This window comes from Falco peregrinus, chromosome 6 (assembly GCF_023634155.1).
Source record: "Falco peregrinus isolate bFalPer1 chromosome 6, bFalPer1.pri, whole genome shotgun sequence".
Classification (NCBI taxonomy): Eukaryota; Metazoa; Chordata; class Aves; order Falconiformes; family Falconidae; genus Falco; species Falco peregrinus.
Genome location: NC_073726.1, coordinates 15566956 through 15637396, shown reverse-complemented (window position 1 = coordinate 15637396; position 70441 = coordinate 15566956). Strand labels below are relative to the sequence as shown.

General features: G+C 50.6%; 2 protein-coding genes across 7 annotated transcripts; one reads left to right on the top strand and one right to left on the bottom strand.

The window, feature by feature from the left end:
- Positions 1-13437: 13437 nt before the first annotated feature.
- LOC129784734 (butyrophilin-like protein 2) lies at positions 13438-50488 on the top strand. Its single transcript, XM_055808090.1, has 6 exons — positions 13438-13556; positions 14780-14904; positions 46624-46776; positions 47507-47845; positions 49234-49497; positions 50131-50488. The coding sequence occupies exons 3-6, from the start codon at positions 46692-46694 to the stop codon at positions 50424-50426; spliced, it is 984 nt and encodes a 327-aa protein (XP_055664065.1). The 5' UTR covers positions 13438-13556; positions 14780-14904; positions 46624-46691; the 3' UTR covers positions 50427-50488.
- LOC114013609 (butyrophilin subfamily 1 member A1-like) lies at positions 16911-41599 on the bottom strand. Of its 6 annotated transcripts, XM_055808091.1 has the most exons (15): positions 36140-36225; positions 33513-33533; positions 32733-32753; positions 30881-30901; positions 30107-30127; positions 29327-29347; positions 27475-27495; positions 26701-26721; positions 25921-25941; positions 22220-22240; positions 21446-21466; positions 19455-19475; positions 19022-19042; positions 17942-17968; positions 16911-17598 (listed from the first exon to the last, which is right to left on the bottom strand). In XM_055808091.1, exons 1-15 carry the CDS (start codon positions 36144-36146, stop codon positions 17072-17074), a joined length of 813 nt encoding a protein of 270 aa, XP_055664066.1. In that variant the 5' UTR covers positions 36147-36225; the 3' UTR covers positions 16911-17071. The 6 variants fall into 6 exon arrangements, 1 of the variants encoding a protein (XP_055664066.1); XR_008747773.1 differs by lacking the exons at positions 16911-17598; positions 17942-17968; positions 19022-19042; ... (10 more) ...; positions 33513-33533; positions 36140-36225 and adding exons at positions 31495-31549; positions 34287-34955; positions 37467-37508; ... (1 more) ...; positions 39954-40048; positions 41404-41599; XR_008747776.1 differs by lacking the exons at positions 17942-17968; positions 21446-21466; positions 25921-25941; ... (6 more) ...; positions 33513-33533; positions 36140-36225 and adding an exon at positions 22868-23240 and having other exon boundaries at positions 17460-17598; positions 19022-19475.
- Positions 50489-70441: the final 19953 nt, after the last annotated feature.

Here is a 70441-nt window from a genome sequence, read left to right as displayed (position 1 = left end):
TAAAAACACTTATCTCTGAAAATGCTTAACTCCAAAAACACTAACCCGAAAAAAAATTGACTAAATACCCTTAACCCTAAAGCCCATTAACAGCAAAAATCCTTTACCCCCAAAACACTTAACCCTGCAAACCAAAATCCCCTCTAACCCTAAAAATCCTAAAGCCCCTAAACCCTAAAAATAATTAAGTCTAAAAACACATAACCCTAAAACCCCTAAACCCCCTTAACTTTACAGGTCAAATATGTGCCTTATTTTCCACACCTGTGCCTCCTGTTACAATTCCAAAAAATGCACGCCTTGCTCAGCTTGTGCCTTTTGCGAGTTGTGTTCCCCGAGCAGAGCCCAGACGGCGGGGTGAGGAAGGACTCGGCTCCACAGGAATACCTCAAGTGCCTTGGACACAAGAACTATCTCCACAACGACCCAACCTGACCTAGGAGTTACTGGATGGTTAAAAGATGTGTTTCTGCACGGGATAACGGTATTAATTGCCATTGTAATCTTTTTAATGATATCGGGCTCTGTGTGGAATTGCTTTATGAGAATTATGAACCAAATGATAAAAGGGGTCTGGATCGCTCAAAAACAAAAAGGGGGATTTGTGGAGCGGCTAGAAGACAATGGGCACATTATGAGCAATCCAGACCGAGTAACTTTATTGTAACAGCAGGCCGAAGTTGTAGCAAGTTGCAGCTGTCGTGAAGGACACGTGCAAGGCTAAGAGAGACAAAGAAACTGTGTACAAGGACAAGGAGATTGTGAAACTGCGTCTGTGGCAAGAAGATAAGGAAGTTGGACTGAAAAATGATGAGCTAAGATGTGAAACAGGATGTCTACGTGACAAGAGAGCAGCGTGTGGACACCGCGCCAGGACCAATCCTAGATGACTAGAGTACGCGTGGACAAGTAGTTTTAGCCCATCACCTCTGAATAACAACGCATGCGTGGCGTGTGTATCTTTTGTTAAGAGTATAAATTGCTGTAAGCCTTTTAATAAATCAGCGCTAACTTGATCACATTGGCCGTGTAAGTTGTGTCCGAGAGACATCCGCGTCAACAAACCAGTACGGGGAGAGCAGTGGCCCCTGCCCCAGGAAAAGCTGTGTGCCCTGCATGAATTGGTGTAAGGAACAGTTAGACGCGGGCCACATTGAAGAATCACATAGCCCGTGGAACACCCCTGTAGTTGTGATAAAAAAGAAGTCTGGTAAATGGCGATTGTTGCGTGACCTGCGTAAAGTCAATGCAGTGATGGCCCCTATGGGGGCCTTATGGCCAGGACTGCTATCTGCCACCATGATACCAACGGAATGGGACATCTTAGTTACCAATCTGAAAGACTGGGGTTTTTACCATTCCTTTAGATCCAAAAGACAAAGCAAAGTTTGCTTTTACAGTACCAACTAGAACTAACTCTGAACCCACAAAAAGGTACCACTGGCCCGTGCTGCCTCAGGGCATGAGAAACTCACCAACCATTTGTCAATGGTTTGTTTGTAGCCCAAGCCCTGAGCTCAGCGAGAGACAAATACCAAGATGTTTACTGTTATCATGACACGGATGGCATTTTGCTAGCAGCACCGTCCAAAGAGCTGCGGGAGACAGTTGAGAAGGGTGCCAGGCACAGTTTAGCAGAGTTTGGATTGCATGTAGCTCCTGAAGAAGTTCAGAGGCAAGAGCCCTGGAAATATCTGGCCATGAATGTGCTGAAGGGAACTGTGTCTCCACAACCTATCAAATTGAAACTGGATGTAAAGACTTTGAATGATGTCCAAAAACTTGCAGGAATGCTAAATTGGCTACGGCCTTATTTAGGCCTTTACTAATGAACAAATGCATCCTCTTTTGCAGCTTTTAAAAGGAGACACAGATCTTTTAGCCCCAAGGTATTTAATGCCTGCAGCCTTGGCACTTGTGAAAGAAGTCAAACAGTTGATCTCTTCACGGCATGCGTGGCGTCTAGACATCACACTTCCTTTAAGTGGTTTTATTTTAATGGACCAATCTTCCCCTTATGCTATGTTGGCCCAGTGGAACCAGGCTTGGCAAGATCCACTGCATGTACTTGAATGGTTGTTTCTGCCTTTGCAGCCTAAGAAAAGCGCTGTCGAATTGTACAAACTTGTTGTCGATGTGATCATAAAAATCTGAAAAAGATGTTTAGAGTTGACTGGAGTTAATCCAGCAACTGTAATTATCCCTGTACAACAATTCTATGTTGAATGGGCGCTATTAAACTCTACTGCCCTTCAAGTGGCTCTTGCCAGTTTTCAAGGGCAAGTTCAGTACCACCATCCACCTCACCCACTTTTGAAAATGACTGTAAATCTAACTTTACGGCCACGGCAACGAAGTCAGAGACGACCAGTCAAAGGTGACACAGTATTTACAGGTGGGTCTGGAAAAACGGGAAAAGCTGCAGTCGCTTGGAAAAAAAATGGGCAATGGCATTCCCGAACTGTATATCAGGAAGGATCCCCGCAAGTCGTAGAGTTACAGGCTGCGGCTTTGGCATTTCAGTATTTTCCAGGCCTTCTTAATCTTGTTACTGATTCGGCATATGTGGCAGCCCTCCTTCCCTAGTTAGGCACGGCTGTCCTTGGCCATGTCAACATTCCCGAGCTTTTTGCAATTTTGACTTTAGTTTGGGAAGAGATTCGGAAACGCCATTCTCCGTATTATGTTATGCATGTTAATAGCCATACTTCCCTACCGGGTTTTGTAATTGAAGGCAATGCTAGAGTTGATGCTCTAGTTTCTGTGGCTCTGTCGGTGCCTGTTCCTGATGTCCATCAGCAAGCCGTGTTAGCCCACCAGTTCTATCATCAGAATTGGCGATCCTTGTATCATCAGTTTGGCCAGAAGGGTCTCTCTCAGGCTGCTGCACGCAGTATTGTTGCAGCCTGTCCAGACTGTCAAAATGTTACTTCTGTGCCAAATTATGGAGTTAATCCTAGAGGCCTTCAAGCTTTACAGCTTTGGCAAACAGATGTAACTCATTACAATGAGTTTGGCAGACAAAAATATGTCCATGTTACAACAGATACATATTCTACTGCAATGATTGCTACTGCCCACACAGGTGAGACCACTTGTGACGTCATTTGGCACTGGCAACGTGCTTTTTCTGTGCTCGGTGTCCCTCTTGAAATCAAAACGGACGGTGGACCTGCCTATAGGTCCAGGCCCGTCAGTCAGTTCCTTTCCCAATGGGGGATCTCCCACAAATTTGGTATTCCAAATACCATCCATCCAAATTCCATTCCAAATTCCAAATTCCAAAGCCATCGCTGAATGCATGAATGGTACTCTTAAATGCCAGCTTGAAAAACAAAAAAGGGGAATGAAGGGAATGACCCCAGAGGCATGATTAGAGAAAGCATGTTATGTTTTGCACTTTCTGAAAATCTCTGCTGACCGTGTGGTGCCTCCCATTCTTGTTTGGCACTTGGTGTCAATTGGTGACAAGCAGCAAAAGCACGAAGGCATCTTAGTATGCATGAAAGACCCTCGTACCGGGCATTGGTTGGGACCGCGTGAATTGTTAACTTGGGGGAGAGTTATGCTTGTGTTTCTACAGTTGAAGGTCCACGATGGATACCTGCTCACTGTGTGCGTGCCAGACCGTGGGAGCACTGCTGCCGCCAGTCAACACAACAACTAATGTGTGGTCTCCTTACTGAACCAGTCTTGTTTGGTGTGCCCTTCCTCAAAACTGACTCGCAGACATTGTTGCAAAAAAGTGAATGTACGATTTTGACAAAGAATGTGGGGAATGAAGAATGTTACTGAAAGCCTTGATATTTGGGATGATTACCTCTGTCTAATGTTAATCCAAAAGAAGTGGATATTGTTTGCACTTTGAATGTCGATAGTTGTTTTTATGGAGATGCTAATGTAGTAGGAGGCCATGATGGGACCATGACACCCGCATAAATCAACACGTGAACATGTTGATAAGCATAATGTGCTCAAACACAATATAACTTTGGATGAAGCATGTAACGATGTAGTTGATTAATGGAACTGATGGGAACGTATTGCAGTGGTTCTTCTCTTATCCGGCGCAACCGCAGGGAAAGCATTCAAGAGTTAAATCACCTTGTTTGTTAGGCAGTTAAGAATGTGAGTCAAATTTGCCACTATGACATACAAAACAGAGCAACTATTGCCCTTTTGTTGTTGGCTCAAGGACATGGCTGTGAGGATTGTGATGGTATGTGCTGCTATGGATTTTAGGCGCCCCATTGCAGCAACACGTTATCAGAATCTGAGAAAATGTCATCCTTTTGGGCATCAATTCACTCAATTGGCAGTATTGTTTGTTTGCTGTTGCCTTGGTTGCCGTCATGTTTGCAAGGGCCCTGCAGAACATGACAAACCTGGTACTAGCTGTTCAAAAAACAACAAGGGGGAATTGTTAGGGTCTGCAGCGGGTCTGCAGACAAGTTAGTTGACTTCAAAGACTTAGCCGTGTACCTTTAAGACAGCCACAAATTGTCAGGTATGTAAACAGGATGTGAAGGATCGGAACTTAGAGCCGCAGCATACAGGCACCTACAGCAACAGCAAATAGCAAGCAAGAAGAAGGACACAAAAACCTATCAGGGTCTAACACCTGCACTGTCTAAGATATATAAATAGTTTGTATAAAGAATAAAGGCCATTTTGTCCGAACCCAGCAACGCAGACATAGTGTTTTTTTCAGTCCTCCTCGACTTGCGCCACCACAACCTTGTCAAGGTTTAGCCCCAGCAGGCAGCTAAGCATCACACAGCCTCTGTTAGCTCCCTGCCCTGGTGGGATGGAGGGGAAAATCAGAAGGGTAAAAGTGAGAAAAGATTGGGTCGAGATAAAGACCGTTGAATAGGTAAAGCAAAAGCCGTGCACGCAAGAAAATCAAACCAAGGAATTCCTTCCCTGCTTCCCAGGGGCAGGCAGGTGCTCAGCCATCTGCAGGGAAGCAGGGATCCATCATGTGTAACAGCTACTTGGGAAGACAAATGCCATAATGCCCAGTGCTCCTCCCCTTCCTTCTTCTTCTTCTTCCAGCTCTATAACCAGCATGACGCCATATTGTATGGAACAGCCTTTCAGCTAGTTCAGGTCAGCTGTCCTGGCTGTGTCCCCTCCTGGTTTCCCGTGCCCCTCCAGCCCTCTCACTGGCAGGGCCCAAGGAACTGAAAAGTCCTTGACTTAGCATAAACATTACCCAGCAACAACCACAACCATCAGTGTGCTATCAACACTGGTCTTACACCAAACCCAAACCACAGCACTGTGCCAGCTACTAAGGACACTAACTCCATCCCAGCTGAAACCAGGGCACTATCCACCCCTTGTTCCATTCCATTTACATCATGCCACACTTCCCAATGCAACCACATTCACCACCACCACCCTTCCCATCCTTTGATATAATACATAGATATCATTCCCCTAGTCCAGGGGTCCTCAAACTACAGCCCGTGGGCCGGATATGGCCCCCCAGGGTCCTCAATCCAGACCCCCGTATTTACAGATCCACCCCCACCCACCCCACCCCCGCCAGGGGTTGGGGGGGGAAACCAAGCAGCCAAAGGTGACTTCCTGCCGCTTAATCCGCGCGCTGGCCCCCTGTTTAAAAAGTTTGAGGACCCCTGCCCTAGTCTATGGACCACCACTGTAAAAATGTCCAGAAAATGTCCATTGTGTTCATTCAGTCCATGAAGATGATCTGTTATGCTGGTCACTCAGGAGAGGAGAGTTTGTGTGTTGTGTGGGGTTACTGGGCCAGCTCCGGTCGGGTCACTACTGCACTTGCCGTGCTATTGTAAGGCTTGTCCTCCAATGGTTCAGGAGGTTCCTGCTATAGTAATTTCTAGAACATGCAACTCAAACCATGGCTTACAACAATTGAAAGGTATAGCCATTACAATGTCCACCCCGTTCCCTTTGGACCAGCCTGTAGGGTTTAACATTGCAATGAAGTCCTCCCCTTGCCCCTGCTCCAGCTTGTACTTACCCACAGACTGCCGTCCCTTAGGGTTGTACCTGCTCCAAGTGGAGCCTCAGCTACGAGCCACAGCCCCTGCAGGGGTATGCCTGCTGCAGCACGGACTTACCCACAGCCGCAGTTGCTTTGAGGTGCACCTGCTCCAGCATGGCCTTATGCATGGGCCATGACCATAGACCTGCTCCAGCGTGGCCTTACCCACAGCCACAGTCCCTTCAGAAATAAAAAAGCTCCAGCATGGCCTTATCCCTGGCTGCTGTCTCTCCAGGGCTGTCCTGCTCTGTCATGGGCTTATCTATGACCACACGTTTTGAGGTGCTCCAACATGACCTCATGCACAGCACTGATGCTTCCAGGTGTACCTGATGCAACATGGACTTACCCACAGCTGCAGATGCTTCGAGGTGTACCCTCTCCAGCATGGACTTGTCTTGGGCCACAATACCTGCTGCGGCATGGACATAACCACGGCCACAGATGCTGTGATATATACCTGCTCTGGCATGGACTTATTCATGGCCACCGATGCTTTGGGCTGCCCTGCTCCCATTTGGATTCACCCACAGGTCACAATCCCTTCAACTTGAGCTCACACCGGAGTTCCAGCCTGTCCAGTGCAGCAGCACAGAAACAGCAGCCGTGCCCTAGCCATCTGCCAGCCCAGGCGCACCACCATGGCTCGTTAAAATGTTCCTGGGCAGCACAGGAAGGTGATAAGCAGTACAGCAAGCAGTGAAAGGAAGAAGCAGCCACTAATGAGCACTAGACTCTAATAGACAGTGAGGAAAGCAAGCCCCATGGGAGGCGCAGAAACCTACTGATTAGTAGCAAACCAGCAATAACAGCTATAAATTCAAACTAGCAAACTCCTATCAAGTAGAAGAATTCTTTGTTGATGGTTATGATACAGTTTTCAAAATCCAGTTGCCTAATAAGGAAGAAAGAAGGAATTTTTTTGAGGCCTTAGTTGTAAATCAAGCTGTTCAACCTCCTGCGCCAAAAGAGAAAGCAGGTGAGGATAACCTCCTCTACATCGAAAACTTTGCTAACTGTAAGAGAACAGCTATCCAGAACGTGCTTTGGTGGCCATTTTCTATCAAGAATTTCTCATATGCTTGTGCCTGAGTGCCATACATTGACTGAAAGTTTCTGATTAAACGAAGCTTGGTGGCCTGTGGATAACTGGCTAGCTGAAAAGGGTCACATAGACATAGTCCAGCTGGCTGGACAAAAATGCACATCGCTCTCAGCTTATCTGAAGTAAAGCAAAATACACTGTCTTTGGCTGTCCTTGTTACACAATAACAGGAAGATTTTGGTGGGAAAAGAATGTTGCAGGTGGGAACAGATAACTACAGAAGAGAAACAAGGGGCGGGCTTGGTATTTAGGTAACTAACCAATAATGAGCTTAACTTTTGTAATATGTATGAGCTAATTATAACAAGGCATAAAAGGTGACTGTAAGGTACAATAAACGAAGTCTGCTGATCACTCATATTGAGTGACTGTGTCTTCCCTCCGTCACAACAAATGGCGCCCGAACAGGGACCCTAGAGAGGGCTGAACCTGCGAGCCACGGTTCGACGGAGATTCGGGTACCGGTGCTGAAAGCAGCGCAGGAGGCGGAAGGGCACAGTCCCCGCGCCCGGGAGCACCTACAGAGGGTCCCGCCGGCCACGCGTCGCCGAAGTCTCGCAAAGGCTGCAACAGCGCTGACGACGGTATGGAGAGACAAGCGACATATGATTTGCTCAAAGGCTTTTTAGAAAAGCGGAGCATTCGGGGCATAGATTGTAAAAAGGAATTACCAGGGTTATTAGCTTATGGGGTAGCGAGGGGTCATTTTGGGAATCCAGATACAGTTTTCGAGCATGCAGAGTGGCGTAATTATGGGGACACACTGTTTGCCGAAGTAATAGCCGACAATAAAACTGCCAAAAAACTGATGAAACCGTGGCAGGCTGTCACTAATGCCCTTTTGCAACATCGAGCCGAACAGAGAGCGGCTGCTGCTGCCTCTGAGCGGCTGGGAGTTGCAAGCGGGACTGCAGCAGCCGCACGGCAGGGGGAATCGGTTTCCCCCCCCCCCCGATTGCCCGCTGCCTCCCTCGGTGCGTACACTGACGGTTCAGCAGGGGGCTGTGGGAAGCTGGGACCAGTCGCCCTTCCCGTCTCGCCGCCCTCCTCGAATCCCTCAGCTCCCCCGTCGGGGAATGATGACGTAAGTGAGGAGATAGACCGTAAAAACCCCGTAGAGAGTAGGGAATGTACGAATCCTTTTGCAGAATGTCTTCAGGTTGCCCAAAATAGGCAAAAGGTCTGGAAGCAGATAGCAGATAGTGCTATGCTTGAGGGTGAACGCGATTTTGCCGCGGGAATCGTGCATGAGGCTTTCCCGGTCACGTATTCACAGCCAGATGCGCAGGGGAATATCATGGTTTCTCTCACTAACTTAGATTGGAAATTATTAACTCAGCTACGGGCTACGGTGAGTGAGTCAGGTTTAAAAGGGGAACCCACCAGACAAATGTTGGATTATCTTTGGGGAACTAATATCTTACTCCCGAGTGACATACGCAGTATAATGAAGTTAATCTTGAGCCAACATCAGCAGCTTCTGTTTAACGCTCATTGGCAGGCTGCTTGTCAGGAATTGGTAGCAGTGGTTGGACAGCCAGGGACCCACTGCATGGGGTTACTTTACAGGAGCTGATGGGTTTAGGACCCTATTTTCGAACCGAAGCGCAGGCACTGATGGGACCGGATAAGGCAAAGGAAGTGATGAGGCTAGCTAGACTAGCGCTTGACCGTATAAAGGAGCCCGGGGGAATCCCTTTCTATATGGGAATCAAGCAGGGAAGAGAGGAGCCATTTGGGTTATTTATCGATCGGGTAGCAAACGCCATACAGGCGGCTGGGGTGCAAGACTATCTCAAAGGCTCCATTTTAAAGCAGTGTGCCATACAGAATTGTAACCCAGCCACACGTAACATCCTAGCTACGCTACCAGGGACATGGACCATAGAAGAAGCTTTGGAAAGAATGGCACAAGTGCCAGTCGGGCCCCAGGCTATGTTAGTCAAGGCAATAAAAGAACTAGGGAGTGCTTTAAAAGAGCAGGCGCAGTCTACCCAGAGTCAGGTCTTAGCAGCCCTTGCCCCTTTGCAAGCCTTTGCTGGGCGATCAAATGACCGCGGCCCATCTCGTCTACGGTGCTTCCGTTGCGGTGCCACCGGACACGTGAGATGGGACTGCAATGTCAACTCCGTATGGTGCCGAAACTGCCGCTCGGACGCTCACAATGAAGCTGCTTGTCGTCGATCGGGAAACGGGCGACCCAGCGGGAAGAGCCGCCCCGCGCTGACACAAAAAGCGGCTGCCTGCCCAGCAGCACAAAATCCTTTCCTCTCCAACCTGCAACCAGCGGAAGCCTCGGCTTGGACCTGGCAACAACAGTAGATTGTACCCTCTTGGACTCAAAGCCTACAAAACTTGCTACTGGCATACAAGGCCCAGTTTGTATAGGCGGGCAAGGTGTTGGAGCATTACTCATCGGGCGTTCATCAGCCACCATGTTGGGACTCAATGTTTTGGTGGGACTGATTGATAAGGACTTTCACGGAGAAATTCATATTATGGCTCAGACGCTGTTTCCCCCACTCTTTATACCTAAAGGGACCAAGATAGCCCAGCTGATTCCACTACCGCATCTTGCAGGCACCCTCCAACCACTGCAAGAACAACCTCGAGGACAAGGTAACTTTGGGTCTACAGGGCAAATGGCTTTATTGACTATTGGCTTGCGTCAACGACCATGGCGATCGGTCACAGTGCAGTATGGAGACCAGACACTCTCGATTACTGCGCTGTTGGATACTGGCGCTGATGTCTCTATAATCAGTGCACAGAAATGGCCGGCGCATTGGCCAACCTGTACGACCAATGCCACGGTTGCAGGAGTGGGGGGATTGACCCTCGCTCGCAAATCCCCCCTTCTGCAATGGACTATAGCTGACAAAGTTATAAACTGTTGTGTCTTGATTATTCCATTGCCTGAGGAGGTGCATGCTTTGATAGGCCGCGATATCTTGGCCCAAATGGGGATGGTCCTCACTTCAGACCTCCCTTTCTAGGGGCGGCCATTGCTTGGACTTTCCCAATCCCACTCCGATGGAAGACAGAGGAACCAGTGTGGATAGAGCAGTGGCCGTTAAAAAGGGAAAGTCTAGAACAGGCGCATGAACTGGTTAAAGAGCAGTATCAACAAGGTCATTTGCGTCTGTCAACGAGCCCCTGGAATACCCCCATCTTTGTTATCAAGAAAAAGTCTGGAAAATATCGATCGCTTCATGATCTGCGAGCGGTAAACAAACAGATGCATGATATGGGGGCCTTACAACCCGGTTTACCCAACCCAGCTATGATACCGGAAGGGTGGCATTTACTCATTGTACATTTGAAAGACTGCTTTTTCACAATTGCTTTACATGAAGATGATCAGTGCAGATTTGCCTTTACCTTACCCGCGATCAACCGGGAGGGACCGGACCAACGCTTTGAATGGACGGTCCTCCCGCAAGGAAGGAGAAATTCGCCCACCTTGTGTCAACTCTATGTTGCTGCCACACTACAACCTTTGCGACAACGCTGGGCTAAGACTTTAATCTACCATTGTATGGATGACATCCTGTTAGCCCAGCCAACACCCTTCTCTTTACAACAAAAACAGGTTTTAACTGAACAACTCAAGCTTAGGGGCTTGGTAGTAGCACCCGAAAAGGTGCAAGAATCAAGCCCCTGGAAGTATCTGGGGTGGCGCATCACTGATACAACAATTCAGCCTCAAAAGTTGTCACTCCACTTGGATATCCAAACCCTTCACGACGCCCAACGACTGCTCGGTGATCTGCAATGGCTCCGGCCTGTAGTGGGCATCCCCAATGAACTGTTAAATCAACTACGCCCCCTGTTGAGAGGGACAGATCCTTCAACCCCAGTACAGCTTACTGAACAGCAAGAACAAACGTTACAACAAATAGCTTCAATGGTGACTATGCGCTCCACGCATCGGCGTGTTGTAGGGTTACCCATCGATTTGACTATCTTATGTGGCACTCAGTACCTCATGGGTGCTCTAACACAGCAAAAAATAAAAACGGGGGAGAAAGGGGTGTACTCCACCATCGTATTGGAATGGATAGCTCCCCCACTGCAACCACGACGCACAATACAAGACAAGATCTCGACGCTGACGGAGCTGATCAAGAAAGGTCGCTGTCGTATTTTACAGGTGGATGGCACTCCTCCTGGCACGATATGGGTGCCGATGAGACAGATCGACTTGGAGTGGTACTTGCAGAACTCCGAGGAACTGCAGGCTGCATTACTCCACGATGGAGCAGCGATAATAGTGAAACCACTCCCATCGCCCATCCTGTCGTGGATGGAGAACATGGGCTGGATTGTTAAGCCAAAGCGATCCAGCCAGCCTATCCCGCATGCTCTCACGGCCTTTACTGATGCGGGTCGACGCTCTAGGACCGCTGCCATAACATGGAAAGATGAGCAAGGGTGGCAACACCAAATTCTACAAGCGCAGCCAAAGGATTCTCTACAGACGCTAGAACTCTATGCAGTGGTCTGGACATTTATTAGATGGAGAGATGTCCCACTGAACGTAGTCACAGATTCTCTCTATGTTGCCGGCATAGTCAGCCGGATTGAAGATGCAAGCGTGCATGAATTAAAGAATCAACGCTTGACAGAACTGCTTGTGAGCTTGCAGCTTGCAATCACACAGAGATCGGAATCGTATGTGGTGGTCCATATCCGAAGCCACCAGTGGGAAGAAGGCCTCGGAGAGGGCAATGCTCGAGCTGATCGTCTCGTCGCAATCACTACTGAACCCCCATTAGCACCACATTGTCGAGCCCGAGAAGCCCATTCGATCTTCCATCAAAATGCGAAGGGGTTGGCACGAGCCTACAAACTGTCTATGGAGGAGGCTCGGGCCATTGTGAAGGCTTGCCCTATATGTAGTCACCATAACTCAGGCTTGGGGCTTGGTTGCGGGGTCAACCCGCGAGGACTACAGTCTAATGATGTTTGGCAGATGGATGTTACTCATGTTCCTGCATTCGGTCGATTGAAATATGTGCATGTTACTATAGACACCTATAGCCATATGTTATGGGCCACACCACAACCCGGGGAAAAGGTCCGGGACGTGCGCCGGCATTTAACTAGTTGCTTTGCTGTTTTAGGGGTGCCTATTACTATTAAAACTGATAACGGTCCTGCATATGGTAGCGGATTACTTAAACGCTTTATGCAAATGTGGAATATTAAACATGTTACTGCAATCCCTCATTCTCCAACTGGACAAGCAATTGTAGAGCGGGCTAACGGGACACTAAAACGTTATATAGAAAAGTTCAAAGAGATTCAGGATGTAGGAGAAAGGGTGGAGAAGGCCCTTTTTGTGCTTAATCATTTGTGTGTGTTTGGGGACAGTAATGAGCTGCCTATAATAAGGCACCACGCTGGCTCAGAACCCCCCAGGCCACCACACATGAAAGTACTGTATAAGGATGCAAAACCAGGACAATGGGTAGGTCCTGGGGAGGTGATTTATGTGGGGCGTGGTTATGTCTGTATTTCTACCAATTCAGGCACTATTTGGGTTCCCAGCCGTTGGGTAAAACCTGCTGTAGAGCATGCTGGAGGAGCTCGACGCGAGAACGCTGCTTTGCCTGCACTTTGCGATAGGCCCTGTTCTGGAATCTATTCGACATCTGTTCCAATCCCACACACAGAGGACCATGCGTGAAAAACTCGAACTTTTGACAGCAAAGATACAATCTCATAGCAAACGGGATTATTTATTTTTTTTTATCATTATGGTAATAGTTTTAGTAGTGCTTAGCTATGTAGTTTTCCTGTGTTAAAACGCTGTTATTGAAAATGGTCAACCAAGCCTATGTCGCCCAAAATAAAAATGGGGGAATTGTGGATAACTGGCTAGCTGAAAAGGGTCACATAGACATAGTCCAGCTGGCTGGACAAAAATGCACATCGCTCTCAGCTTATCTGAAGTAAAGCAAAATACACTGTCTTTGGCTGTCCTTGTTACACAATAACAGGAAGATTTTGGTGGGAAAAGAATGTTGCAGGTGGGAACAGATAACTACAGAAGAGAAACAAGGGGCGGGCTTGGTATTTAGGTAACTAACCAATAATGAGCTTAACTTTTGTAATATGTATGAGCTAATTATAACAAGGCATAAAAGGTGACTGTAAGGTACAATAAACGAAGTCTGCTGATCACTCATATTGAGTGACTGTGTCTTCCCTCCGTCGCAACAGTGGCCCTTGGAAGTACTGCCTGTCGCCCTGCTGCCTGAGCCTTGACAGCGGACTGAGGAAGAAATAAGAGCGCCAGAGGAGCAGGAGGGGGATACGTTGCGTGGAGTTAGGATTTTCTAAAGGGATGTGACCGTTAGACTTGTCGTTGAGAGGCGTTTCAGAGCATTTGCAAAGGCTGCTGGCCCAGAGGAGGTAAATGTCGATCTCTAAGACCATTTTATCTGTGGGCCTTCATAATTTCCCTCTGTGTCTATTTCTCAGGGTTTGTGTGCTTTTCGTAGGAAGCTTTCTCTTGGCTTTTAGCACCAGGAAGTGAATTTTGCTTTTACTTTTGGCGATTCCTAGAGGCTCTCGAACGTGTGTTACTTGAGTATTCACTGAAAGCCCCAGGTTCCTTCTGAAAACATTTATTGAATGTTTATTGTGTGAAACGTGGGAATATTCCAGTTGGAAGGGACCTACAGCGATCCTCTCGTTCCGCTGCCAGTTAGACCAAATGCCAGCACCGCTGGCTCATGGCAAGGCCTTGACATGTAGGCATGTGGCAGGCCCGAAAAGCAGAGAGATCTCTCTCTTTCTAATTAGAAACGGTATCTCTAGGATTGTTCTCATAAAGCCTAGAGCTCTTGAGTTGACTGACAATGGTTTCTGTGAGAAGAGGAGTAGAAGCAGCAGTTGTCAACGTAAATGTTAAGAGTCTATTCTCTGTTTCACCGGGGGCTGCTCCTCAGCGTAAGATCAGCCATAAGGCCTGTGTGCTTTCTTCCTTGTCCCGTACACTTTGGATGTCTCCTTTTCTCATTTAATGTATGGAATAAGCCTAAGCCAGGGCCGTGTACTTCAGTCAGCTGAAATGTTGATAGAGCTTTGCAGTTCAGCAAAGTCCTGCTCCCCTCAGCGTCCACTGACTTGTCTTTCCCTTTACTTCCACTTTCTGAGGCGGGAATAATCTAGAGAAGCAGAGATGTCCTCATCTGAACCAGCCATGAGGCTCCTTTCACGGTCCGAGCAAGGAAACCGGCACCTCTGGCTCCAGCTACCTCACCTCATTCATGTTGGCCATGGAAGATGTGTTTCCTGACCTAAAGGACTTTGGAGTTTGACCGTGCAGTGCTGTAATCGCAACGGGACTGTATTCTTTTCCTGCTGTTGCCCTCCTGTTTTCTCGAGTGCTTCTTGTGTGTGTGTGTGTTGGGGGGTGTGTGTGTGCGCCTGAGTTTCTGATTTTTAGGGAGCTGTGACTTTTCCCAGGAAGAAAGAAAGTCAAAGCAAACATTTCTCAGTCAAAAAAATAACAGCAACAGTTGTGTCTCTGTCATGGCAAAGAGAGACCGTGTTACAGGTACAGGAGACTTCACTGATCCTGTACTCCAGAGAAACAGAACCCCTGACTTCAGAAATGTGTGTCATTCCAGGTTGGTGGGGACACTGCATGGCTCGCGCAAGACGTTCTCGGGTAGAAGAGCAACAGCGGATGGGTGTGGAGAAAGCAATGGGGATTCTCACACAGCCAGTGATTGTGGATTCCTATGGGGTCAAGGTAAGTCCAATTTCAATTTTGTTAATCCTGAAGTAGGCTGTTTTCTTGCTACAGGTACAGTTGTCAATGGGGTCAGACGTTAACCAATGCCAACTAAAACTGGGAAGGATACGTAGCTTGTGAAAGAATTCCACCCGGGATGGACTAGGTTGTGTTTCCACACCTGGTGTAGACTGCTGTTCTTGCTTTTGGTGAACTAAACTTGAGGAGGCTGCGTTCTCTTCCTAATTTCCAGTTGAAAAGGGCTTGTTGAATTCTCAAATAGCCCACTCACAACCTGCCAGTACTGTTGGAAGGTAATGTCCTAACAGTTCCTATGACGGATTTGGGGAGGGGTGTTTGCATTGACATGCATGTGTTCACATCATCACTTTGCCATTTATTGCCACTTCAAATGAGCCCATCCTCTGTGCGTGAGTGGGTAGAGCCCTGCTCCTTTGTGGCTCATTCCTAACGCAATGACTGGGGATGTGGTACGTACCGAAGCATTGTGGATAGTCAGAGGCCATGTTGCTGCTGGAGTCGCAGGTGAACCTGAACAAATACCACCAGGACAGGAATTTCTTTTCAAGTTCAATTGCATTATCCCAGATTTCCTTTCAAATTGCAGTGGGCAAGGAACTTTCACCACCTTCTCTGGTAACTGCAGCTGTCATCGGTTGTATCCACACTTGAGCTTGGGTACAACAAAGAGTGAAAGAAGCATTACCTTGGACTACACCAAGTGCATCTACCATCAACTGCTGGTCTTTCTGTTCAGTTCCCTCCCCCTGAGGCAACAGGTCCGACAAAAGCCATTGATTAGTTCCTAAAGCAAAAAGGGAAGATCATAAAGGATGTTATAAATTTGTGCAAATCACTGGTTACTGTAACTAATTTGTTCATGAAGACTTCTGAGTCTGTGCTATTTAGAACTCCCAATGCTGTTCCCAGGATACCAGTCCCATCTCTTTTTGCTTGTTTTGGGGGGAAGAGGGTTTGTTTATGCAGCCGTGCCATCCATCACTTTTAAGAGCACTTCAGGAATGGTGCACGAGCTAGATGGACTGCAGAAATGTTAGTTAGCATTGATAATTCTACTCTTTTGAGGGACCATGGTGGGTTAAACAACTGCCGCTGTTGGCCTGTGTACTGGGTCATATATAGTCCAATGTTAGATATTGGTGGAGACAAAATGTCTTTCGCTGGTAAAACGACATCACAGATCTACCTTTCAAGGGTGATATCCTTTGAACCTAAGGTTGCAAATGATCAAATACAACAAAAATGTGTTATGGTCACGATGAGCGACAGGCTGCTTCATCCATCCATGTGTGGTTCATCCCGAGTTCCTGTAAAAAAGGACAGAAAAGGAAATGTGCTCGGTTGGAAGTACAAACGGCAGAATTAATTAAGAGGAGGAAGAAACCCACTGAGTAGTGATTCGGGGTCTTTTTCCTGAGCAATCTCTTGCTTCCCTGGCGTAGAGATTTTTAGGCATGACTAGTACCATTGGTCATATTTCAGTTTGGGACATCTTTACTGACACAGGCTGTCCAGCATCAAACCCAGTACGTTGATTTACGTTGCCTCTCAGACTCTTCTTCAAGCACAGATGGCACGTTCTCCACTCAAGAAGTGAAGTATAGACACATTACTCTCTTTTTAATTACTCTGGATTAATTTTTTTCCTTTCCTCCAAATTTCTGACAATTCCATCCAGAAGAGTGATGAAGAGAGGTTACCTTTATGGGGTGCTGTGCATTTATCAAGGTGTGTGTATTTGAATTCATGATGTCAAGTTGAGCTTTGTACGTAAATGCAAATTACACAGTGCAGCAGGGCAGAACTAAACCTCAGAGAATGATGATGACCGAAATGCATCATAAGGGCTGACATGATTTTCAGAAGGAAAGACTACGGAAATTGTTCTTGAGTTAAACATACGATTCCTAAAACCACGGCACGTGATAGCTCGTGTCTACATTCATGCCGCAAGTATTGGACAAAATGCATGCAGAAAAGGCTGGGGTAAGGAATATATTTTAAGCTAAAGGTGTTACACTATGCATAATACAGATTGTGGTCAAGAACGCGTAATACATAAATCGCAATTAAGCATTAAATTTGTCTCAGAAAATAATATGCTCTTTCATGTCGCAACAAAATTACTACATTAAAACACACATTATTCCTCTTCAACTGAGCAAATCCTGATGGTTGATTCTCTGTGTGAGTTTTTAAAGAATGGATAAACTGCTTCGGAGAATGCACAGTCTTGAAACGTGAACATCACAGACATGTTGGTGACATTGAAAAAAGTCAGAGTTTTCTCTTCACAGTTAAGGAAAACCCCAACTTTCCTGGGATTTTCCTGCACCTCTAACTGTGTCCATGGATCGGTTCTTGCCCAGCAAAATTTAACACTTAAGCCCAGAGCCCAGAATCCTTCTTTAGGTGACAGAGTTATTCTTCCTTTCCTTGGGGCGGATTTCCTGGCTACTCCCAGGTCCCAGTCACTGCATTTTCCCACGTCCACCTCCCAGTAATGCTTGCCGGAGGAGAAACCTTCTGAGCCCAGCACGCAGACAGAGGAATCAAAACTGCCCTCATGGAGAGTCACTTTCTGGACCTGTGATTGATACGTGAAACTCTTCTTGTCCCCAGCAATAGACAAGTTTGGATGGGCTGTGTCCCAATCAACCACGATGTCATCTGTAAAAAACAGGTATTTGGGGCTTTCTAAACACTTTTCTAAAGAGAAGAGAAGGAAAGGGTGCTGCACTGCAATTCATTCTGAAAATCTGCCTACAACGTCATTCTGAAAATCTGCCTGTAACGGTCTGGAAAGACCTCTTACCCCCAGGGAAGGACTGCTCTCAGGCATACGCATTACACTTTCACTCTCAACTATGTCACAGCCCAGTGAAATACCTATGCACCACTGCAATAAAAGGCATTTGTAGACTCACGGTCCAGCCCATGCTCAGCACTGCTTCTGCAGTAGTCACAGATGTCACGCCATTGAGTACAGACATGAGTAAGTGCAGTGTTTTACCTGTATAGCCACGAGCCTTTCTGAATTCTGAAAGCAAATAGGAGAGACAAAAAGGAAAAAAACCAAGGGTGAGAGAAAGCAAATTCAGAACATTGACTGGAAAAAATTTCCAACTCCAAGCTGAGACATCCCAGGCTGAGACTAAACTCTGCAGGTTAACGGCTGCTCAGATTCCCTCTTGCCCTCTCCAGCGCTGTGATTACCTGTGGGGGCTGGAGAAGGATCTGAGGCTGGGCTGAGTTTCCCGCCTGGGGACTACTTTCTCTCTCAGGTCCCACTCTGCCGCCTTGCCAGTGTTTTGGGTGGATGTCCCACCTGCCACGCTGCACATTTCACAGCATGTGAGACCCCTGGTCAGCACCCCGGAATGTCCAGAGACACAGAAAGGGACCAGTCCCCTTTGTGACACTCCGCGGAATAAATGTCAGCCACTTCTTGTGGATTTCTCGGGTGGGGTTGGATACAAAGGAAGAGCTTGGGGGAATTGTCAGTAACCCTCTGAAGAGAGGAGGCACTGCGCTTCCCAGAGAGTTTCTGGGTACGTGCAGCCGTGGCAGCTTTGTACCTGAGAGGGTGGGCAGGGAAGGAAGGCAGGGGAGATGTGGCAGGCAGAGAGTCTGCTCTACAAACCAAGCTGCTGAGAAGTCAGATCGGACCCAGTAAACGTTAAATAATCGAAAGAGCCGAATCAGCCGAGCTTGTGCATTTCTGTATGGATGTGAAAAGGCGACCCAGCAGGGCAGGATCGTGAAGTCCTGACACGTGAGCTTAAGGGGTTAGCTCCAAGGCAGGCATTGATGCTCCCTGAAGTTGCATCTGACATGCTTCTGATTCTGGAAGGGATGTCTTCCCTACCCCATCATCACGCACCATCCGTGAGCCCCCACGTCTGGTTGGTGGCCCAGGCTCTGCAGCCCCATCAGCCCCATCACAGCCTTCCCTAAACGTACCCTTCCTTCACTCTCTGACCAACACCAAAGGCTCCACCAGCCACAACACCACAAGCAACACCCTGTGAAAACCCCTTAAATGCCACAACTGGGTGGCACGCAAGGCCTCCAGGGAGGCAGCGGAACTCACCAATCTCGTTCTTCTGCTGCTCTGCAAGAAGAGAGGGAGAACACCTTGCTTAGCACCTTGAATCAAAGGAACACTGGAGCACCCCAGTCACAAGAACATCCCACCAGCCCTTCTGAATGCCCGCTGGGGGAAAAGACATTCCAAGGAGCCCAGGAATAGCACAACCCTACCAAAGTCAACTCCCCATTACTGAGCCTACAGCACAGGCAGGGAAGGAAACTGAACCTGCACATCTGCACTTATTATTCTGCCTCCAAAAGCCAGTCCGTTCTGGAATAGTCCAACCCACGCATGGAGGAAAAGCTCCTCTGGCATGGTAGATGGCTCACACTATTGTGCGGTCAGGGGTGACTTCCCCTCCGCTATCCCACCCTGGAATCACCTCCCATGATTGTCTTGCTCACATGGCCCGCAGGGATTCAGAAGAACTCACCGATCCGCTTCTTCTGGTTCCCTGCAAGATTAGAGAGGGAAGAGAAAACACCTTGATTAGTGCCATGACTCCGTGGGATACATGGCAAACAGCATGTGTAAACCTCCTTTAGGAAGGCTGACTTGTCATCCATCAGGACATGTCCCCAGCCAGAGCTCCCCCAGGCACAGAGCCGTGGTGGCAGCGCATTGCCCGCAGTCCCCCTTCTCAGCACCCAGGGCTGCCCCTGCTTGCAGCTGAGGCTGCTCTGCACGTGAGGGCTTGGCAGAACGAAGGGAGAGCAATCAGGGCTTCCCAGGCACGAGCTGCTGCCAGCCGTGGGGACAGGGGCTCCCTTGCTTCTAGACACAGCAGCACCCAATACCTGCACAGGATGACACCCACTGTCCTCCCACCCACTCCCCACCGCTCACAGCACTGCCCCTGCCTGCCACAGACACCCTCAAGGGCTGCCACCTCCACCAGCATCACAACCACAGGACCCCATTCGCATGTCAGGTGCTGAGGGACATGGCGGAACCCCTTGACCAGCACCCAGCAAGCCAGAAACTTGCTGTAGGAGTAGCCCCACCACCCTGCCCCTTCTTTCTGGCTCACACAGGGAATTCAGCTATCAGTTTCTTGCTTCCCAGGACAACAGTATTCCCTTTCCCTGGGGATGGGTCCTCTCTCTTGGGCCACTGCTTCTATCCTTGACCGGATAGCAAAGAACTCAGAGCCTTCACAATGGTCATAAGTCCATAATAGGACCCCCAGGCACAAGGACATCCAATCACTCATGTCAAATGCGTGCTGGTCCAGGAGAATGGCCAAGGACCATGGGATTAGGGCTGTCCTGCCACTGTCAATGGTCCATGAAAGAGCTTGCACCATGGGCAGGGAAGCGCACTGCACCCTTACATTCACCCTCACTAATCTGTCGCTGAAATGTGTTGAAAGGAGAAGAATCCGTAAACAGTGATGCCACAGTATCTATTGGGTGTCCCACGACAGAATAAAAAGAGTCAAAACCCACCCAGGCACTGGCCTTCGGGGAAGACCTTGGTACAGCCAAATGCAGGGAGCACCAGCTACCAGGTTGAGCCTTGCACATTGGCAGGGTCCGTCAGTGTGGCACTTGGCGAGCAGTTGGCATTGCTGGAGCATCCCTCCTCATCTGCCTCAAGGCCCTATCACTGTGCCAAAGGCATTTAAGAAACAGAAACACTCACCGTTTCTTGCATGGAGGTCCTCTGTTGAGTCACCGTGGTCACAGGAGAAGACACATGAAATCAGAGAAGACAGATAACGTCCTTGTAGTGGGCTGAGGGACACGGCACCTCCCTTGACCAGCATCAAGCAAGCCAGAAGCTGGAGTAGCTCCACCACAACCACCCTGCCCCTTCTGTCTGGCTCACAAAGGGAATTCAGCCTGGCAGATTCCTGCTTCCCAGGGGATGGTTTTCCCTTTCCCTGGGCATAGATCCTCTGTCTTAGTCCATCGCTTCTCCCCTTGACTGAATAGCAAAGAACACAGTGCCTTTCCAATGGGAAGAAGTTCATAATAGGACCCCCAGGCACAAGAACACCCCATCAGTCATGCCAAATGTGTGCTGGAGTAGGAGAATGGCCAAGGACCATAATTAGTACTTCTCTGCCAGTGTCAAGGCTCTATGAAAGAGCTTGCACCACCACAACACACTAAACATTCGCTTTTATTAATCTTCCACTTGAACTGTGCTGAAAGGCAAAGAGTCCAAAAATACTAATTCCCAAAAAGCCAATGGCAGGCCAACCACAAAATGGAAGAGTCAATGTCCACCCCACCACTGGCCATTGGGGAAGATCTTTCTTGGTAAAGCCAAAGTCAGGGAGTACTTGCTGACAGGTTGAGCCTTGTGCTCTCTCAATGTGGCACACAGGGAGTATTTGGCATTGCTGGAGCATCTCTCTTCACCTGATTCATGGCCCTATCACTGTGCTAAAGGCATTTAAGAAACAGAAACACTCACCGTTCCTTGCATGGAGGTCCTCTGTTGAGTCACCGTGGTCACAGGAGAAGACACATGAAATCAACAGAGGCTGAGGGACACGGCACCTCCCCTGACCAGCACCCAGCAAGCCAGAAGCTGAGGTAGCCCCACCACAATCACCCTGCCCCTTCTGTCTGGCTCACACAGGGAATTCAGCCTGGCAGATTCCTGCTTCCCAGGGGATGGTTTTCCCTTTCCCTGGGGACGGAACCTATGACTTGGGCCAACACTTCTCCCCTTGACTGAACTGCAAAGAATACAGAGCTTGCACAATGGACACAGTAACAGGGTCCCCAGTCAGAAGGTCATCTAATCAGTCATGCCAAATGCGTGCTGGTCCAGGAGAATGGCCAAGGACCATGGGATTAACACAGTCCGGACATTGTTCAAGGCATCACTAATGAGCTGCACTATGGGCAGGTAAAGCGCACGACACCCTGAATTTGCATCCTTGCTGAGCTGCCTCTGAGACTGTGCTGACAGGCAAAGGCTCTGGAAATGGCAATGCCGCAGAAGCGATTGCAAGATCCCCCACAAAAAGGAAGAGTCCAAACAATTCACAGCTGGCCATGGGCACCGCCCCTGCAGAGCCAGAGCCACGGAGCACCAGCTGCCAGGTTGAGCCTTGCACATTGGCAAAGTCTCTCAGCGTGGCACTCGGGGAGCTGCTGGCATTGCTGGAGCATCCCTCCCCTCCCAGCCCAGGGCACTAACTCAGGCAAGGACAGCGTTTGCACAAGCGGAAACACTCACCATTCGTTGCACGCAGTTCATCTGCAAGTCACCATGGTCACAGGAGAAGAAGACATGAAGTCAGGACAGGACCCACAAGATCCCTACAAGCCATTTCCCTCTGGGACTGTCCAACCCCAGGGAGTGATGAACAACAAATCTGGCATGCAGGAGAGTTCATGCTCCTTTGGAGCTCCTCATCATGTGGCCCTCAGAAGCATTTTTACCAACGACGGCACAGACCCAAATCCCTTTAAGTAGCCAGGGTTCCTCAGGGACATGGGCTCTCTGCCCCATCACACACACTGTGGCCTTCCCTCAGCATCTCCTTCCTTCATGCTCCTGCCCCCAACAGAGCCTCCCGCAGCCTGGGCATCACCAGCCACCCGCCACGGCAACCCATCTGCCTTGTGGCAAGGGCCATGGGTGCCTTTAGAGGCCCCTTCCCCAGGGACAGTCGGTGACAGGAAGGGGAGGGAAAGCCAGCAGAGATGGCCTCCAAGCCAGGTGTCTCTCAGCATTCCTGACACCGGTCATGCTCCACGGTGCAGGCTCTCCTGGCTGTCCTGTGGGGTGAGGGCTGACTTGTCCTCCACTCTCCTCCCACCCTGGCGCCCCATCCCACAAACTGCTCACACACACGGGCCCCAGGGAGTCAGCGACACTCACCAATCTCCTTCTTCTGTAGCTCTGCAAGAAGAAAGGGTGAAAAGAGGACACACTGATTAGCACCCAACCTCCAGTGAAGATGGCTGTAAATCCTGGGACACGTTCAGCAAAGCAGATCCCTTCTCCTCCAAACCCACATGCAGCCAGAGCTCCCCCAGGCACGGAGCCGTGGTGGCAGCGCATTGCCCGCAGTCCCCCTTCTCAGCACCCAGGGCTGCCCCTGCTTGCAGCTGAGGCTGCTCTGCACGTGAGGGCTTGGCAGAACGAAGGGAGAGCAATCAGGGCTTCCCAGGCACGAGCTGCTGCCAGCCGTGGGGGCAGGGGCTCCCTTGCTCTGGACACAGCAGCACCCAATACCTGCACAGGATGACACCCACTGTCCTCCCACCCACTCCCCACCGCTCACAGCACTGCCCCTGCCTGCCAAAGACACCCTCACTGGCTGCCACCTCCACCAGCATCACAACCACAGGACCCCATTCGCATGTCAGGTGCTGAGGGACACAGCACCTCCCCTCAACCAGCACCCAGCAAGCCAGAAACTTGCTGTAGGAGTAGCCCCACCACCCTGCCCCTTCTTTCTGGCTCACACAGGGAATTCAGCTATCAGTTTCTTGCTTCCCAGGACAACAGCATTCCCTTTCCCTGGGGATGGGTCCTCTCTCTTGGGCCACTGCTTCTATCCTTGACCGGATAGCAAGGAACTCAGAGCCTTCACAATGGTCATAAGTCCATAATAGGACCCCCAGGCACAAGGACATCCAATCACTCATGTCAAATGCGTGCTGGTCCAGGAGAATGGCCAAGGACCATGGGATTAACACAGTCCGGACATTGTTCAAGGCATCACTAATGAGCTGCACTATGGGCAGGTAAAGCGCACGACACCCTGAATTTGCATCCTTGCTGAGCTGCCTCTGAGACTGTGCTGACAGGCAAAGGCTCTGGAAATGGCAGTGCCGCAGAAGCGATTGCAAGATCCCCCACAAAAAGGAAGAGTCCAAACAATTCACAGCTGGCCATGGGCACCGCCCCTGCAGAGCCAGAGCCACGGAGCACCAGCTGCCAGGTTGAGCCTTGCACATTGGCAAAGTCTCTCAGCGTGGCACTCGGGGAGCTGCTGGCATTGCTGGAGCATCCCTCCCCTCCCAGCCCAGGGCACTAACTCAGGCAAGGACAGCATTTGCACAAGCGGAAACACTCACCATTCGTTGCACGCAGTTCATCTGCAAGTCACCATGGTCACAGGAGAGGAAGACATGAAGTCAGGACAGGACCCACAGGATCCCTACAAGCCATTTCCCTCTGGGACTGTCCACCCCAGGGAGTGATGAACAACAAATCTGGCATGCAGGAGAGTTCATGCTCCTTTGGAGCTCCTCATCATGTGGCCCTCAGAAGCATTTTTACCAACGACGGCACAGACCCAAATCCCTTTAAGTAGCCAGGGTTCCTCAGGGACATGGGCTCTCTGCCCCATCACACACACTGTGGCCTTCCCTCAGCATCTCCTTCCTTCATGCTCCTGCCCCCAACAGAGCCTCCCGCAGCCTGGGCATCACCAGCCACCCGCCACGGCAACCCATCTGCCTTGTGGCAAGGGCCATGGGTGCCTTTAGAGGCCCCTTCCCCAGGGACAGTCGGTGACAGGAAGGGGAGGGAAAGCCAGCAGAGATGGCCTCCAAGCCAGGTGTCTCTCAGCATTCCTGACACCGGTCATGCTCCACGGTGCAGGCTCTCCTGGCTGTCCTGTGGGGTGAGGGCTGACTTGTCCTCCACTCTCCCACCCTGGCGCCCCATCCCACAAACTGCTCACACACACGGGCCCCAGGGAGTCAGCGACACTCACCAATCTCCTTCTTCTGTAGCTCTGCAAGAAGAAAGGGTGAAAAGAGGACACACTGATTAGCACCCAACCTCCAGTGAAGATGGCTGTAAATCCTGGGACACGTTCAGCAAAGCAGATCCCTTCTCCTCCAAACCCACATGCAGCCAGAGCTCCCTCAGGCACGGAGCCGTGGTGGCAGCGCATTGCCCGCAGTCCCCCTTCTCAGCACCCAGGGCTGCCCCTGCTTGCAGCTGAGGCTGCTCTGCACGTGAGGGCTTGGCAGAACGAAGGGAGAGCAATCAGGGCTTCCCAGGCACGAGCTGCTGCCAGCCGTGGGGGCAGGGGCTCCCTTGCTCTGGACACAGCAGCACCCAATACCTGCACAGGATGACACCCACTGACCTCCCACCCACTCCCCACCGCTCACAGCACTGCCCCTGCCTGCCACAGACACCCTCAAGGGCTGCCACCTCCACCAGCATCACAACCACAGGACCCCATTCGCATGTCAGGTGCTGAGGGACACAGCATCTCCCCTCAACCAGCACCCAGCAAGCCAGAAACTTGCTGTAGGAGTAGCCCCACCACCCTGCCCCTTCTTTCTGGCTCACACAGGGAATTCAGCTATCAGTTTCTTGCTTCCCAGGACAACAGTATTCCCTTTCCCTGGGGATGGGTCCTCTCTCTTGGGCCACTGCTTCTATCCTTGACCGGATAGCAAAGAACTCAGAGCCTTCACAATGGTCATAAGTCCATAATAGGACCCCCAGGCACAAGGACATCCAATCACTCATGTCAAATGCGTGCTGGTCCAGGAGAATGGCCAAGGACCATGGGATTAGGGCTGTCCTGCCACTGTCAATGGTCCATGAAAGAGCTTGCACCATGGGCAGGGAAGCGCACTGCACCCTTACATTCACCCTCACTAATCTGTCGCTGAAATGTGTTGAAAGGAGAAGAATCCGTAAACAGTGATGCCACAGTATCTATTGGGTGTCCCACGACAGAATAAAAAGAGTCAAAACCCACCCAGGCACTGGCCTTCGGGGAAGACCTTGGTACAGCCAAATGCAGGGAGCACCAGCTACCAGGTTGAGCCTTGCACATTGGCAGGGTCCGTCAGTGTGGCACTTGGCGAGCAGTTGGCATTGCTGGAGCATCCCTCCTCATCTGCCTCAAGGCCCTATCACTGTGCCAAAGGCATTTAAGAAACAGAAACACTCACCGTTTCTTGCATGGAGGTCCTCTGTTGAGTCACCGTGGTCACAGGAGAAGACACATGAAATCAGAGAAGACAGATAACGTCCTTGTAGTGGGCTGAGGGACACGGCACCTCCCTTGACCAGCATCAAGCAAGCCAGAAGCTGGAGTAGCTCCACCACAACCACCCTGCCCCTTCTGTCTGGCTCACAAAGGGAATTCAGCCTGGCAGATTCCTGCTTCCCAGGGGATGGTTTTCCCTTTCCCTGGGCATAGATCCTCTGTCTTAGTCCATCGCTTCTCCCCTTGACTGAATAGCAAAGAACACAGTGCCTTTCCAATGGGAAGAAGTTCATAATAGGACCCCCAGGCACAAGAACACCCCATCAGTCATGCCAAATGTGTGCTGGAGTAGGAGAATGGCCAAGGACCATAATTAGTACTTCTCTGCCAGTGTCAAGGCTCTATGAAAGAGCTTGCACCACCACAACACACTAAACATTCGCTTTTATTAATCTTCCACTTGAACTGTGCTGAAAGGCAAAGAGTCCAAAAATACTAATTCCCAAAAAGCCAATGGCAGGCCGACCACAAAATGGAAGAGTCAATGTCCACCCCACCACTGGCCATTGGGGAAGATCTTTCTTGGTAAAGCCAAAGTCAGGGAGTACTTGCTGACAGGTTGAGCCTTGTGCTCTCTCAATGTGGCACACAGGGAGTATTTGGCATTGCTGGAGCATCTCTCTTCACCTGATTCATGGCCCTATCACTGTGCTAAAGGCATTTAAGAAACAGAAACACTCACCGTTCCTTGCATGGAGGTCCTCTGTTGAGTCACCGTGGTCACAGGAGAAGACACATGAAATCAACAGAGGCTGAGGGACACGGCACCTCCCCTGACCAGCACCCAGCAAGCCAGAAGCTGAGGTAGCCCCACCACAATCACCCTGCCCCTTCTGTCTGGCTCACACAGGGAATTCAGCCTGGCAGATTCCTGCTTCCCAGGGGATGGTTTTCCCTTTCCCTGGGGACGGAACCTATGACTTGGGCCAACACTTCTCCCCTTGACTGAACTGCAAAGAATACAGAGCTTGCACAATGGACACAGTAACAGGGTCCCCAGTCAGAAGGTCATCTAATCAGTCATGCCAAATGCGTGCTGGTCCAGGAGAATGGCCAAGGACCATGGGATTAACACAGTCCGGACATTGTTCAAGGCATCACTAATGAGCTGCACTATGGGCAGGTAAAGCGCACGACACCCTGAATTTGCATCCTTGCTGAGCTGCCTCTGAGACTGTGCTGACAGGCAAAGGCTCTGGAAATGGCAGTGCCGCAGAAGCGATTGCAAGATCCCCCACAAAAAGGAAGAGTCCAAACAATTCACAGCTGGCCATGGGCACCGCCCCTGCAGAGCCAGAGCCACGGAGCACCAGCTGCCAGGTTGAGCCTTGCACATTGGCAAAGTCTCTCAGCGTGGCACTCGGGGAGCTGCTGGCATTGCTGGAGCATCCCTCCCCTCCCAGCCCAGGGCACTAACTCAGGCAAGGACAGCGTTTGCACAAGCGGAAACACTCACCATTCGTTGCACGCAGTTCATCTGCAAGTCACCATGGTCACAGGAGAAGAAGACATGAAGTCAGGACAGGACCCACAAGATCCCTACAAGCCATTTCCCTCTGGGACTGTCCAACCCCAGGGAGTGATGAACAACAAATCTGGCATGCAGGAGAGTTCATGCTCCTTTGGAGCTCCTCATCATGTGGCCCTCAGAAGCATTTTTACCAACGACGGCACAGACCCAAATCCCTTTAAGTAGCCAGGGTTCCTCAGGGACATGGGCTCTCTGCCCCATCACACACACTGTGGCCTTCCCTCAGCATCTCCTTCCTTCATGCTCCTGCCCCCAACAGAGCCTCCCGCAGCCTGGGCATCACCAGCCACCCGCCACGGCAACCCATCTGCCTTGTGGCAAGGGCCATGGGTGCCTTTAGAGGCCCCTTCCCCAGGGACAGTCGGTGACAGGAAGGGGAGGGAAAGCCAGCAGAGATGGCCTCCAAGCCAGGTGTCTCTCAGCATTCCTGACACCGGTCATGCTCCACGGTGCAGGCTCTCCTGGCTGTCCTGTGGGGTGAGGGCTGACTTGTCCTCCACTCTCCTCCCACCCTGGCGCCCCATCCCACAAACTGCTCACACACACGGGCCCCAGGGAGTCAGCGACACTCACCAATCTCCTTCTTCTGTAGCTCTGCAAGAAGAAAGGGTGAAAGGAGGACACACTGATTAGCACCCAACCTCCAGTGAAGATGGCTGTAAATCCTGGGACACGTTCAGCAAAGCAGATCCCTTCTCCTCCAAACCCACATGCAGCCAGAGCTCCCCCAGGCACGGAGCCGTGGTGGCAGCGCATTGCCCGCAGTCCCCCTTCTCAGCACCCAGGGCTGCCCCTGCTTGCAGCTGAGGCTGCTCTGCACGTGAGGGCTTGGCAGAACGAAGGGAGAGCAATCAGGGCTTCCCAGGCACGAGCTGCTGCCAGCCGTGGGGGCAGGGGCTCCCTTGCTCTGGACACAGCAGCACCCAATACCTGCACAGGATGACACCCACTGACCTCCCACCCACTCCCCACCGCTCACAGCACTGCCCCTGCCTGCCACAGACACCCTCAAGGGCTGCCACCTCCACCAGCATCACAACCACAGGACCCCATTCGCATGTCAGGTGCTGAGGGACACAGCACCTCCCCTCAACCAGCACCCAGCAAGCCAGAAACTTGCTGTAGGAGTAGCCCCACCACCCTGCCCCTTCTTTCTGGCTCACACAGGGAATTCAGCTATCAGTTTCTTGCTTCCCAGGACAACAGTATTCCCTTTCCCTGGGGATGGGTCCTCTCTCTTGGGCCACTGCTTCTATCCTTGACCGGATAGCAAGGAACTCAGAGCCTTCACAATGGTCATAAGTCCATAATAGGACCCCCAGGCACAAGGACATCCAATCACTCATGTCAAATGCATGCTGGTCCAGGAGAATGGCCAAGGACCATGGGATTAGGGCTGTCCTGCCACTGTCAATGGTCCGTGAAAGAGCTTGCACCATGGGCAGGGAAGCGCACTGCACCCTTACATTCACCCTCACTAATCTGTCGCTGAAATGTGTTGAAAGGAGAAGAATCCGTAAACAGTGATGCCACAGTATCTATTGGGTGTCCCACGACAGAATAAAAAGAGTCAAAACCCACCCAGGCACTGGCCTTCGGGGAAGACCTTGGTACAGCCAAATGCAGGGAGCACCAGCTACCAGGTTGAGCCTTGCACATTGGCAGGGTCCGTCAGTGTGGCACTTGGCGAGCAGTTGGCATTGCTGGAGCATCCCTCCTCATCTGCCTCAAGGCCCTATCACTGTGCCAAAGGCATTTAAGAAACAGAAACACTCACCGTTTCTTGCATGGAGGTCCTCTGTTGAGTCACCGTGGTCACAGGAGAAGACACATGAAATCAGAGAAGACAGATAACGTCCTTGTAGTGGGCTGAGGGACACGGCACCTCCCTTGACCAGCATCAAGCAAGCCAGAAGCTGGAGTAGCTCCACCACAACCACCCTGCCCCTTCTGTCTGGCTCACAAAGGGAATTCAGCCTGGCAGATTCCTGCTTCCCAGGGGATGGTTTTCCCTTTCCCTGGGCATAGATCCTCTGTCTTAGTCCATCGCTTCTCCCCTTGACTGAATAGCAAAGAACACAGTGCCTTTCCAATGGGAAGAAGTTCATAATAGGACCCCCAGGCACAAGAACACCCCATCAGTCATGCCAAATGTGTGCTGGAGTAGGAGAATGGCCAAGGACCATAATTAGTACTTCTCTGCCAGTGTCAAGGCTCTATGAAAGAGCTTGCACCACCACAACACACTAAACATTCGCTTTTATTAATCTTCCACTTGAACTGTGCTGAAAGGCAAAGAGTCCAAAAATACTAATTCCCAAAAAGCCAATGGCAGGCCGACCACAAAATGGAAGAGTCAATGTCCACCCCACCACTGGCCATTGGGGAAGATCTTTCTTGGTAAAGCCAAAGTCAGGGAGTACTTGCTGACAGGTTGAGCCTTGTGCTCTCTCAATGTGGCACACAGGGAGTATTTGGCATTGCTGGAGCATCTCTCTTCACCTGATTCATGGCCCTATCACTGTGCTAAAGGCATTTAAGAAACAGAAACACTCACCGTTCCTTGCATGGAGGTCCTCTGTTGAGTCACCGTGGTCACAGGAGAAGACACATGAAATCAACAGAGGCTGAGGGACACGGCACCTCCCCTGACCAGCACCCAGCAAGCCAGAAGCTGAGGTAGCCCCACCACAATCACCCTGCCCCTTCTGTCTGGCTCACACAGGGAATTCAGCCTGGCAGATTCCTGCTTCCCAGGGGATGGTTTTCCCTTTCCCTGGGGACGGAACCTATGACTTGGGCCAACACTTCTCCCCTTGACTGAACTGCAAAGAATACAGAGCTTGCACAATGGACACAGTAACAGGGTCCCCAGTCAGAAGGTCATCTAATCAGTCATGCCAAATGCGTGCTGGTCCAGGAGAATGGCCAAGGACCATGGGATTAACACAGTCCGGACATTGTTCAAGGCATCACTAATGAGCTGCACTATGGGCAGGTAAAGCGCACGACACCCTGAATTTGCATCCTTGCTGAGCTGCCTCTGAGACTGTGCTGACAGGCAAAGGCTCTGGAAATGGCAATGCCGCAGAAGCGATTGCAAGATCCCCCACAAAAAGGAAGAGTCCAAACAATTCACAGCTGGCCATGGGCACCGCCCCTGCAGAGCCAGAGCCACGGAGCACCAGCTGCCAGGTTGAGCCTTGCACATTGGCAAAGTCTCTCAGCGTGGCACTCGGGGAGCTGCTGGCATTGCTGGAGCATCCCTCCCCTCCCAGCCCAGGGCACTAACTCAGGCAAGGACAGCGTTTGCACAAGCGGAAACACTCACCATTCGTTGCACGCAGTTCATCTGCAAGTCACCATGGTCACAGGAGAAGAAGACATGAAGTCAGGACAGGACCCACAAGATCCCTACAAGCCATTTCCCTCTGGGACTGTCCAACCCCAGGGAGTGATGAACAACAAATCTGGCATGCAGGAGAGTTCATGCTCCTTTGGAGCTCCTCATCATGTGGCCCTCAGAAGCATTTTTACCAACGACGGCACAGACCCAAATCCCTTTAAGTAGCCAGGGTTCCTCAGGGACATGGGCTCTCTGCCCCATCACACACACTGTGGCCTTCCCTCAGCATCTCCTTCCTTCATGCTCCTGCCCCCAACAGAGCCTCCCGCAGCCTGGGCATCACCAGCCACCCGCCACGGCAACCCATCTGCCTTGTGGCAAGGGCCATGGGTGCCTTTAGAGGCCCCTTCCCCAGGGACAGTCGGTGACAGGAAGGGGAGGGAAAGCCAGCAGAGATGGCCTCCAAGCCAGGTGTCTCTCAGCATTCCTGACACCGGTCATGCTCCACGGTGCAGGCTCTCCTGGCTGTCCTGTGGGGTGAGGGCTGACTTGTCCTCCACTCTCCTCCCACCCTGGCGCCCCATCCCACAAACTGCTTACACACACGGGCCCCAGGGAGTCAGCGACACTCACCAATCTCCTTCTTCTGTAGCTCTGCAAGAAGAAAGGGTGAAAGGAGGACACACTGATTAGCACCCAACCTCCAGTGAAGATGGCTGTAAATCCTGGGACACGTTCAGCAAAGCAGATCCCTTCTCCTCCAAACCCACATGCAGCCAGAGCTCCCCCAGGCACGGAGCCGTGGTGGCAGCGCATTGCCCGCAGTCCCCCTTCTCAGCACCCAGGGCTGCCCCTGCTTGCAGCTGAGGCTGCTCTGCACGTGAGGGCTTGGCAGAACGAAGGGAGAGCAATCAGGGCTTCCCAGGCACGAGCTGCTGCCAGCCGTGGGGGCAGGGGCTCCCTTGCTCTGGACACAGCAGCACCCAATACCTGCACAGGATGACACCCACTGACCTCCCACCCACTCCCCACCGCTCACAGCACTGCCCCTGCCTGCCACAGACACCCTCAAGGGCTGCCACCTCCACCAGCATCACAACCACAGGACCCCATTCGCATGTCAGGTGCTGAGGGACACAGCATCTCCCCTCAACCAGCACCCAGCAAGCCAGAAACTTGCTGTAGGAGTAGCCCCACCACCCTGCCCCTTCTTTCTGGCTCACACAGGGAATTCAGCTATCAGTTTCTTGCTTCCCAGGACAACAGTACTCCCTTTCCCTGGGGATGGGTCCTCTCTCTTGGGCCACTGCTTCTATCCTTGACCGGATAGCAAAGAACTCAGAGCCTTCACAATGGTCATAAGTCCATAATAGGACCCCCAGGCACAAGGACATCCAATCACTCATGTCAAATGCGTGCTGGTCCAGGAGAATGGCCAAGGACCATGGGATTAGGGCTGTCCTGCCACTGTCAATGGTCCATGAAAGAGCTTGCACCATGGGCAGGGAAGCGCACTGCACCCTTACATTCACCCTCACTAATCTGTCGCTGAAATGTGTTGAAAGGAGAAGAATCCGTAAACAGTGATGCCACAGTATCTATTGGGTGTCCCACGACAGAATAAAAAGAGTCAAAACCCACCCAGGCACTGGCCTTCGGGGAAGACCTTGGTACAGCCAAATGCAGGGAGCACCAGCTACCAGGTTGAGCCTTGCACATTGGCAGGGTCCGTCAGTGTGGCACTTGGCGAGCAGTTGGCATTGCTGGAGCATCCCTCCTCATCTGCCTCAAGGCCCTATCACTGTGCCAAAGGCATTTAAGAAACAGAAACACTCACCGTTTCTTGCATGGAGGTCCTCTGTTGAGTCACCGTGGTCACAGGAGAAGACACATGAAATCAGAGAAGACAGATAACGTCCTTGTAGTGGGCTGAGGGACACGGCACCTCCCTTGACCAGCATCAAGCAAGCCAGAAGCTGGAGTAGCTCCACCACAACCACCCTGCCCCTTCTGTCTGGCTCACAAAGGGAATTCAGCCTGGCAGATTCCTGCTTCCCAGGGGATGGTTTTCCCTTTCCCTGGGCATAGATCCTCTGTCTTAGTCCATCGCTTCTCCCCTTGACTGAATAGCAAAGAACACAGTGCCTTTCCAATGGGAAGAAGTTCATAATAGGACCCCCAGGCACAAGAACACCCCATCAGTCATGCCAAATGTGTGCTGGAGTAGGAGAATGGCCAAGGACCATAATTAGTACTTCTCTGCCAGTGTCAAGGCTCTATGAAAGAGCTTGCACCACCACAACACACTAAACATTCGCTTTTATTAATCTTCCACTTGAACTGTGCTGAAAGGCAAAGAGTCCAAAAATACTAATTCCCAAAAAGCCAATGGCAGGCCGACCACAAAATGGAAGAGTCAATGTCCACCCCACCACTGGCCATTGGGGAAGATCTTTCTTGGTAAAGCCAAAGTCAGGGAGTACTTGCTGACAGGTTGAGCCTTGTGCTCTCTCAATGTGGCACACAGGGAGTATTTGGCATTGCTGGAGCATCTCTCTTCACCTGATTCATGGCCCTATCACTGTGCTAAAGGCATTTAAGAAACAGAAACACTCACCGTTCCTTGCATGGAGGTCCTCTGTTGAGTCACCGTGGTCACAGGAGAAGACACATGAAATCAACAGAGGCTGAGGGACACGGCACCTCCCCTGACCAGCACCCAGCAAGCCAGAAGCTGAGGTAGCCCCACCACAATCACCCTGCCCCTTCTGTCTGGCTCACACAGGGAATTCAGCCTGGCAGATTCCTGCTTCCCAGGGGATGGTTTTCCCTTTCCCTGGGGACGGAACCTATGACTTGGGCCAACACTTCTCCCCTTGACTGAACTGCAAAGAATACAGAGCTTGCACAATGGACACAGTAACAGGGTCCCCAGTCAGAAGGTCATCTAATCAGTCATGCCAAATGCGTGCTGGTCCAGGAGAATGGCCAAGGACCATGGGATTAACACAGTCCGGACATTGTTCAAGGCATCACTAATGAGCTGCACTATGGGCAGGTAAAGCGCACGACACCCTGAATTTGCATCCTTGCTGAGCTGCCTCTGAGACTGTGCTGACAGGCAAAGGCTCTGGAAATGGCAGTGCCGCAGAAGCGATTGCAAGATCCCCCACAAAAAGGAAGAGTCCAAACAATTCACAGCTGGCCATGGGCACCGCCCCTGCAGAGCCAGAGCCACGGAGCACCAGCTGCCAGGTTGAGCCTTGCACATTGGCAAAGTCTCTCAGCGTGGCACTCGGGGAGCTGCTGGCATTGCTGGAGCATCCCTCCCCTCCCAGCCCAGGGCACTAACTCAGGCAAGGACAGCGTTTGCACAAGCGGAAACACTCACCATTCGTTGCACGCAGTTCATCTGCAAGTCACCATGGTCACAGGAGAAGAAGACATGAAGTCAGGACAGGACCCACAAGATCCCTACAAGCCATTTCCCTCTGGGACTGTCCAACCCCAGGGAGTGATGAACAACAAATCTGGCATGCAGGAGAGTTCATGCTCCTTTGGAGCTCCTCATCATGTGGCCCTCAGAAGCATTTTTACCAACGACGGCACAGACCCAAATCCCTTTAAGTAGCCAGGGTTCCTCAGGGACATGGGCTCTCTGCCCCATCACACACACTGTGGCCTTCCCTCAGCATCTCCTTCCTTCATGCTCCTGCCCCCAACAGAGCCTCCCGCAGCCTGGGCATCACCAGCCACCCGCCACGGCAACCCATCTGCCTTGTGGCAAGGGCCATGGGTGCCTTTAGAGGCCCCTTCCCCAGGGACAGTCGGTGACAGGAAGGGGAGGTAAAGCCAGCAGAGATGGCCTCCAAGCCAGGTGTCTCTCAGCATTCCTGACACCGGTCATGCTCCACGGTGCAGGCTCTCCTGGCTGTCCTGTGGGGTGAGGGCTGACTTGTCCTCCACTCTCCTCCCACCCTGGCGCCCCATCCCACAAACTGCTCACACACACGGGCCCCAGGGAGTCAGCGACACTCACCAATCTCCTTCTTCTGTAGCTCTGCAAGAAGAAAGGGTGAAAGGAGGACACACTGATTAGCACCCAACCTCCAGTGAAGATGGCTGTAAATCCTGGGACACGTTCAGCAAAGCAGATCCCTTCTCCTCCAAACCCACATGCAGCCAGAGCTCCCCCAGGCACGGAGCCGTGGTGGCAGCGCATTGCCCGCAGTCCCCCTTCTCAGCACCCAGGGCTGCCCCTGCTTGCAGCTGAGGCTGCTCTGCACGTGAGGGCTTGGCAGAACGAAGGGAGAGCAATCAGGGCTTCCCAGGCACGAGCTGCTGCCAGCCGTGGGGGCAGGGGCTCCCTTGCTCTGGACACAGCAGCACCCAATACCTGCACAGGATGACACCCACTGACCTCCCACCCACTCCCCACCGCTCACAGCACTGCCCCTGCCTGCCACAGACACCCTCAAGGGCTGCCACCTCCACCAGCATCACAACCACAGGACCCCATTCGCATGTCAGGTGCTGAGGGACACAGCACCTCCCCTCAACCAGCACCCAGCAAGCCAGAAACTTGCTGTAGGAGTAGCCCCACCACCCTGCCCCTTCTTTCTGGCTCACACAGGGAATTCAGCTATCAGTTTCTTGCTTCCCAGGACAACAGTATTCCCTTTCCCTGGGGATGGGTCCTCTCTCTTGGGCCACTGCTTCTATCCTTGACCGGATAGCAAGGAACTCAGAGCCTTCACAATGGTCATAAGTCCATAATAGGACCCCCAGGCACAAGGACATCCAATCACTCATGTCAAATGCGTGCTGGTCCAGGAGAATGGCCAAGGACCATGGGATTAACACAGTCCGGACATTGTTCAAGGCATCACTAATGAGCTGCACTATGGGCAGGTAAAGCGCACGACACCCTGAATTTGCATCCTTGCTGAGCTGCCTCTGAGACTGTGCTGACAGGCAAAGGCTCTGGAAATGGCAATGCCGCAGAAGCGATTGCAAGATCCCCCACAAAAAGGAAGAGTCCAAACAATTCGCAGCTGGCCATGGGCACCGCCCCTGCAGAGCCAGAGCCACGGAGCACCAGCTGCCAGGTTGAGCCTTGCACATTGGCAAAGTCTCTCAGCGTGGCACTCGGGGAGCTGCTGGCATTGCTGGAGCATCCCTCCCCTCCCAGCCCAGGGCACTAACTCAGGCAAGGACAGTGTTTGCACAAGCAGAAACACTCACCATTCATTGCACGCAGTTCATCTGCAAGTCACCATGGTCACAGGAGAAGAAGACATGAAGTCAGGACAGGACCCACAGGATCCCTACAAGCCTGCACAGGATGACACCCACTGACCTCCCACACACTCCCATCCACTCACAGCACTGCCCCTGCGTGGCATGGACACCCTCACTGGCTGCCACCTTCACCAGCATCACAGCCATATGCCCTCCTTGGCATGTCAGGTGCTGAGGGACACAGTGGCACCTCTTGACCAGTACCCAGCAAGCCAGAATCCAGAGTAGCCCCAACACAAGCACCTGCCTTTTCTTTCTGGCTCACACTGGGAATTCAGCCTGGCAGTTATCCGCTTCCCAGGACAACAGTATTCCCTTTCCCTGGGGATGGATCCTGTGACTTGGGCCACTGCTTCCTCCCTTGTCTGAATAGCAAAGAACACAGAGCCTGCTAATGGACGCAGTAACGGGGGCCCCCAGGCACAAGAATATCCCACCAATCATGCGGAATATATGCTGGGCCAGGAGAATTGCCTAGAACCAAGGGACAAGCACCATCCTCTCACTTTCATGTGTCCATTTATAACCTTGCAGCTTGAGCAGGTAAGCACACTAAACCTTTGCTAATCTGCCACTGAATCTATACTGAAGGCAAAAACTTCCTAAACAGAAACTCCACACTAGTTCTTGCAAGGCACCCCACAAAAGTGAGGGGTTACAATCACCCCACAACTGGCCATGGGGCACTATCTTGGCAAAGCCAAAGCCAGGGAGCACCAGCTGCCAGGTTGAGCCTTGCACATTGGCAGGCTCTCTCAACATGGCACTTGGGGAGCAGTTGTCATTGCTGGAGCATCCCTCCCCACCTGCCTGAAAGATTTATGGCAGTGGGGAAGTGAGAAAGACGCAGCTTTTTTATGCCGTTTCCCTGATGTGTCACCATTGTCACTGGAGGAGAAGACATGAAGTCAGGACAAGAACCACAAGGTCTTTGCAAGCCAGACCCCTCAAATACTGCCCACTCCAGGGAATGAAGAACAACAGCTCTGGCATGGGGGACAGTTCATGCTCCTTTGGAGCTACTCATCACCTGGCCCTGACTGGGATTTTTGCCACCAGCCATAAACACTCACAGCCCTTCCTTCAATGGAGCCCAGTCAGTTAGAAAGCCCCCCAGTCGTTACAGTATCACACCATTCTGTTCAAATGCAGGGTAGGTATGAAGAGAAGGAACCTCATGAACAGAACAAATATTGCACTGTCAAGATTCTACTAACGAGCTCGCACCATGAGCAGGCCAAGTCTCTATGTCCTGAACTTCAACACTTACTCTTAGAAAAGCAAGACATTGCAATCTTCCAGCAAGGCAATTCTGAAAGGCAAAACCACCAGAATTAGTAACTCCACCACAACTATTGTGTAACCCACACACAGAGTACGAAGAGCCAAAGTGCAGCCCATCACTGGCTCTGGAAATGAATCTTCACTGCCAAGAGGGACTGGCTCATGCGATCTCTGGCAGGGGGAAATAGCTTACCTGCTAAAATAAGGAGGACAAGGAGGCAGGGAACCCAGAAGAAATCACCGCTTTCTGAAAAATGGAGAACAAGCAATAGAAAAAATGAATCAGCTTTCTTGCGGTATAGCACACGCGTACACACAGTGGCTGTATATTCACATGATCTGCAGCATTTGAACATGGCTAGCAGAAGAACACTTTCAGCCAAATCATTCCTCAGGAAATGTGAAGAGGAACAAAAAAGTTCTCAAAGAAAGCTGAAATGAGCATTGATAGTTGCATTTTATATTCACTGCCTTGTGTCCAAGAGTCTTCCACAGACACACGCTGAAAACCACACTCGACATAAACTGGCAACTATTTGTCTTTTTCCTTGGGAAGTTTCTTACTGTCTTTTGCTTTTGCAGTTGGTCTCTAGTCTCTCATGCTATTCGAGGCCACTGTCTCTGAAGGGAGCAATATCGTTCTGAGTGATACCATCAAAATACATTAGCTTACGACAAGTTGTCCTCCAAAGCTTTCACTCAGAAGAAATTTCAGAGGACAGCTCGGCCTTAACATCGCCTTTCAGGCAGAATCGCCCCCTAGTAGCCTCATGCCAAAGTCTTTCCTTCTCGGTACAACTCTCAGCAGCTGGCACCCTGAAGAGCTCTCACAAAAACTTCTCTGCAGCATCAAAAAACAGAGATTCATGCTGGGAGACAGGCTAGTGTGCACTTATCTCATGGGCCCACTGTCTTCCTGGCTTTCCTGGGGTCAGCAGACGCTCTTCTCATTGCAGCCACACTCCTGGCAGTTGGGTTCAGTGACTTCCTCAAAGCACTGAGTAATAGACTGTTCTTAGGCAAAACCCCGTTCCCGAACTCTTGTACCCGTTTAGTCTATATAGTATGAGATTGTCTCAACTTTCTTCAGAGGTATGTGGTCTGCATTGTATACTGAACAGTCCTGCTTAAGTAAGTATGACTGAAGGAGCCCAGCTCACTGCAAGGAGGAGGGCAGCTCCATCTGGAGGTAAGGACCTTTGTTTCTGAGAATCTGAAAGCTGTCCAGGAAGGATAAAGGATATGCCTGGACTATGGAGACATTGCCAGCATCCTAGCCCCCCCAACACCTCTGTCAAACCCTCCCATTGCCTGGTGTCATACATAAGCAACCGTAGGAAGATGGACTCCAGGGACGTCTAGATCATCAAAGAGTCAGGTGGATGATGACACCATGGCATTGTCTTTTCGTTGCAAACCGTAGTCTCTGTGTGTGTGTTAAGCAGCAATGAGTCAAATCATGTTGTAACTGAATGCTTGAAAGGTGTAAGAACCATGAGTAACACCACACGTGGGTTACCCCGTCTGGCTGAGACACCTCCTGCACATGAATAGAATACTTGATCTTGCAATTCTACCCTTTGCATCCTAGCCTCTCTCCTTGGTCAGCACGGCCAGCTGTGAGTTTTCGTAACACTCTCAATGGATGTCACTATGGTGTGTGGTGGGAAACTCAGTGAAATAATCCACAGCGTTTGGCCCCACCTTCTCACTTAGTGGAGGATGATGCAGTATGCGAGTGAGGAGAGAGTAGCTTTGCTTGCTCAGAGGATGCCAAGGTACATAAGTCTTAATTGCTGCTTACCTGACTGTTGAGGCACCTGTAGGCTGTGTTCCCTTTCAGCGGTCACAAACAAAGGTGGTGGCTGTGCACAGGGTATCTCAATGGAGCTTTCTATTGCAACACTATTGTCCGTCTCCTGTAGAATGCTGGTCAGGGCCAGTGAAAATAGGTCTTCCCAAACCATATATGATACACCCTGTTGCCTTAAAGGAGCTGGAGCGATTTAGCAGGAAATAACCCACTCCTGCCCACCTTCCATCTCTTCTCATTGAGGTGGGCAGTTGGGTGCATCTAGGTTTAACTTCTAGGTGATGTCTGATTTACCACCATCAGTCCAGTCATGTTTAATATGTATATTAAACCACCAAGGGCCTGGATACACTGATAGCAGTCTGCACTGCCAGGCCAGCCGTGGTCATGGACTAGCACTGCCACACTCTAGGGTTTGGTCATGTTCCTTGAGAAACTGCGACGACCAGCTACTTAACAGGGAAGTTTTATTAGCAACAGATAGGCATGTTCTTGGATCGCCGGTGATAGTCACTGTTTGCAAAAAAGCACGTGAAAATAAAATGTTTTAAAGTATAAAATCACTATAAAGTTACGACCAATATGGCTTGGCTACAAATACTCTTTTGCCATTTTCATTATGCATCCTTCGTGGCATTAAAAAAAGTCTTGTGCACTTACCTGTTGGTAGGACTGTCTTGGCTAGATATTTTTAAAAATACAGGAAGGAACAAGATGGCTCAAGTGACCACTGCCGCAGGAGCAATTCTGCAGTCCTGGGGAGACAGTAAGAAATGCCTTTCACCTTCTGGTGACCCCGCAAAGTCTGATAGAAGATGATAGGTAAATATAAGAGACTTTTTTTCTGGGTGTATTGGGTGTCTGTGGCCAGGTTTTGGTAGTAGTGCTTTGCAAGGGTTCCCCCTATGGTAAAAAAGTGTAAATTTAGGTGCACAGAGTCTCACCCAATGTTTCAAGAGGGTTTTTAGAGTAAAACGTTAGTATTTTGCTCCACCTAGAGATTTTCATGTGAACACTGAAAAAGTTAGACCAACCTAGACTGCCGCGTCACTAAGCTCAACGTGGGGAGAGCTTTCCTCAGAGCCCAGAGGCATCTCTGCTCCTGTGCAAAGTCTGCAGAACACACCTGGTGCTCCCTTCCCTGCGAGGGCTAACTCTGTGCACCTTTGCTTCCCTAACAAAGGAGAAGGTGAAGCATCAAAGAGTAGAAAGGGAAACTAGAGATGGATGCTGCAGAATGCCAAGACCCTTGTCCCAGTCTGCACTCACTTATTGATCTTTCTGTGGAATGATTAACTACTCTCCCCAATGCCGTCAGCTTTTCCAACATATAGAAAGAAGGAAGGAAGAATAAAAAGAATGTTAAAAGCTGCAGCAAAGTTACAGAGCCTTGGTTGGTTTGATTTTCTTCTTTTTCCTGTTCACGCTTCCCCATGTAAAGCTACAAGCTCTCAGGCACAGGCCACAACCTGTTTTTCAAAACGGAAAGACAAAACAAAGGCCACAGCTTTGCATGATTCACCAGCTGGAAAAGCTAGCAAAGGTGTACTGCTTGTACACACGAGTGTAAAAATCTGTATCCTTCCTATTGGTTATCTGCAGAATAAATTTATACCCGAGTTAGACTTGATCAGTTCAGATTATCTATGTCATGGGGTGTATATAGACGTCATATTGGTATATACCTAGCAGGCTAACCCAGAGCAAGCCTGTATTTCTGACACAAAGGGAGCACATGCATTTGCTTTCCGAAGCGGGAATGTGTTTCAGAACCAGCACATTGCAGTCCTCCAACCAGCCCCACGCATCACAACATTTTCAGCAAACTCTCTCAGTGGAGCAACCTCGCAAATAACCATTAGCATTTCAGTGACCTCTTTCTTTAATAAAATTGCTGGCGGATAGCCTCTGATTCCAAATCCAAATCATCCATCAGATTTACACGTCATTCTTCACGCTTAAGGAAGCAAAGAAAGAAGCCTTTTTAATTCCAGGCTGGAATCATGCCCTGGCGGTTGTCGATAGCAAACTACCAGCTCAATAATCAGGCAAACCCCTCCAAAAACCTCATCACGCACAATTCTCTTTCAGCCAGGCTTTAATTTCTTACCTGAAGAGCAGGACCCAAAGAACCCCTTTGAATTTCGGCGTGGATTATGGAAGTGAGGAGCCTTTGGCTTGTATTACCCGAAGGTAAGGGAGTTGACCTCGCTCCTTTCCTGATGGAAGCTTACAGGCGCTGAAACCTGAACGTTCACCAGGAGCAACTGTTTGCTCTTGAGTGCAATAGTCCAGCCCGTGCCTGCACGTACCAACCCCTGTAGCAGGAACAACCCAAGAGCCTGAATTGCCGGCACGCCTAGATCCAAGGTACAGTAAGAGGATTATGTTTCAAGCCTTTCTGCACCTGAGCACTGCAGCTCATTTTCGAGTGTGGCTTTCTGACAACGACCTGGAATTGAGACAACAGCATGAACGGGAGGTAGAGAAACCAAATCGGGGTGTTGCAGGAGCCTGTTACTCACCAGGATGATTTGAAGTTACAAGTAGGAGTATACAAGACACAGACCCAGCAGGAAATTTAGAAATTGCGCTTGGAGTTGTTGAAGTCATTAACTCAGTTTAATGTCTAAGAACAACCTCACACGCTGAAAGAGCAAATAAGAAGTAGACTGTCATATGAAATACTTCTGATAAGTCTGTTCCCTTTAACATTGTTTGGCCTGTTTTCAAGTTTGATTATAAATTCAGAAAGGATCCATTTCCCAATAAGCTTTAGAAATCGAGGAAAATTAAATCATTGAAAAGCACATCTCATGCTTTCTACAATTCTCAATGTAACCAACTGGCCAGGCAGTAATGCAGTAATGCTCTTTTTCTTTTTTCATTTTTTCTTTGTTTGTTTGTTTTGTTTGCCGGCACCACCACTCGCTCCACAGCCCCTGTCCTGGTGGGGAAGGAAGGGTTTGCAGCTGGGAAGCACTACTGGGAGGTGGAGGTGGGCCAGTAGCGGGACTGGGTGCTGGGGGGGGGGGAGCGAGAAAGGGAGGCAGGGAGGAAGGGGCACTGTCTGGGGAGGACTGCTGGGTGCTGCACAGCTCCCAGGGGGACATTTTCTCTAGCGAAGGAGGACACAGCAGTGAGAAGCAGCAAATAAGTGATTCGGTGACCGGTGTGCTTCTGGACCCGGAGAAAGGGCAGATGAACTTTTATAAAGTAGAGCAGATGACCATCGTGGTGTGAATGAATGCCTCTAAGGCTTGGAAAGAGACCTGCAGGAAGGTGTTACCCATTTCTATCCAAAAGGGAAGGGACACTCACACCTTCTATCCACCTGCTCTTAGTCCCTCTCCCATTAAAGCTTCGTCAAATATAATTGGATGATCTAATGGATGAAGGAAAGACAGTTCAGTGGGAAGAAGAAGGGAAAAGTTAAATCTCAGACATCACTAATGTAAAATTAAAGAAGACACCTGAGGCTAAACAGGGAAAAAAACATTGAGAAAGAAAAAAACCAATTAGCTAGTTGAAAGAAGATTGGGATCAGATTCAGAAAAAGCAAGGCAGGAGTCTGAGTCCCATCACAGGTCATGAAAGTCTTACCAGGACATCAGTGGTTTCAGTTGCTTCAAGACAGAAATGCGGTTTAGGTGACGTTATGTAGCCTGTCTTTCCTTCTTGTCTAGGCAACTTGACTTGTACCCGCTGTTCTGTATTTACGTTTGGTTGAATGCCACCCCTAAAGTGAGGCAAGCCAAATTCTGCCACTGTTGTCTCAAGAAAGGAAATTAAAGTATTTTCAATGAGAAGAGTGTGTTTTAAAAACTTTTAAACTTTAAGCTCATTGGAAAAATGCTGGTAGGAGGAGTTAAAAGAGACATTGGATTTCCCAAGAATGGGCCAACATTTGGCAGGGTACTGAGCATGCCTTGTCTCTCTGCATGTCTGTGGAGGGTTGACCCTTGCTACCAGCCAAGCAGCAGCACAGGTGCTCTCCACCTCCTCCTCACGGGGAGGCATGGGGAGAAAACAGGAGGAACTGGAGGCACAAAACTCATGTGTAGAAGAGAAGACTGAGAAATCACTCGCCAATTGGTGTCATGGGCAAGAGAGATTAGGCTTGGGGAACTTAGCTCAATTTGCTGCAAGCTGGCAGAAATATTCAGTTACTGGTTTGGGTATTGGGAAATGAAAAACAGAGGAACTTTTCATCCCCTGTCACAATTTCCCAGGCTTCACACCCAGCCCCAGCTCCACTCCAGACACATCTCCCCCCACCTTTCTATCACCCAAGGTTACACTGAGTCTCTCCAGGGAGGGCTTGTTGCGGTCATGCCAGAGTGGTTGCTCTTTGTCACTCCTTCCTTCTCACGATCTTCTTGTGCTCCCGCGTGGGTCCTCCATGGGCTGCACTGCCTTCAGAGGCGTACCTGCTCCGGCAGGGGCTTATCCGCTGCCTGCAGTCCCTTCAGGGGGTGCCTGCTCGTGCAGCCCTCCTCCTCCTCTCACCTTCTGTTGTTTCTCAGTCTTTTGTTCCCTCCTGTTTCTGTTAAAGCTGTTGGGCTTTAACCCCAGCTGGCAACACAGCCGCTTGTTCACTCCTCACCACCACACTGGGATGAGGCAGAGGATCGTTAGTGTAAAAGCGACAAAAGTTGTGGGTTGAAATAAAGAAAGTTTAATGGGTAAAGCAAAAGCTGCACACGCAAGCAAAGCAGCTCAAGGAATTCATTCACTACGTCCCATCAGCCGGCAGGTGCCCAGCCATCGCCGGGAAAGCAGGGCTCCGCCACCGCTATCGGCCTCGTGGCTCAGAACTTGCTGCTGCCTGGGCAGGAGGAGGGAAATGGTTTGGGGTCTGTGTCCCACCTGTGATCTGAACTTCCTCTCTCCCTCTCCCCCCGACCTAAATAAGCCTGGAGGAATTGAATCGTAAGGCTTTGCACTTTGAAGTTCTAAACTGCGCAATTTCTAAATTTCCTGCTGCAGCTGTGTCCCGTATATTCCTACTTGTAACTTCAAATCATCCTGCTCATGAAACACCCTGATTTGACTTAGGAAGGATACAGATTTTTACACTCGTGTGTACAAGCAGTACACCTTTGCTAGCTTTTCCAGCTGGTGAATCATGCAAAGCTGTGGCCTTTGTTTTGTCTTTCCGTTTTGAAAAACAGGTTGTGGCCTGTGCCTGAGAGCTTGTAGCTTTACATGGGGAAGCGTGAACAGGAAAAAAAAGAAAATCAAACCAACCAAGGCTCTGTAACTTTGCTGCAGCTTTTAACATTCTTTTTATTCTTCCTTCCTTCTTTCTATATGTTGGAAAAGCTGACGGCATTGGGGAGAGTAGTTAATCATTCCACAGAAAGATCAATAAGTGAGTGCAGACTGGGACAAGGGTCTTGGCATTCTGCAGCATCCATCTCTAGTTTCCCTTTCTACCCTACAGCTTCTCTGGGCAACCTGTGCCAGTGCCTCACCACCTTCAGAGTGAACCATTTCTGTCCAATATCTAATCTAAATCTACTACCCTCTTTCAAATTAAAGCTATTCGCCCTTTTTCTGTCACTACGTGCCCTTGTAAGAAGTCCCTCTCCAGCTTTCTGGTGGGTGCCTTTAGGTACTGGAAGCCTCCTCTAGGTTCTCCCCAGAGCCTTCTGTCCAGGCTGAACAACCCCAGCTCTCCCAGCCTGCCTTCACAGGAGACGTGCTCCAGCCCTCTGTTCATCTTTGTGGTCCTCCTCTGGGCTCACTGCAACAGGTCCATGTCCTTCTTATGCTGGGGGCCCCAGAGATGAATGCAGCACTGCACGTGGGGTCTCCCAACATTAATGAGTTAGTTAATCATGAACCGTGCTGAGATTTGTACCATAGTTTTAGTTACATCATACCCATGATCTGGGAAGTTCTTGATATAGAATGTTCCTCCAATGTGGCTGATTAAAAATGTACCATCCTCTGCTTTGGAATGGTAAACATCTATTAAAATGGTCTCTTTAATACAGGTATAAATATTTAGCATAGCAGGGAATTAAGGGCCGTAGACGAAGAATGCAAAAAAATCTACAAACCGGGTCCAGCCAGACCCATGTTTTTCTGTTTTTGTTCATTCACCCCGTGGAATGGTTGAGACATCAATGTTAAAACTCTGCCCCTCAAATAGACTGTGTTGAAAAGATGTTGTAAATAACCGTTGGTACTCAGAACGTGAGTAGTTTTTCATTTCGACACGTAGTTGAGCTTTTGTGCCAAGCATCTCAGTGTGACTCAGGGAGGGGTCTCTCCTGGGGATGCCTTATTGCACTCTACCTACCTTTGAGGGGATGAGTGTGATGTCTGTGTTCTCCTGAACGGTGCTTGCATTGCCTCCCTCTTCATCCTCTGTGCCTCTAGAGCAAGCGCTTGACCCTCACATGCCATGGTGTATTCCCCCGGTGCTTCCTCAGAGCACTGACGGTTCCTCCAGGTTTGCTGCTGCGACAAACAACTCATCCTCTGCCCTTCAGCAGTTCACCAACGTTTTCTGCTAAGCGAGGACAAGAGTACAAGGGTGTTGGAAGTTAAAAGAGAGATTGCAGGTGTGAGATAATGCAGCCGTCGAGAGAGGGAACGGGCTGAGCTGATTGATTTAGCCAGGCTGCACGAGGGACTGTAAAAGGCAGAAGAGAGTGGCTGGTGGGAGTGAAGTCACAACTGACTGGGCACAGGTGAGCTGCAGTGTCGCCTCTCTCTGGGGTACACGGCTTTCCTCAAGCCTTCCGAGACGGGACCCTAGAAAAGCTTCCAAGGAGACTGTGGGAGAAGCAGACCAGGCAGTTGCTCCCAATCTGTCTCCTTCAGGCATGAAGGACCACAGCTGCTCATCTGCAGTGAAGCAAAAGCAGCAGAATTTTCTGTGATTCCCTCTCACATCCTTTTCCAGGGCAGTGTTCTTAGCCAGGGTACACATTGCTGCAGAATCCAAGTAGGCTGGCAAGTGTGAAGCACAGCCCAGTTTCCCAGACACATCCAGCAAGAGAGTCATTGCGTGAGACCTAGTGACATGTGTACGGGGCTGGCGGTGGGCACCCTGGACTTCGTGCCTGCCCTCCAAATCGGTTTGGTCAGACAATTTTGTGCCCGAGAACAGGCACGGTCAGGGAACGGGAACGAGCAACTTCTCCTTCAGAGAAAAGAAGCGGGAGCTGTGGGGGACTCCACTAACGCGACGCAGTCCCGCAGGGTCTGAGGACAGCAGGCAGAGCCAGGTGCTGACTTTGTGCCTCTGCCTTTAGCAAGATCCATTACTTTCCGTTCACTCCTCCCTCTCGGGAATTCCTTCTCATTTTCACAGCACATCATCCATTTCCAGGGGCAATACAAGCAATTTGACTTTACCCACATGATGGTTCTGGAGGATTTATGGAGGAAGTGTTCAAAATGAAGCTCATACTGCTCTTGTCCTTTGCTCTTCTAATATATATTTTAATTACAAGGTGGCTTACAGGTAAGAGACTCCTTACTGTACCCGGCTAGCCGGTTACCCTAAGATATCATGCCTGCGCTTCATTTCATAGACCCTGGAGGAACAAACACACTGTAGATCGTATGTGGTGTCTGACACCTCCAAGTTCAAGTATGGGACAACACCAGCCATCCTGATGACGTGAGACACCCCAGCCCTGCTGTTTCAGGGAAGGTGTCAGCGACTTCAGGGAAGCGCCGCAGATGTGTTATCCTACTACAGACATGAGGGCGGCACGTTCAGTCTCTGCTGGGACAGAACCAGGGCCTGTGGGGGGCAGGAGCCTGTGCAGATTGCTTTGCCGGCTGTAGATCTGCAGAGTGCATAGCTCTTTGTACAGCTCTTTGCACATCACGTGTGGTAACTTGCTCGTAGCTCAGCGAGCTTTGGTTTGCAGTACTTGCACCAGTGTACCTATTGTCTTCCTGAATAAATCACTGCCCGTAATGCCCACGAGTATGGTCCATGAGTCTGTAACACAGCTGGCGTATATAAGCCATGACATCTGGTAACTGTAAGGCATGTCTGTGCCTGGAGGAGGTGCTAGCAACGACTCAAGACCCTGACCTCCCTATTCTATGGGACTGTGAGACTAACTTTGAGCTCGGCTTTCTGCTTTGGATTCAGCTAACACATGTAGCTTTCTTCTCTCTATGGAAAGATTACACTTGCAGGGAAAAGCAGTGCATTTGCTCCCACCTCTTCCTTTCAGGCGAAGTGCTTGTCACCGTCAGCAGTGAACCGTCAGTTGTCTCTGTTGGAGAGCAAGTGACTCTGTCCTGCCAGCTGACAGACAGTGTCCCCTTTAACACGAGTGTGCTTTGGTACAAACTGGAAAAGGGGAAGGATGCTCCACTGTGTGCTTCATCCAGCCTGGGTGGGGTGGTGGATCAGTGCCAGGATGAAGAACGGAAGAGGATGGCGTGTCACTGGAAGAGAAGAGCACTTCTCCTGGTTATCCAGGCAGTGCAAGTAGCTGAGGAGGGGACATATGTTTGTGCAGTGAACGGCAGCGTTGTCACAAAGGCTACTATGCACCTTGATGTTACAGGTAAGCAGGGAGATTTTCACAGTGAAATGCGACTTGCTATGACCATGCTGAGTTCAGTTCCCATTGTGGCTCTGCGGCTCTGCCTATTCCTTGCTGGACAGCTGAGACCTTGTCAAGGTTTAGCCCCAGCAGGCAGCTAAGCATCACACAGCCGCTGTTAGCTCCCTGCCCTGGTGGGATGGAGGGGAAAATCAGAAGGGTAAAAGTGAGAAAAGATTGGGTCGAGATAAAGACCGTTGAATAGGTAAAGCAAAAGCCATGCACGCAAGAAAATCAAACCAAGGAATTCATTCCCTGCTTCCCATGGGCAGGCAGGTGCTCAGCCATCTGCAGGGAAGCAGGGATCCATCACATGTAACAGTTTCTTGGAGATATGGAGAAATGAGCAAAGATGCGGGAAGCAGCTGGAACGACTTGCTTTGATTCTGAGTACCTAAAGACGCTCAGTGGGAAAGGTCACGTGGCTTGTCAGGGGGGTAGATAGTGTAACAGGGAACTGCATTAAGATGCTGAATATCATCATGTAGGTGCTCAATATCCCCATATAAATAAACTAGAGTTTGTTTAAGGGGTGTTTTATTTTAAATAATTTGTTTAAATCCTCTTCTGGGATTATGAATGTTCAGCTTCTCCAGTTAGGGCTGGTTTGCCTTGTAAAAAGAAAAAAATAGTTACTCAGAGCTATTAGGGAGGGTATTCACCAACGTGCCGTGCACCTAATGATATGGTAAAGGCCCCTTCTCCCTCCTCTTTAGAAATCCCCCATCTCAGTTGACCTGTCTGAAATGCAAACCTGGAAGTACTTGCAAAAAGCACCTTATCAGATCTGATCTGCTGATGGACAAGTCACACTCTGGAGCTTCATTTGAGGGCATGGAAACATCTAGCTTCCACAAATCTGGCGTCAGTCTATTCTGCAGGCCAATGCTATGTGTGAAGGCCCTTTTCACCTCTTTTCTTTTGAACTGATCATGTGCTAGGCTGACTTGATGCCTCCTGTTTTGGTGTGGGACAAGACAGGCAACAATTCTTTGCTCTTCTTCCCCTCCACACCGCTCCTTTTTTATGGACCTGTATCACCCCCCTCAGTCACGTAGAGAGTGCTCATCTCTTTTGCAAACTCCCAGATGCTCTTCCTGACCTTTGATCATCCAGGCTTGCTGGGGTTCACTGTGACTCTGGGGTGAGATGCCCTAGTGTTCAGTGTTGCTGTAGTCCAGGTAACCGGCCCATCTGATCTGACCAGCTGTGGCTGTTTTTATGAGCTATGAATTTCTAGCGCAACATACTGAGGCCTTCTGAGTTGTGTTGGTTCAATTTGCTGTGACTGTAGTGGTGTTGCAGTAACTCTAACCCTGCCTTGTACTCATTGACTAACTCCGTTACAGCAATTGGTACCAAGCCAACTTTGTACAGGGATCAGCAAGAGGAGAATATGTGTCGCTACACGTGTAAGTCAAAAAACTGGTACCCAAAGCCTGAAGTTATTTGGACGAACTATGGAGGAGACATGGCAGATGTGGAGGCCAACACCAATGTAACGTGGAGTGAGAGAGACCATTTCACGGTGCAAAGCATCATCACAGTGCCTTGTGATAAAGTAGATGTGGTGTGTGTAGTCCAACTCAACAAAACCAAGGCAAGCCAATCAGGTAGGCCACAGTTTTTCCCCTGCATCTGCTTTGTTGGAGGAATCAGAGCCCTCCATTATTGCTAGAAGAGCTGCAATGGGGCAGGTCTCAGCACCTTCCTTGAAGACCAAGCATCCTGCAGAGCTTCCCCATGCAGGAGAAATTTTTTCTGTTGGGTGGTAGACGTTTGAGTTGGCCTTGTGGCGTCTTCAGGGCAACACCATGGAGTGATGATCCAGGGAAGTGCTGAGAGCAATCTTCCTACTGCCCTGCCTCTTTGGGCTGCATTCAGCCATAGCTTACCTGTATTTTTAATGGTCTGAACCTGAGTATTGTTATCTCTTTGGCATAATTTCTGGGTTTTACCTTCTCACCTGGAATGACAGGCTGTATCATTCATGGTTTGGGAAGAGCTTCTTGCACACAATTCTGCCTGTTTTTGTTTATTTCAGCAGTCTCACTCTTTCACACAGAAAGCTCATAGGATGCTTTCAAGTGTAGAATTACCGAGAATCAAATGCTCAAAAGCAGATACTTTTGATTAGAGATGAAACAACAACAAAAGTGCAGGTGTTCCGTGAGATCTCTTTCATGGCATACTTGGTGATTCTGTGTTGTGCCGGATGTGGTGGTGTTAAATTGCCTCTTTTCCAGGTTCCTTGAATGACATGACTGTGGGAGGCACTTGTGCGTACAAGGGCAGAATAACAGGTTCCTTTGTAAAGCCCAAAGTGATGTGGATTAATTCCCAAGGAGAAGACCTATCTTCACTGGCCCTGACAAGCATTCTACAGGAGACGGACAATAGTGTTGCAATAGAAAGCTCCATTGAGATACCCTGTGCACAACCACCACCTTCGTTTGTGACCGCTGAAAGGGAACACAGCCTACAGGTGCCTCAACAGTCAGGTAAGCAGCAATTAAGACTCATGTACCTTGGCATCCTCTGAGCAAGCAAAGCTACTCTCTCCTCACTCGCATACTGCATCATCCTCCACTAAGTGAGAAGGTGGGGCCAAACGCTGTGGATTATTTCACTGAGTTTCCCACCACACGCCATAGTGACATCCATTGAGAGTGTTGCGAAAACTCACGGCTGGCCCGTGCTGGTTGAGGGGAGGCTGTGTTGGGGCTGATGGGGCTGCAGAGCCTGGGCCACCAACCAGACGTGGGGGCTCACGGATGGTGCGTGATGATGGGGTAGGGAAGACATCCCTGCCAGAATCAGTAGCATGTCAGATGCAGCTTCAGGGAGCATCAATGCCTGCCTTGGAGCTAACCCCTTAAGCTCACGTGTCAGGACTCCACGATCCTGCCCTGCTGGGTCGCCTTTTCACATCCATACAGAAATGCACAAGCTCGGCTGATTCGGCTCTTTCGATTATTTAACGTTTACTGGGTCCGATCTGACTTCTCAGCAGCTTGGTTTGTAGAGCAGACTCTCTGCCTGCCACATCTCCCCTGCCTTCCTTCCCTGCCCACCCTCTCAGGTACAAAGCTGCTACGGCTGCACGTACCCAGAAACTCTCTGGGAAGCGCAGTGCCTCCTCTCTTCAGAGGGTTACTGACAATTCCCCCAAGCTCTTCCTTTGTATCCAACCCCACCCGAGAAATCCACAAGAAGTGGCTGACATTTATTCCGCGGAGTGTCACAAAGGGGACTGGTCCCTTTCTGTGTCTCTGGACATTCCGGGGTGCTGACCAGGGGTCTCACATGCTGTGAAATGTGCAGCGTGGCAGGTGGGACATCCACCCAAAACACTGGCAAGGCGGCAGAGTGGGACCTGAGAGAGAAAGTAGTCCCCAGGCGGGAAACTCAGCCCAGCCTCAGATCCTTCTCCAGCCCCCACAGGTAATCACAGCGCTGGAGAGGGCAAGAGGGAATCTGAGCAGCCGTTAACCTGCAGAGTTTAGTCTCAGCCTGGGATGTCTCAGCTTGGAGTTGGAAATTTTTTCCAGTCAATGTTTTGAATTTGCTTTCTCTCACCCTTGGTTTTTTTTTTTTCCTTTTTGTGTCTTGTATTTGCTTAGGGTTAAGTCTTAGGGTTAAGTCTTAAGGTAAAGTCTTAGAGTAAAGTCTTGAGAATAAGTCGTGTGGTTATCTCTCAGGGTTAAGTCTCAAGGTTAAGTCTTAAAGTTGAGTCTTAAGTTTAAGTATTAGGGTTAAGTCTTAAGGTTACACTCTTAGGGTTAAGACTCAAGGTTAAATCTCAAGGTTAAGTCTTAGGTTTAAGTCTCTAGGTTAATGCTTAAGGTTAAGCCTTAGGGTTAAGTCTTAGGGTTATAGTCTTAAGGTTAATTCTTTAGGTTAAGTGTTAGGGTTAAGTCTTAGGGTTAAGTATTTGGGTTAAGTTTTAAGATTAAGTCTTAATTTTATGTCTTAGTGTTCAGTCTTAAGGTTAAGTCTCAGGATTAAATCTTAAGTCTTAAGGTTAAGTCTTAGGGTTAAGCCTTAAGGTTAAGTCTTAAGGTTAATTCTTGGGATTAAGTCTTAGTGTTCAGTCTTAAGGTTAATTCTTAGGGTTAATCTTAGGAATAAGTCTTAGGGTTAAGTCTTGGGGTTAAGACTTAGGGTTAAGTCTTAAGGTCAAATCAGGGTTATAGTCGTAAGGTTAAGTCTTAAGGTTAATTCTTAGGGTTAATTCTTATGGTTAACTCTTATGGTTAAGTCTTGGGGTTAAGTCTTAAGGTTAAGTCTTGGTACTAAGTCTTGTGGTTAAGTCTTAAGGTTAAGTCTTAGGATTAACTCCTACGGTTAAGTCTTAGGGATAAGTCTTAGGGTAAGTCTCAGGGTTAAGCCTTAAGGGTAAATCTTAAAGGTTAAGTCTTAAGGTTTAGTCTTAGGGTTAAGTCACAAGGTTAGGTCTTAGGGTTAAGTTTTAAGGTTGAGTCTTAAGGTTGAGTCTTAGGGTTAAGTGTTAGAGTTAAGTCTTAGGGTTAAAGTCTTAAGGTTAAGTCTTAGGGAAACCTCTTAGTGTTAAGTCTTAGGAATAAGTGCTTAGGTTTAAGTCTTAGGATTGAGTCTAAAGGTTAAGTCTTAAGTTTAAGTCTTAAGGTTAATTCTTAAAGTTAAGTCTTAAGGTTAAATCTTAGTGTTAATTCTTAGGGTTAAGTCTTAGGGTTAATTATTAGGGTTCAGTCTTAGGGTTCAGTCTTAAAGTTAAGTCTTATGTTTAAGTCTTAGGGGTAAGTCTATCTTTTGAGGCAGCGGAACCTGCCTGGCTGCAGAGGTGGGCCTGCGCCCTCCTCCCGCTATAGCTGAGGCTATACCCCCAACCCCCGCTGCCCGCCCAGCGCGGCCAGTCCACCGGGTGCCCCAGGACCGGCTTTACCTCTCGTAGGCCCGCAGTGAAACCTATGCTGGGCACGAGGCCAAGGGGCCCGCCTCTTCCCGCTGGCTGCATGCGCATGTGGGAGTGGCGGTTGGGGTCGCTGTCTGTGCGAGGTGCGGGGCGCAGGTGAGGAGACGCGATGGGAGGGGGGCAGCCAGCTGCACTGCCTTCCCTCAGCGGGGCTCGGGGGTCCGCCTGCGCAGCCCCCGTCTGGAGGGGCAGTGCAGGACAGCCCCTTCCCCGGCTCTCCCGGAACTCTCCAGGAAGCCCCTCTGGGGTGCTGAGCAGGTGCTGGTGAGGAGGAAGCAGTCGATGGGAGCTGCGGGGTGGGGCACACACCGCCCCACACACACACCCCCATACCCACAAACACCTGCACCCACACACACACACCGGTCCATCCCTAAAATCCTTCATCAACTCCCATCCATCTGTCACAAAACCTCTTCCCCGTGCCCCCTTCCCCTGCCCCCGTCCCTCTGTCCCTGGCATGGCCCAACTGCCCAGCACCACAAGACCACTCTGGCCCAAAAACCATAAGGCAATGGTTCCCACCTGCAAATAGATAGTCAAGGAACACTTTTTTTTCCTAAATAAAGACATTTTTGCTTCGTATGCTGCCGACTATGCCAAATTATGTCTTGCTGACTGACTGGATACCCAGCAAAGATGAATTCCGCATCAAATACAATCAAATATATCAAATATATCAAACAATGAAATATATCGAAGGTAGTTTCTTATATTATAATAAAAGAAAATAGCATGCAATATGATAAAAGGAAACAGTAGTAGCTATTGTGAGTGATATGATAAAAGAGCAATAGGAGCTAAGCACCAAATTGTTACTGCAAAGCGTTAACGAGACTAAGGGAAGGAGACAGCACCAATTCCAACTCCAGCATCACACAGGACCACCCTTTAGCTGGGAGCTCCCTTGTAGCTGGCACCAGGAGTCTCTTGGGAACTTGGAAATTCCCCTGGAGAAGGTGCCAGGAAGGAATCCTCTTGCTGCTTCTCAACTTGCCCTGGCAGACATGTGACACACATCATAAAAGTTCTGCTCCCTGCTTTCTGTGGTGAAAAATTGACCAAAACCTTTTGCACTCATGCAGAGCCAAAAAAATACATTTGGGAAAGCGCAGCACGGCTCCCCTGGAGAAGGTGCCAGGAATGAATTCTTTTGCTGCTTCTCACCATGCCCTGGCAGCCATGCGAGGCACAGCACAAAAATTCTGCTCCCTGATTTCTGTGGTGAGCAAAATTGACCATTTTAGTTGTACTCATGTAGAGACAAGTCTTTCTTACTCAAAAGCAAAACCATAAAGCCACATAGATTTGGGAAACCTCTTGTTCTTTTGCGTGGCTGATGACTTCCCATGGCTATTCCTCAAGGCAGGAGAAATAACCATGAATTTGGAAGCCCATGTAAATTCAAAGTACACTTAGTCCTCTGACAGGCATTCCTTATGGGCCAGCAGTCCTCTCACCCCTCCACAGATCTGCCTGTTAGTCCTCTAGCAGTCATTCTCCACCGAGCTACCACAAGTCCTCCATACCTTGTGAAGAGGCAAAACCAAGGACGACTGAAACAGATCTGACAAGAAATTGCCTCCTTAAAATCCAAAATGATCAAGAAACCTATTTGCAATACGGGTTCACATTCACAATCATGGATGATGAACCTCGCCCGAAGCAGAGATTGTGCCTTGAGACAGGAGCCAAGTCCTGCTTGAAGTCACCACCATGAGCAGATGTCCAACCCCAAAGCATCCAGAATGTGCAGACAAACGTCCACCACTTTGTCAACAATGTTTCAAGTCACACAATACTTGAGGGCAGGACTTTACAAAATGTCCCTAAACTTCAAGCAGCCTCTTGGTAGGTATCTTACTCAAAAACAAAAACCAAAAAGCCACGTAGCCTTGGGAAACCCCTTGTCCTTCCGTGTGGCTGATGACTTCCCATGGCTCTTCCTCAAGGCAGGAGAAATAACTGAATTTGGAAGCCCATGTAAATTCAAAGTACACTTAGTCCTCTGACAGGCATTACCTACGGGCCAGCAGTCTTCTCACCCCTCCTCATAACCTCCTGTTAGTCCTCTAGCAGTCATTCTCCACGGAGCTACCACAAGTCCTCCATACCTACCTACCAACTCACCAGAAATGAGTCAGACCACACCAGAAGTGACACTGCCTGACCTGCAGGAGATATAGTCGACCAGTAATGATGGTTTCAAGACAGAAAAACCACCACCATCCACCAGCACAGGAGAAAAACAACCAGAAGAAACATCGTACACAAACCAAAGGCCCCCCTCCAAACCCTGCAAAGGCCAAAAAGCTGAAAAAAAGGCACTCTCTACAAAAAAAACAACCCACACACAGAACGCAAGATAAGATAAAAATGCCATAACCCCAGGAACCCAGGGCCAACAAACCCAGACTCTGTCTATAACAATAACACGCTTTAACACTAACTCGCTTGACCTCTGGCATACCATAACCTTGTTCCCCCCAGACCCCTGCACACTGTAGCCCTAAGGCAACAATAAATGGAACACAAAGTCCCTGGAGATCTCTGCCAGGGCCTCCAGGTGGTCCCTGACCTCAGGCATCACAACCTTGAAGTGGGAGCCAGATGGAGGCACCAGGACATCGCCAGCATCCATCTTCACACCCTGAAACAGTGCCTGGGATAAACGCTCCTGGGCAGATAGGCTGAGGCACTCGGAGGCTTTGAACTGGCCAGTCACCATCACAGGGCTTCAGCTCATAATTTCTGTGTCAGAGCCACCAGGCAGGTGGCCCCATCCTCCCTGAGAGACCACTCAGGGCACCTGTACCCAGCTCCAGGAGGCTGGATACACAGCCTCGGATCCATCGGGGGGAGGGGTGCTTTAATCCTGGGAGCAGGATTTCTAACAGGGGCGCTGGGAAAGCCTCCTCAGGCCTGGAAGCCTGAGAGACATCCCTGCGCTGCTCCACATGTCACCAAAAGCAGGGGCTGAGGAAGGCTGCTTTGGGGCCCGCCAAGGGAACCGGCTCCCCTGGGCTGCTCTGCGGCCACCGGCTGCCGTTGCTGTCGCGTGGGTCTCAGTGCTGCTCTGCAGTCGGCCGTCACCTCCCTGCGCGACACTCTCCAGCGCAGCACACGTCTGCACCGGCTCTCTCTGGGGACAAAGACCGCAAGCGAGGGATGGGCTTGGCTTTGCCCCCAGTCCCAGGCTGCCACCAGAGGGACCTGGCACCCCCGCCCCAGCTGTGCGATGTGGGCACCACGTACAGCTGCAGCTGTGGGTCAGGGCAGCTGTGGGCAGGGGGCAAGCCCCGTGGCGGTGCCCCCGGCGCTGGCAGCAGGCAGAGCTGGGGAGAGCGAGGGGCAGCCCAGGGCAGCCGGCAGCCAGCGGCGGGGCCCGTCAGGGTGCAGCACCCTCAGCAATGCCCGGCTCCTCGCGCCTCGGCCCCAGGGCTGCAGCGCAGGGCTGGCCCCAGCCGGGGCTGGGCTGGGAACAGCCAGGCAGGGCCCCTGGCAGCCCCGGCACGCACCTGCTCCCTGCATGGGGCAGCCTGGTCCTTTGCAATCGACCCCGTGGCATCCAGAGAGGAGCCCTGCGGGCCCTGCCCTGGGCCTGAGCCATCTCTGCAGGGATGAGGCCTTCCTCGGCATCCGTCCCTCAAATCCCTCCCTCCGGCCCCCACGGTCCGTCCCCAAAACACTGCCCCTCGCCCCCAGTCCCTGCTGGCCCTGAAGGCCAGCCACAGCACTTGATTTCAAGTCTGAGCTTTTCATGTCATGGCTGTTCTGGAATGTGGTACAGTGAAAGAAGAGATTGAAATGACAAATTTTCCCTCTCAGTGTGGTCCAGTGCTGGCACAGGTTGTCCAAGGAGGTTGTGGAGTCTCTGTCCTTGGAGATCTTCAAAGACCAAGGGCACACAGTTCTCAGCAACCTGCTCGAGGTGAGCCTGCTCGAGCAGAGGGCTTGGCCCAGAGGACCTCCACAGGTCCCTTCCACCCCCCCCTCCTGTGTGGCTCTGTGTTTTGCTTTTGCTCCTAAAGCCCCTCAGCTCAGCCCCAATGCCCGCTGGAAAGGGTGCTGGGGCAAGGGACGATCCCAAACTCCTCCCCGAGGGTCCACCCCAGCACAAGTGCTCCCCACTCCAGAAGACCCTATGGCAGACACAGTCAGGAAAGGGAAAAGATTCTTTTATTGTCAACACCAGCTGCAGGGCCCAGGAGTCACAGCTGTTCAGCCGGTGAAAATCAGTGAGCCCCTGCAAAGACAGAGTCAGAAAGCTCTGATAAACCCCTAGAGGCAGGAAGAGGCAGGATTTGGTTCCCCCCTCTTTGGGGAACACTGTTTCTGAGGAATTGTTCATGGCCCAGAAGGGACAGCTCTTGCTGGCCTCCACTAGGGGCCTTATCCCCAAGGGTAATGCCCCTAGAGAGCTGTGCGCGCACAGGGATGCTGACAGTGCCCCTGTGCCACGCAGCAGGGCTCGACGGGGAGCCTCTGGGGAGCTGCCGGGGGGCTCATCCCAAACCCTGCTCAGCACCAGCCCTTGCCAGCCCTTGCCAGCCAGCTGGGCTGACTTAGGGCCGTGTTCAGACTTGGGAAAGATGGGCAGCAGTGCCTGGTACGCACGTGGCCTTCCTGACCTGCTGCACCTTCCTGCATTTTCTCCGGTTTCGGTCAGCAAAATTACTTCCTCTCTTCTCCTTTTTCTTTCTGCTTTGCTTTCCCTCTCCTCTGCCCGGATTTCTTTTCTCTTTCTTTTCCTTGAGTTTTCCTTCTCCTGGTGGGAGCCTGCAATACTTTCCATCGCACAGCGTCATGAGATGGGGAAAGCCACAAGCCCCTGCAGTGAGCTCTCAGAAGGGAGCTCTTCCTACTTGGTTTCTTCGGGCAGGCTGGTCGGTTGTTGCAGGCGTGCCAGGGACTCTGCCGTACCCTCGGGGGTGCCTGGAGGCAGAGCTCGAGGTGCCTAAACCAGAAATTTGGGAGGTAACAGGTGGCAAGAGACAGCCTGGGGTAGTAAGGGCCTGATTGCCAAATTGCCATCTTAGCTCTACAGAGGAGATGCTGGTTTGCATCATCCACATTTTGCACAGGCCACCCGACCCAGACTAGACTTGATGAAGCTGCGATGGAGTAGGATCTGAGCAAAAGCCCTCTCAAGTTGGCAGCTACTCCTTTCTGTCCTTTTGTGGGTATTTCTAGGTATTTTGTTTGGTTAAGCAAATGCCTAATGCATTAAAGAAAAAACCTTTCCAGTTTTCCTTAACACGTACCAGTCTGGGGGGGAGATGAGGAACCCCAAAGGCACCAGAGAGCAGCTGCATGGAGGAGGCCCAGCAGCTGCTTGGCCTCCTGGGAAACTACTGTCCCACCTGAGACATGTTGTCCCAGTGTCTGTGGAGCTGCCGTACCTCTGCCACTTCGGGCTCTGCCCCTGTGTCTCCCCCCAGCTGCTGTGTTGACATCCAGCAGAGAGGTGGATGCCTCCAGAAAGGATGCTGGATGCTGGGTCTCTGCTGTGCCTGCAGGGCCACTTTGCTCTTCCAACTGCAGCTCTGGAAAGCAAAAGCAGGTTCAGCAAAGTGACTTCTTGGAAGTCAAGAACATCTCAAGAAAAGCCCACCCAAGCCCTACACCACCTGTCTTTTCAGCATTGATGTTTCTAGCATCACAAGCCCCAGTGTCTGTGACCAGCCTCAGCCCCTCCTCATACCTGTGCACCTGTCCATGGGTGCTGGCACCTCCTCGGCTGATGGAGGTGAGAGGCCAGCTGCCTCCTCCCCAGAGATGTCCCCGCAGTTTTCAATCACAAACTCCACCAGCACGTTCACCTGCAGATATCAAAGCTTTGGTCTCAAGCCAGGTGCCTGCAGACGTGTCAAGCAGCCTTTCCCACTGCTGACCCTTCGTCTGTGCAGACGCTGTGGCTGGGGGGTTGCTCCTCCAGGCACCCAGCCCACCAGCATTGGCTCAAGGGAGGAGGCAGCCAGGGACCTCTCAACAGCCAAGCTCCAATGGGCCACGAAGGCAGCAGCCAGCTGCTGGATACAGCGTACCTTCTGGGTCACTGCCGGTACGGTCAAGTGGGAGCAGGTCCTCGTTGGGTGGGCTCAGCAGGTTGGGCCCAACGCAGATGCCAGGTGGCTGCATTGTGACTGATGTGCTGCAGGAGGGCCATCAGCTGCTTCAGGAGGAGGAGGTTGGCCGCAGGCAACTTGTTTGCTACCCTGAGGGTTGAGGAAGACAAGGCTGATGAAGCAGAGGGTGCCCACAGCCCTCCCTGCAGCTGGCCCCAGGCGGGTCGTGCTGTGAGCTGTGCAGGTGCTCTCATCCAGCGGCCAGGGCTCCTGAGCTTTGGGAAGGAAGCACAGTGCTGCTTCCCAGCTCCTGATTGCACCCAAGGCCACGCAAGGGAAGGCTCCCTGTCAATGCCCTTTCTCCTGAAAAGCAACCCCACGCCAGCAACAGCGAGCTGCCCGAAAAGACAGCTTTCTGAGGGGCCCGTGCCTTTGCAGGCAGGTCCCAGAACTCTCCCGGTCCCTGCTCAAGAGGCAGGCTGCTGCCCACACTTACGTTTTCAGCTCTTCCACCTTGGCCTGCTTGCTGACCCTCTCCATGGCTGACATCCAGTCCTCGTAGAAGTCGATGACAAGGAGCTTGTTGGGGATGCTTCGCAGGAAGTCCTGCAATGCCAAGGGCTCCAGGTGAGCCTTTGAACGCTGCAGGCCAGCCAGGACCTACTCCAGCTGCAGCTCAGAAGCGCTCATCTTCAAGATGACGGCCAGCAGCAGTGCAGGCTGGCTTCCCATGTCGACGTCCGGGCCTCCTGTAGCTGCCGAAGTTCTGTGCCCCTGGCAGCTCTGCAGAATATCCCCTCCGTCATCGGTCCTTCCTGGTGCAGGACAGCCAGCAGCTCCTGCAAGAGATGCAGGACAGTGGCTTGGCTGAGGATCTGCCCTGCAACAGCAGTGGCCAGGGCCAGAGCTCTTCCCCAGACTGGGCTCTGTCCTCCTGCAAAGGGGCTGGGAGCAGAAAAGCGTGAGCCATGGGCAAAGAGCCCAATTCCCTGGTACCTGGAGCCAGGGGACACTGCCTGTGGACTGGGTGGGGGGCTGAGGACCCTGTGTCCAGGCTGGCTTACCTGGATGGGCCGGGGCAGCGTGTTGTCCTCCCCACAGAGGGCTGCCAGAGGCTGCCCAAAGAGTGCCCTGCTGCAGCCGGAGCCTGCCTGCCCTGGTGCCTGGGCAGCAGCCGGGGTGTGCCGTAGAGCAAAGGGCCAGGGCAGCCCCATCCTCCTGCTTCTCCTGCTGCTGCTGTTCCCTCCTGCTGCAAAAGAAAACAGAGTAAGACACCATCAATGGAGTCCCCCAGGCCAGCAGTCCCAGAGCCTGCCCGGCTCTGTCCTGCCCACAGCATGATGCTGTGTGGTGTGGCAGGTCAGGCAGGGAGCCAGCAGCTGGGACCGCGGCTCCGGCTCAGCAGCTGTGGCTTGGAGGCTGCCAAGAGCTGGTGTGCCACCAGGACAGCCTGTCCCAGCCCTTGCCCTGCCCTCCTGCAAGCTGTGGGCAGCAGCAGGCACTCCATGTCCTGCAGAAGCTTGTCCAGCAGCTGCTGTCCAGTGGGTGTCCTTGCTGGTCCAGGTGGTGCCCTCCCGTGGGGTGCCCAACCTGCATGGCGACACTCAGGTGACAAGCGAGCACAGCTCAATCCATCGCAGGAGGTTGCCTTTCTTTCCCAAACTCACCTGGCATGCGGCAAAGTCCCCCTGCATTTGCAGATGGGGCTGTTGGAGGCCCTTGCTTGGGATGAGCCTGCAAGAACCAAGAATCAGGCTGCACTTGCAGAGCAGCCCCACAGCAGAAAGGGCCACCGGTGAGCTGCCTCCTGGCACCAGCAGCCTGAGCATGGCAGAGCCGGGACCCTATGCCCTCCCAGGCTCTCTGCCCCGTGCAGCAGGTTTCCTCCCAGCTCTGCCAGCCAGCCAGTACATACCAGCGTTCCTGGTGTCTCCCCAACCCCCTCTGCTGTGGAGTGGTACTGTGGGACCCCCCCTCCCTCCTGCACACGGTCACCCCACTCGCTGCACGTCCCAGCACAGCCAGAGATGGGTGAAAGGCAGCCATTCTCACCTCTGCCTGTGCCTCCATCAGCCTCTCCAGGCTCCTGGCAGGCAGTGTCCTCCACTGGGCGACAGAGAAGGAGGCAAAGAAGATGAGCAGTGATGGCTCTGATGCTCGGCTGCAGGAGCAGTGCTCAGGGACAGAGCCCAGAGCAGAGAGACACTCACGGGGTGGCAGCTCAGCTCCTTCTCCAGGAGCTTGATCGATAGCAGACGGGTCACTCAGGCTCTCTTGTCTCTTTCTGGTGGCCTGTGAACCAGGAAGCGAGAGGGAGAGAGCTGGGTGAGCCCCAAGCCATCGCTTCTCTCTTGTCAAGCAGCTGTGCCCGAGAGCTGCCTGCAGCCACAGGGGCACCTGTCCCCAGCTGGGGGCTGTGTTCCCCTATCCGTCCAGCTGCTCCTGGAGCATTCCCCTGGCTTACCCCAGCAGTGTGGCCACCCACAGCTCCTTCAGTGCCTGGGAGCTGCAGAAAGAGAGGAGACACAGCGTCAGGCCCTGCTGCCCCCAGCCCTGGGCAGAGGCAGGTGCCTCCATAGCGCTGCCCCATAGGGAAGGACACAGGGGCAGGAGGAAGCCGCATGGGATGGGACAGAGTTGCTGCCCAAGCCCTGGGTCACTCTGTCCTGCCTGAGCAGCTGTTTTTGCCCTTCCCTTCTGGGGACCAAAAGGTGGCCAGGGGATGCAAGACGGGGAAAGGCCCCCCAATCCCTCCCTCCCTGCCGCCGAGCTGCCTGCTCCCTGCCCAGGCTCTGCACGCAAGGCAGAGGCCAGTATTCATGGGATGGCGTCGGCATGGCTGGGAACTTCTCCTGCCCGACCACGGGACGTGGCACCACGACTCACCCAAAAGTGGTGATGCAGGAGCCGGTGGGCCAGGCGAGGATGACGGAGGGCCTGCCCTCATGGCTGCCTTCCTCCTCCTCATCCTGGCCATCCTGCCCCACAGCCTCCTTCCCGCTGCTGAGCACCCACAGCTGGTCCAGCACCAGGCAGAGCTGGTGCCATGTCTGCAGAAAGCAGAGGCGGGCACTGAGCTGGAGGGGGACTCCTTGGGCTGGGTCACCACGCGCAGAGCCCTGTCCCCCACTTGCCCTTGGGATGGACATTGGTGCCTCCAGCACTGAGGGGCCGGGGCCTGGGGCTGGTGCCAGGGTGTCCCTGCCCTGGTCAATGGGCTGGGGCTGGGGGGAAGGATCTGGGCTCTCAGGGTCTTACTGCAATTTGGCCACCACCAGTTCCTCATGGAGGAGCAGAAGGCATCTCTCGCTCCTCTTGCGGCCCCGGGTCAGCTCCACTTGCGGGTCTGTGCTCAGCACCGGCTCGGCGTCGCTGAGAGCCTCCCTGCAGAGCAGAGAGCGGCGGGCATGAGCAACGTCAGTGCTGCGTGGCCCAGCTGTGCCCGCGTGTCCCTGAGCCCGGGGGGAGCCCACCTGGAGCCGCAGCAGCAGCTGGCCTGGCCCATCCTGCCCGGGAGAGGAGGGCCCTGGCCGTGCACCGGGAGGGGGCCCAGCCGGCGACGGCGAGGCTGGGAAGCAGGGTGCTGGTGCTGTGGCAGTGCTGCTGGGCCAGAGGCTGCCTCCTGCCAGCGCCGCTGCGTGCCAGCACGGCTCTGCCCTGCTGCCTGTGGTGGCCGTGGGCTCCCCGTGACCAACGGTCTGAGCCCAACGGAAAGTGGGCGGGGCCTGGGGGGGCGGGGCTGGGGCCCTCTCCAGTATGGCCGGCCCTGCCTTGCCCGGGGGAGCCCTGAGCAGGACAGGGCAGGGGGCAAGGACCATCTCCCTCCGCCTGCTGGCAGTGCCCCTTGCCCTGGGCTTCACCACTGGGTCCTGGCCTCCCCCCAGACTTGGTGCCACAGGCCAGCAGCTTCTGGGCCCATCTGTTCAACCAGTTTTCATTGCACCCCCCTGTCTGCTCATTCTCTTTAGGCATCCTTAGGTTCTCCATACACATCTTCTGTCAGGCAGTTTGGAAAGCCTCTAGTCTAGGTGGACTTGCTGTATTGCAGTCCTCAAGCACCTCTGCCCATCATGATCGTTCAAAGGTTACGGAGAGTGGCCTAAGACTTAACAATAAGACTTATCTTTAAGACTTAACCATAAGATCAAACCTTAAGACTCAACCTTAAGACTTAACCCTGAGAGTTAACCCTAAGACTTAAGATTTAATCAAGAGACTTATCCCTGAGACTTATCCCTGAGATTTAACCCTAAAATTTAACCCTAAGACTTAACCTTAAGACCTAACCCTAAGACCAAACCTTAAGACACAACCCTGAGACTTAATCCTGGAACTTAACCTTGAGACTTAACCTTGAAACTTAACCATGAGACTTATCCCTGGGAGTTATCCCTAAGACTTATCCTTAAGACTTAACCCTAAGGGTCAACCATAAGACTCAACCTTAAGACTCAACCTTAGGACTCAACCCTGAGACTTAACCTTGAGACGTGACCATAAGACTTAACCCGAGACTTAACCCTATACATAACCCTGACACTTAACCCTAAGACTTAACCTAAAGACTTAACATTAAAACCTAATCCTAAGACCAAACCTTAAGACCTAACCCTGAGACTTATTCCTAGGACATAACCCTAAGACTTAACCATAAGACTTACCTTTAAGACTTAACCATAAGACCAAACCTTAAGACTCAACCTTAAGACCAATCCTTAAGACTTAACCTTGAGACATTACCTCGAGACTTAACACTAAGACTTAAGCCTAAGACTTAACTTTAAGACAACCCTAAGACAAAACATGAAGACTCAACCCTGATACTTAACCCTGAGACTTAACCATGACACTTTACCCTGGGACTTAAGCTTGAGAATTAACCCTGAGACGTAACCCTGAGACTTTAAGCCTGAGACATAATCCTGTAACTCATCCCTGAGACCTAACCCTAAGACTGTACGCCAAGACTGTACCTTAAGACTTTACCCTAAGACTTAACCCTAAGACTGAACCCAAAGACTTAAATTTAAAACTTAAATTTAAAACTTAAATATAAGACTTAACCTTAAATCTTACCCTTAAGATTTAACCCTAAGACTGAACCCTAAGACTTAACCTTAAGACATAACCTTATGACATAACCCTGAGACTTAACCCTAAGGATTAACGTTAAGACTTAACGCTAAGACTCAACCCTGAGACTTAATCCTGGAACTTAACCTTGAGACTTAACCTTGAAACTTAACCATGAGACTTATCCCTGGGAGTTATCCCTAAGACTTATCCTTAAGACTTAACCCTAAGGGTCAACCATAAGACTCAACCTTAAGACTCAACCTTAGGACTCAACCCTGAGACTTAACCTTGAGACTTATCCATCAGACTTATCCCTGAGACTTAACCCTGAAACTTAACTCTGAGACTTAACCCTGAGACTTATCCCTGAGACCAAGATCTGAGACTTAAGCGTAAAGTCTTAACCCTAAGACTTAAGCCTAAGACTTAACTTTAAAATTTAACCCTAAAACAAAACCTTGAGACTCAACCTTGATACTTAACCCTGAAACTGAACCCTGAGACTTAACCCTAAGGCTTAATGCTAAGACTTAACCCTAAGACTTAACCTTAAGACTTAACCTTAAGATTTAACCCTAAGACTTAATCCTAACGCTTTACCCTGAAACTGAACCCTGAGACTTAAGCCAAAGACACAACCTGAAGACTCAATCCTAAGACTCAACCCTGAGACTTAACCCTGAGACTTATCCCTGCTACTTATCCCTAAGACTTAACCTTGAGACTTAACCCTGGGACGTAACCCTGAGACTTAGATCTGAAGACTTAGGCCTAAAGACTTAACCCTAAACACTTTAACCTAAGACTTAACCATAATACTTAACTTTAAGACTTAACCCTAAGACCAAACCTTCAGACTCAACCTTGAGACTGAACCCTGAGACTTAACCCTAAGACTTAACCCTAAGACTTAAACCTCAGACTTAACCCTAAGACTTAACCCTAAGACTTAAACCTCAGTCTTAACCCTAAGACTTAACCCTAAGACTCAATCCTAAGACTGAACCTTAAGACTCAACCTGAAGACTTATCCCTAAGACTTAACCCTGAGACTTAACCCTGAGACTTATCCCTGGTACTTATCCCTAAACTTATCCCTAAGACTTAACCTTGAGACTTAACCCTAAGAATTATCCTTAAGACTTAACCCTAAGACTCAACTATAAGACTCAACCTTAAGACTCAACCCGGAGAGTTAACCTTGAGACTTAACCATAAGACTTAACCCTGAGAGTTAACCCGAGACTTAACCCTGAGAGTTAACCCTGAGACTTAACCCTAAGACTTAACCTTAAGACTTAACTTTAAGACCTAACCCTATGACCAAACCTTAAGACTCAACCCCAAGACTTAACCCTGAGACTTAACCTTAAGACTTAACCCTAAGACTTATCCCTAAGACTTAACCCTAAGACTTAAGCCTAAGACTTAACCATAAGACTTACATTTAAGACTTAACCATAAGACCAAACCTTAAGACTCTACATTAAGACTTAACCCTGAGACTTAAACCTAAGTATTAACCCTGAGACTTAACAATAAGACTTTACCCTAAGACTGAACCCTAAGACTGAATCCTAATTTAAGACTTAACCCTAAGAATTAACCCTGAGACTTAAGTCTAAGACATAACCCTAAGACTACACCTTAGAGACTTAACCTAAAGACTTAACCCTAAGACTTAAATTTAAGACTTAATCTTAAGGCTGAACCCTAAGGCTTAACCTTAAGACTTAACCCTAAGACTGTTTTGGCTCTGATTTGAGAACAATGCTATAACCGCACTGACGTTTTCAGTTGTTGCTGGGTGATGTTTATACTAAGTCAAGGACTTTTTAGTCATACTCACATACCCCAAAGACCTTTTCCAGGGGTGACAAAGAGAGGAAACAGCCCAGGAGTTTACTGGTAAATAGACTTTTCCAAATTACTGCAGCCAAATGGTGTCAGAGTAATTGCAGATGCCTTTTCAGGCTGGCCAAAAGCTTTCCCTCGCTGCACCAATAAGAACTACCATAAGTGTTAGTTAAGAGATAATACTGAGATTTGGGATATCCATAGGACTTTCTTCGGGCAGGGGTCCACACTTGGTAGCAGAAGCCCTTCACCTTTTAGTTAAACTAGGAGGGGTAAAATGGGATCTCCACACCCCATGGAGATCTCAATCAAGAGGGAAAGTAGAAAAAATGAAGCAAAGCCTGAAGAGACAGATGAGTAAAATTTGCCATGAACCTCAGATAAAGCAGTCATGCTTTTCCCTCAGCATTGCTACGGATACAGGATCCAGCCTGAAAGTAAGGAGAGAGTTGGTCCTTTGGAAATTATATATGGTAAACCTTGCCAGGTGACAGAAACAGGAGTGAATCCCGAAATAAGTTAGGAAATGTGATTTTAAAGAGTATGTTCTCTCTCTAGGAAAGTTCCTGTCCTCTCTCCACAGGTATGACACTGTGAGCACACCCCTGTCCCTGGACATAACTGTACATCAATACCAACCTGGATTTGGGTGTTTATGAGGACGTGGTTGGATGAACAGTTGAAAGAGAAGTGGAAAGGACCCTTCCAGATTTTTCTCACCACCTACACTGCTGTCAAGCCTGAAGGACTCACTCCATGGTGTGCCGTAGCAGGGTTTGGCCAGTCACATCACCAGAATGAAACGTCAAGCAAGAAAAACCTTTATGCTTGAAACTACCTCCAGAGTCATGAAGTTCTAGGTTTGGTATCTTGCATTATTGCCAGACAATATAAAAGTGAATGACTGAAATAAGACCCTAGGTAAGATTGAGCTGTCTACAGGGAAGTTGGAGTCTGCTACTTGTCTCTCCTTTGTAGATATATGTTGAAACATATTTTACAGATATATAGAATTTGGCCTGTGATGTGATATGCTGAATTCTCAACTTGGGTGGGATCAGGAGGACTCATGGACATGGAATACTCATTTGAAAATGGTGGAAGGATCGATTAATGTTGTTAAGAAGAGTGATTGTTGGGTATGTACCCATTTCCCTAAATACACTCATGCAGGAATTCCTCTAGCTGGTATCCCCACCCCATCTGACACTAGTGGGAACAACTTGTGGGTAAGACCAAAATACATTCATTGGAATGAGACTGACCTCCAGACCTGGACAATATTGAATCCACACTCAGTGTGAAGTGTGTTACTACCAATGAAGCCATGACACACCAAAATGGAACCCTGGTCTTTGTGGGGCCCTACCCACATTGTGATCACTCAATGCCATTAATGAACCTGTCAGAACTAACCATGAGTAACTACTGAAATGTTCCACTGGGCACTGGGTGGTGTTGGGTACGTGGCAGTGTAGCACAAAAAGCGTTGCCAGTGAGATGGTCAGGCAAGTGGGGAGGGATTTTTCCTGATATGCCTGTAACTGAGACATTGGACAACAATCGGTGGTGAACAACTTACCTGCGGAGATATAGGCAGATTCAACCACCCCTTACAGAAAGACTCACTGGGTTTCACTCTTTTGCTTGGTGGTTTATTCCTTGGTTAGGGGCTACTGAATTGGGAAAGGCAGTGATAAAGAGATCTGAAGTAATGGAAGAGATGGCCAAGGACACTGCAGATGCCATAAATGTTTTGCAGGAAGACCTTCCAGAAATGCCCCCTATAGCTGTGCAAAATAGAAAGGCATTAGATATGAAGTTGGCATATCAAGGTGGACTCTGCACTATTGTTAACCCCAGTTGCGTGTATGTAGATGAAAGTGGAAGAATTTATACCAACTTCCAAGAGATTTGGAAACATAATAATATTTTGCATGAGATCCAGAAGGTCAACACCTTCTATGGATTTCAAGAAGTTTGGAATAGACTGATGTCCTGGTTTTCTGACTTACAGCTATGGATAAAGAAGTTAATCTTCAGATGCCCTCCTCCTCTTCCTCTTTGAACATACCTGTCCCTCTCACCTACCTAGTTTCTGCTTTGAGTTTCAAGGAGTTAAAGTTTGACTGCCTTTCAGTAGCCTCCCTAATACTCCCTATAGGCAACACTTCAGTTGTGGTGATGAATCTCATGGGGACCTGCTTGAACTAACCATAACACAGCTGAGAAGTGTAGTTCATTATTTATTAATTAGTATTATTTTTTCCACTACTTAAAAAACAACATGTTCTATTCCTATTTACACACAGGTCTCTAAGGGAAGCAGGTAGTAATTGCTGCAAAGAACCTGCAGTATTCATCTCCAGAGCTGGTTGGAGAAGTCTGATGTCAAGTGAAGGAAGTGCCATGGGGCTGAGGAGAGAAATAGCGGGGCTGGAGAGGTGAGGAGCAAGGCTGTCCACGCAGTGTTTAGCTCCAGGGACTGCTTTTCCCACCTGGCCACACCTCCTCGGGGGACGCTCTGCATCAAGAGCAATTGGACAAGTCTTCTGTCTCTTCATCAAAGTGCTCATTGCCTGCCTTCCTCTTTAACTGTACTGCTGAAACTTACCTCATGAAGTGCAGGAGCCCTGAAGAGCAGATGTCCCTGACGGAAGAGACATGGCTTGTCAGGGCTTTCTGCCTCGTCATGAGCCCAGGGTGTCTGTGGTGCTGTGCACTTCAGGTCGTGAGAGGCGGCTAAGAAACCTCTCAAGAACACCAAGTCAGAAGCAAACCCCAGAGTCCCTGGAAGCGATAATTGGCCCCACTGAGGGCCATGGCTGAGAAAGCCTCCCCATGGCCTTGTTAGAGCCCATCCTTGGAGGCTGTGATTGCAGGTAGGCAAAGGCACTGTGCAGGCCACTCTGCTGCTGAGAAAAGCCTTGGCTTGCTTGAAGCGGAAAGGCCAAGCCATGACCTGCAGCCTGTGGGAAGGTCGACGCTGTCCCTCACACAGGGCTCAGGGCTCTTCCTGAGGACCATGGAAGGTGGGGATCCAACGCCCAGTGAAGGACAGCAGTGGCACAACAACTTCCAGCTTCCCCATGGTGCTGCAAGGAGGCAACAATGCCCCGGTGCCATGAGGACAACATGTATTCTCACGGGCCTCTGTGCCAGAGACAGCTGCCATAGCCAAGGGGACACAGACCTGGGTTCTCTTGGTGACTTCCAGCCTTGCCAGTGCCCTCTGCCATCTCCACTGCAGGCTGTCCTATATGGTTGGACACCTTCCCCTGTTCCCCTGCAGGCTGTAGGCACCATCTCGCTGCCCTGCCTTGCTCTCACCCCAACATTTCCATACCTTCACTGAGGTACCTCCGCTCTCACTGGCTGTTCCTTGAAACACAAAGCCACGGGCGGATCCAGACTCCCTCTGGCTGAGCTCTTGCACCACAGCAGGACCCTTGGAGTGACAGTTGTTCTTCCTGATACCCACTTTCAACCTTCAGATTTTCCCTTTCTCACATTTTTTTTTACTCTTCTGCTTTTTTCACTGCCCAGGAAAGCTTTACCATCTGAGAAACTACCCCTGAAGCAGGGAATACAACCCATTTTTTTTCGGTCTCTCCCCCCAGCACAGAGAAGGAACCTCCACATGGTCTTCTGAACCACGTGACTGCTGCTGGCCTTTCAGCTTCTCCCACAGGCATGACCAAGCCATGTGCCTGCTTCTGTCCTATCCTGTCCCTATGCAAAATGGACATGACATCCCCTATCCTAGCCCTTCTCCTGGAGAGGGCCTATGGGGTACCTTTGCAGAGGGACTGTCCCAGCCACGTTCCTGTTTCTGGCCTGTCACCTTCAGGGACAGAACTGGCCTTACAGGCCCCTCACAGCCATGCACGTCCTTCTGCATGAGGAGTTTCTGAGACCCAGTTGCCCTCATAATACCATACTCCTCCATCACCCTCCATATGGCTCAGGACCTGACCAGAGAAAAGCATGCTTGTTCCATCAAATTTGTCAAATATCTTTCCCACAAGCCATTTTAGTAGAGAAGCATTCTTCAGATGAGCTCCTCTATTTGTGTTGACACATTTTATATATGCCTTTATAGCTCTATGGTGTTTTTTCAGGTTGGACTGACTTCTGGAAAGCATTTAGTCTACCCCTCCAGCTGAGGCAGGGTCAGCTAGAGCAGCTTGCTCAGCAACTTGTCTAGGTAGCATTGCAACATCATAGAAGCACAGAAACATAGAATCATTTAGGTTGGAAAGGAACGTAAGATCATCAGATCCAGCCATTACCACAGGCCAGCCAATTCCATCACTAAATCATGTCTCTAAGCACTGCATCTATGTATTTTAGAAACACCTCCAGGGACGGTGATTCCACCAGCTCCCTGGGCAGCCTGTTACAATGCTTGACTACCCTTGCAGTGAAGACATTTTTCCTCGTATCCAATCTGAACCTCTCCTGGTGTAACTTGAGGCTGTTGCCTCTTGTCCTGTCACTTGTTACCTGGGAGAAGAGACCAACCCCCAGCTGTCTACGACCTCCTTTCAGGTACTTCTAGAGAGCAGTAAGTTCCCCCTGAACCTCCTCTTCTCCAGACTA

Excerpts from the sequence above, each read along its gene's own strand:
- LOC114013609 (XM_055808091.1), bottom strand. Across the intron at positions 19,476-21,445 it reads GGACCTCCATGCAAGGAACG|GGAACCAGAAGAAGCGGATC; the intron begins GTGAGTGTTTCT and ends CTAATCTTGCAG. Across the intron at positions 17,969-19,021 it reads GCAGCAGAAGAACGAGATTG|AATTCAGAAAGGCTCGTGGC; the intron begins GTGAGTTCCGCT and ends ATTTGCTTTCAG.
- LOC129784734 (XM_055808090.1), top strand. The coding sequence starts at position 46,692 with ATGGAGGAAGTGTTCAAAATGAAGCTCATACTGCTCTTGTCCTTTGCT. Across the intron at positions 47,846-49,233 it reads TATGCACCTTGATGTTACAG|CAATTGGTACCAAGCCAACT; the intron begins GTAAGCAGGGAG and ends ACTCCGTTACAG. Across the intron at positions 49,498-50,130 it reads AACCAAGGCAAGCCAATCAG|GTTCCTTGAATGACATGACT; the intron begins GTAGGCCACAGT and ends CCTCTTTTCCAG.